The sequence below is a fragment of the Gopherus evgoodei genome, chromosome 8, assembly GCF_007399415.2.
Source record: "Gopherus evgoodei ecotype Sinaloan lineage chromosome 8, rGopEvg1_v1.p, whole genome shotgun sequence".
Taxonomy (NCBI): Eukaryota; Metazoa; Chordata; order Testudines; family Testudinidae; genus Gopherus; species Gopherus evgoodei.
Window position 1 is genome coordinate 79,840,660 of NC_044329.1, and position 72,089 is coordinate 79,912,748.

The 72,089-nt window shown below is 39.5% G+C and overlaps 1 protein-coding gene across 3 annotated transcripts; it reads right to left on the minus strand.

Moving 5' to 3' along the window:
- Positions 1-12,798: 12,798 nt before the first annotated feature.
- On the minus strand, positions 12,799-45,144 carry CDC7 (cell division cycle 7). 3 transcript variants are annotated; one of them, XM_030573723.1, is made up of 12 exons: positions 45,064-45,133; positions 41,431-41,531; positions 33,517-33,600; positions 31,769-31,904; positions 30,886-30,979; positions 30,659-30,801; positions 27,920-28,007; positions 27,016-27,111; positions 25,914-26,089; positions 21,668-21,750; positions 17,677-17,826; positions 12,799-14,796 (listed from the first exon to the last, which is right to left on the minus strand). In XM_030573723.1, exons 2-12 carry the CDS (start codon positions 41,522-41,524, stop codon positions 14,414-14,416), a joined length of 1,527 nt encoding a protein of 508 aa, XP_030429583.1. In that variant the 5' UTR covers positions 41,525-41,531; positions 45,064-45,133; the 3' UTR covers positions 12,799-14,413. The 3 variants fall into 3 exon arrangements, with proteins under 3 accessions (XP_030429583.1, XP_030429582.1, XP_030429584.1); XM_030573722.1 differs by having other exon boundaries at positions 27,758-28,007; XM_030573724.1 differs by lacking the exon at positions 41,431-41,531 and having other exon boundaries at positions 27,758-28,007; positions 45,064-45,144.
- Positions 45,145-72,089: the final 26,945 nt, after the last annotated feature.

A 72,089-nucleotide genomic window follows, 5' to 3' on the forward strand; every position in this document is an offset into this window, starting at 1 on the left:
GATGGTCTCATCCCAGGTATTACTGCAGCACCGCTCACTGGCACAGAGGATTGGCACCACCATCATCTCCTCATCGCAGCTTGTCTTCCTCATCGGGGTCTGAGGAGAAGTCCTATTCTTCCCACCACCAGGACTGCCAGAGTTACTCCCTACAACCTGAATACTCTGCCAGGACATCAAAGGCTATGATTCCCCTGAATTCTCAGCCCATGGGGGTGGGGACCTATGCAGTGGCCTTCTTGGAGCCTGTGGGGATTTCCCCCCGGGCCAGGGCATCATCTTGAGGCATTCATACGCTATAGCCTCAGAGAGTAAGGAGCCTCTGGTACCATGCTGTGAGACACCAGATCCGGACTCAGGTGCTGAGTTCAGTAACAAATCTCAGGAGTGTGTTCCACAGGTCTCAGCTGAGACAGAGGAAAGGGCAGAGGATCTACCAGCTGTACCCACCTTCTCCTCCTCTTCACCGGATGATAGCCTGGTAGCCACCAGCGTATCTCCACTCCAGGATGAGCACAAGGGTTCCCAAGACTTATTGAAGGGGGTGGCCTTCAACTTGGGCATCCAGACTGAGGTGGTCAGACAGACAACTTCTAGCCTACTGGACTTCTTATCAGTGGCAGGTCCCTCAAGAGTGGCTCTACCCCTTAGTGAGGTGATTATTGAGCCGATTAAGACTCTCTGGCAGACTTCTGCCTCCCTCCCACCTACAGCCAAATGTACTGAGTGGAAGTATTTCATGACTGCTAAGGGATGTGAATTTGTATTCTCTCGCCCTCCTCTCTAGTGGTGGCAGCTGCCAATGATAAGAGCTGTCAGGGTAAAGCGGGGCCTGTACCCAAGATGAAGGATCCCAAAAAGCAGGACTCGTTTAGAAGGAAAGCCTATTTGACAGGTGGATTGCAGCTCCACACAGCAAACCAGCAATCTTTGTTAGGTGACTGATTTTAACATGCGGAAGGCGATGCAAAAATTTAAGGACATGTTTCCTCAAGATGCCAAATAAGATCTCTTCACTTCTTGAAGAAGGAAAGACAGTGGCCTGGACTTCCCTACAGGGAGCCTTGTATGTAGCTTATTCTGTGGCAAGATCAATACCCACATCTGTCACCATGCACAGGAGCTTGTGGTTACAATCCTCGGTGTTGCTACAACTTGTGCAGCAGACTGTCCAGGACCTCCCATTTGAGGGGTCCTCAATCTTTTGGAGCAAACAAATGCCAAGTTAAGAACATAATGGCTATACTGGGTCAGACCAAAGGGCCATTTAGCCCGGTATCCTGTCTTCCGACTCTGGCCAATGCCAGGTGCCCCAGAGGGAATGAACAGAACAGGTAATCATCAAGTGATCCATCTCTGGTTGCCTATTCCCAAAGTTGCACGGCCGTAAGGATTCTAAGACAACCCTGAAATCCCTGGGCCTTTATACACCTGCAGCATCCAGAAGGCATTACAAGCCCCAGCAGACAGGGCGCTACTACACTCAGCCATCCAGACACATCTAGCAGAGGAGAAGGAATAAAGGATTTGCGCATAGATGCCCTCCACAGTAGTCATCCTCAGGGCCATCGCAGTCTGCTCCTTGTCACTCAGGCACCTCAAAGCACTCGTTCTGATGAGATGCTCAAGGACAACTTTTCAATCCCTTCATTTCAGGATTCAGTTACCTCTGTTTTCCAACTGTCTGTCCAATTTCCTCAGCCACTGAAACCACATTACTTCAGACTGCCGGGTCCTAAAAACACTGGAATTTGAATAAACCCTCCAATTTTTGTCCACCTCACCTTCCCAGTTCCTCTTCAGGAACTCATCTCAAGGCAGGTATTGGTGCAAGAAGTCCAGTATTTCCTCCGGTTGGGAGCAGTGGAAGACATTCCACACCATCTGAAAGGAAGAGGGCTCTATTCCCGTTACTTTCGTATCCCAAAACCCAAGGCAGAGGGATGTCTCAGACTGATCCTAGATGTGTGGTGGTTCAACCACTATCTCAAGAAGTTAAAGTTCTGCATGGTCTCCTTGGTCGTCGTCATTCCTTCACTAGGGGATGGGTATGCTGCCCTCAACTTGAGACATGTACTTCTGCATATCAGTTGTCCAAGGCCACAGAAGGTTCATAAGATATTTGATGAACCAGCCCATTACAAACTTGCAATTCTGCCTTTTGGTCTATCGGCCACCCTGCGGGTCTTCTCCAACTGTATGGCAGTAGTAGTGGCCTTCCTCAGAAGAAAGAGTTCATGGTTTTCCCATATCTCAACAACTGGCTGAGTGAGGGGCAGTCCAGATCGCAAGTGGCGTATGACATCAATCTTATCTAACTGACATTCAAGGCTTTGGGTCTATTAATAAATGGCTAAAAGTCTACTTTTATCCCTATACAAAGAATAGAGTTCAGAGCAGCAAAGGCCCTACTTCCAGACAACCATTTTCCATTCAATCTTGACTTTGATAAGCTCCCTTCAGGTACATCCAATCACAACATACTCTGGGTTTGCAAGAGCCTCCTGTATTTGTTTGTACCTCAAAACTCAGAGTCTGCGGTCTCAGAGTTTTTGCTCCATATATCAGAACATAGAGCAGTCTACCTGACTTGTCAGGCATTCTTGGTCCACATCGCAAACAAGACCTGATAGATACCACTGAGGGGGAAAAAATTCTGGCAACTGTGCTTGAGGTGCACATACACCTACATTGGAATGGACATGTGCAACACATCTCCAAAAACAGTAGTTACAAAAAGGTTAGTAGCCATTTTTTAGCTGGGTCCCTCTGCAACTCCTGCCTCTGCATCTGGAGGGGAACGAATTGAGAGCAAACTATTCACTAACTTTCCCATACTCATTCCCCTTCTGTGGGCTATTCCCTGGCAGGTACCACATGGCTCTAAGAAACTAGCCATACAAGCTTGTGGTGGGGCAGCTGCCCCACACAGGTAGATGGAGTGTAAAAGCAGCCCTCGCTGCACAAAACCCAACCAATAGGAGGAGGACTTGTAGAGAGACAATCAAGAGGTTTGTTGGAGCAGCCAATCAGAGCAAGGGAGGGCCATATAAGAAGGGCTGCTCAACAGAGCAATCAGTCTATCCCTGGAGTGTAAGGGAGGACTGAGAGGAGTACCTTAGATAGAGCAGTGCTGGACAGGGTCAGGGGAGCAATACGGAGCTCCAGCCTGAAGGCCCTGATACAAAGGGCCAGGAAGGTGCTAGGGCTACGGGGAAGTGGCCCAGGGAAGTAGGTGGCGGAGGTTGGAGGAACAGCAGCCCATGGCCGCCGGCTATAGGGTCCTTGGGTTAGGTCCTGGAGTAACAGGTGTGCCTGGACCTCCCCTCCCCCTTTCCCCCCAATTGCCCCAGAGGAGGTGGCCAGTATTCAGATTACAGTCTACTCCTTGAGGTGAGGGGCTAGACCTAAGGCTACAATAGACTACAGCGGCAAGTGGATGGACTAGACAGACTGTTCCCCGGAAGGGGGGAGAAAATGAAGTGGGGTACAGCCAGAGGGCCGTGCCCAGAAAAGGACACCAGTCCTGGGAGCAACACAGGTCTTGGAAGGGAAGTAGAAGTGATGGTGGTGAGACACCATTAGAGGAAGGAGTATATCAGCAACCCAGAGGTGATTCCCAGCAGGAGGCACCAATGTGGTGAGTCACACCCCCTCACAAAGCTAAACTCTTCATAAAAATTGATTTAGCTAACAGTGAGCAGCCTCACTATTCCTGGCCAGTGCAAACCTGGCACAGGAAGTCCAAATTCTAGAACGCTTTCTACCTTAAGGTAGAAAATCATTTTCTTTTTCCTACGAACCCAGCTTTTTTTCTGCTGAGCAATTATGCCTCTCATAGAAGGTTTATAAGATTGAGAAGCCTAGATAGCTAATGCCTGTTAAACCAGGGCTGAGGCTCACAGCTCTGAGGGGGAAAGAAGGGTTTTATGTGCCATAAAATCATTTTAGATTACCAATGGTCTGCGGTTTTTTCATGTAATCTGAAAAGTGAGCATCCCTCCCTCATTTCCTTTATTGATTTCAGATAGTACAACTGAAACCATCTGAATATTTTTTGACCTTTTATTAGTATAGTCCCACTTTTTCCAGAAGCATCTCTTATACTTTCTAGTAAAATCACCAGTAGGAACTCTTCCAAACTTCAAACTATAACAGATGATATACACTAGAACCATGTTAAGATGAACTCAAACATGCTTTGCTGAAACAGAACTATATTTCAATACCTTTAACATTAGACAGTAGTTGTACCAAATTATTCCATTAGACTTCCACTATGAATATGGGAAGGGATTTAATCAATGTTAGAAGATGATGGTATTCAGCTTTCTCCAATGATGATAGCCAGTAGCCACTCCAACATGACGAGTGGGTTTTACTGTTCCAGCAAACTGTGCACGACTTAACTCTTACAGCAAAGGAGACAAAAAAACAGGTCTCCAAGCATTAGAATGCTATAACTTAAAGGAGGTAGGGCAGCAAAACGAATTAATTGCATATAATCCAGAAGACAGATGAAGTGGCATGTTTATGTATGTCCCATAACTCATTTAATATCTAGTACTGCTGGACAGTATTGATAGTATTTACCAGTTGTAGTGCAATCCATATACATTTCATAGTTAATGAAATTTCTTTAGAGTATTTCACATAAAAATCCTAAACTACGCCTTGTTTTACATGTGATCTCAAAGTGAGCTAGAGAAAGCAATCTCAGTCCACTGTAGGTTTGGCTACATCCAAAATAATTTACCAACAATTGCTCTTCCCCTTTTGCTGTTTAGTAGGGTATTTAAAATATAACATAAATTCACTGTATTCAATTAAAGTGCTGATTTTAGCAAGAACTAAAACATCAAAACTTTCAAACAGTTTGAGCCACCTCCTTTATGGGATGAACTGTGGAGAAATGAATATATGCAATCTAAGAAGTCACTGGCACCATTCCAGCACACTTTAAAAAAAAAAAAAGGTGGGGGGGGGTGCCAGAGGGAGGATAACACTGGGATATTACTTAAACATGAAACTTCTGTGATCAGGGTCTGCACCCAGGGGGAGAACAGGGGTCTTAACTCTAAAGAATAAACAATTGAATCAACTGCTTGTATACAATAGTTCTGAACTACAAAAATGTAACGCCGTAATGGTTTTTAGGAAAGCTGGTGACATGCTGGTGATTGATTGATTGTGAAATGTACATATTAACAATATATGGAATTATGGCTATTATGCTTTAAAGTCTGACCAAACAAGAGTCTCCTCCAGACAGGAGGAAGGTAGCTATCTACTTATCTTTAATGTAAATTAAACATTATGTAATTAAAAACTAAAAATTAAATTTTAAAAATTAAAATTGAAGCCTCATTTACGTATGAAGCAGCAGAGGGATGGGAAGTAAAGAGGAAGGGAAGAACAGCAGGCCATCCTGACTCTGGGGACAAAATGAGGTCTGGAAAAAGTAAGCAAAAGCAAAAATTATTTTGTAATACATCACTTAAGGAGTTCTGCTCTCTATGCCTCTTGAGTCTGTGGGCTGGTCTTCACTATGGGGAGACTGATTGCAGCAGAGGTTGATTTAGTGGGTCTGTGAAGACCTGCTAAATTGACGGCAGAGCGCTTTCCGGTCAACCCTGGTACTCTTAACTCCCTGAGAAGATTCAGGCAAGTTGACAGAAGAGTGTCTCCTGTTGACAACACAGTGTTGACACACACAACCAAGGTAAGTTGACTTAAGCTCTGTTGACTCCAGCTACGTTATTCACGTAGCTGGAGTAGTGTGACTTAAGTCAACTTACCCCAGTAGTGAAGACAAACCCTGTGAAAGGTGGATCCCTTAATCTCAGGGCCTAGGGCTGCTGGTAACGTGAAGTAAGAGAGAGAACTGCTTGGGCAAAGATTGTAAGTAACTTTCTAAAATGAAGTTTTACTCACCAGAAAACACGGCTTGCTTTATTTGTATCCACACTTGTTTCTTAGTTTTGCTTAGTATCACTTAAATCTGATAATAGACTTACTCTTGTTTTATTATGAAACTATGCTAGTGCTATGTAGTAAATGGGAAGGAGAGTCCTCAGCTAGCCAACCAACTGGAGGCAGCAAACTTAACTTCTGTATGTGTCCATTGAGAGGGCCTGGATCACTGCAGAGACACATTAGCACTAGGGTTCACTGATTCGTTACTGCAAGGCACTATTTGGACAGAGTCCTGAACAGTTTTTTGACAAGGCAAACAAGCTAGTGTGTCAGGAAGCTGACACAGAGTTTAGCAGCAGCAAAACTCACTTATTAAGTCTGAGATGGGTAATACAGATGCTCACAATTCTGGGTACCTAAGCAGGATATCAGTTTTCTTTACTTGAAGCAAGTGTAATGGATGTGTCTCAAGCTGCAAGGCTCATAACATGCAGGTCAGGGCTGGAAACTGTATGCCCAGTGGAGGATTCGAGTAGGTGGTGATTCTTTTGTTCTCAAGTCATGACGAGTGTGTAGGCAGCTATAATGCATTGTCCTTTATAAGCTATCCTGTAAATGTCAGTTATTGAAGTACTAAAATGAAAAGGTAGATGAACAGAAGCTGGTGCAAGAGGTTAAGGTACAGAAGACATGTTCTAAGTACTTAAACAGGAGATCAGTGAAGAAGGAAAACTTATTTAATTCACTGACAAGAAATACCAGTAAACCCATTAAATCTTTACCTCCTCTACCACTTTAAAAAAACAACATGGATGTCAGAATGACTAGAAGTGTGAGTAGAGTAGTATAGTACTCTTGCAGTTCAAAGTAGAGAATATGAAAAAGGCTGAAGCTAAGGACACAAACTGACATTCTAAAAAAACTGCAAGATAAGGATTGGTTGCAATGGTAGATAAAATTTAAGATCCTAGCAGCAGCGTGTAACCACTTATGAAATACTTACGAGTGTCAAACCAAGAATTTGGTTATCAAGGCAATCCCCATTTTTTGGAATATCAGATAGGAAGCCAAGACTGGAGGAACATAGCGAGCACCAGGACAGGAGGTGGAAGTGATATCAGAGAGGTAGGATGGAATAAATCCTTGAAGAGCTTTGAAACCCAGGAGAGCAATTCTGAACTGACTTGAGAGATGGATGGGAATCCAAAGAAGGGATGTTGACTATCCTAAACAAGAAAACAAGCTAGCATCCAGCATTGTGGAATTCTGAGTTTAGTATTAGAATGCATAAAATGGGAAATCGAAATGGCCAAGGCAATAAGGCATGAAGTCACGTATAAGAACTTCAGCAGATGCAAGATTAGAGGAAGGATGCATTATGGCACAAGGAGAAAAGGTTATCATGGATTCTTCCCCCCCCTCCCACCCCCCAGTATTGTATAGGGATAACTTTCTTGGAGTCAAAGGATATGAAAATTAAAAAAAAAGATTTGGGTCATGGAGAGAGAGTCTGTAAACATCAGGCACAATAGTACCATTTAAAAGTCCTGGTTAATTGGTGTCCCCTACTCTACCCATGGCTACCATTTTGGACACTTTGCAAGCCATAACAAATTATAAAGAAGGTTGATAAATACCAAGTAACATGCCAAGATAAAGGGTACTTGCATGTCAAATCCACCACATACTATATGACTTATGTATAGCCAGAACCTCAAAATGGGTTTGTTCGTCAGAGCAAATAAAATAACTTGGTTTCTACTGAGATTTACAATTTTGGAAAGAGAACATGTTCAGAATAGATAACACAGTTCCTTGCAAACTCCTCAAATTTAGTTTACTTACTAGGTGCCCTGAGTGTAACTTATTTTAAAGCCTGTTTCATAGCTTATGAATTGGTGTGCATGACCTAAAGCAAGCTTCCGTCCTTCAGGTTCACAGTAATACAAGTGTGTGAAACTACCAATTGCAAGAGGTCACTATATATGGACAGTCACACCATACTGAACCATGTTCAGGCTGCCCTGCAAAATCCCTCCAAACTAATTCACCATAGGAAACTTCCAACATTGTATGGAAAAGGTTTTCAGAAAGGCTACATTCAACCTGATGCAAAAACACCGATTTATTCGACCTGTGTCACCTCCATGGCACTAGAGGCTTTAGGAATAACAAAATTATACATGCCAGCTTTAGCAAGCACATGATCCAAATGGCAGATTTTCTTCTTTTCACTCACTGTGTTCAAGCTGCCAGTTTAAACATTTACTATCCTTTGAACTGTCCAAGCAGGAATGCAGCAGTACAAATGAGTATGAGCCACTGATCCAGTACATGTACTACTTTCTGGGAAGAAGAAAAAGTGAATTTGAAATCCAAGCACATACTATAGTTACATTAGTAGAAAAGCCTAGCTTCTAAGTGTCTTTCACACACACGCATGCTCTCGCTCGCTCGAGACTATATAGTGTAGTGTAGAGAACATTGAGTAATGTCTCAGAATTGTAGTCTTACTACCATTCCACAGATTGATCATTGTCTGATTCTATAACTGAAATACTTCACACTTTAAAAACAGTTCTGTTCCCCCCCAAACTTCATTCCATTAAAACAGCGTCTTCCAGGAACATCACTGGATGCAAAAGGAGACTCAATAGGGGAAATACAAAAAAATTGCCAAACAAACAAAAAGTGCTGTCAAATGCAAAAGTAAATTCTGAACAAATAGATTCCTCTTATGTATATCAACAGTACATTAGGAAACCAGTGCTACTTAAGTAGGCATCCCTTTAATGTAAACTTGATCTCTTTTGGTGTCATCCACTTTTAGAATGTGATTTGTCTCTACAGCACTTTTTGGCATGTAAGAGTCATGATGTATTTATGTAATATTTTGTAGTACTTCTACTGAGTGTTAGAACATAATGGCCAGAAAGATACAAATTAATGTAAAAAAAATCATTGGAAATATGAATGCCAAACAAATTCTCTACAGTACAAAACTTCATGAAAGCCAGAGTACAAACATTTCAGTTCAGTAGCATCACAGATGCAATAGTTCCTCGATTACATTTTACATATATTAGAAGGGCCGAAATCCTGCCAAGGAGCTGGTTTGGGTGTTGAAGAGGTATACAGAAAGAAAGTGGAAAGGGATCCACCCTGCCATGCAACATCACTAGGGTCCTACCAAATTCATGGTCAATTTCAGTCATAGGAATTAAAAAATAAAATTTCATGATTTCAGCTATTTAAATTGGAAATGTCATGTTATAATTATAGGGATCCTGACCCCCAAAAACATTGGGGGAGGTTGTAAGTGCCACTTATTGTAGTGGCACTGCCTTCAGAGCTGGCGCCTGGCTACAGTTGCCGCTCAGGATCCCAGCTCTGAATGCAGAGCTGCCGCCAGCAGCAGTGCAGAAGTAAGGATGGCATGGAGTGGTATTGCCACCCTTACTTATGCACTGCTGCCTGTTGAGGGCCCAGCTCTACAGGCACCAGTGAAGAAATAAACAGTGCCAATACCATTCCATGCCACCCTTCTGCACTGTGCTGGCAGGGTGCTGCCTTCAGAGCTGGATGCCCAGCCATCAGCTGCTGCTCTCCGGCCACCCAGCTCTGAAGGCAGCGCAGAATGGTGGTAATACCACAACCCTGTAGAATAACCTTTGTGTCACCTCTCCCCCCCCCACTCCCTTCTGGGTCAGGACCCCCAATTTGAGAAATGCTGGTCTCATCTGTGAAATCTGTATAGTACAGGGTAAAAGCGCACAAGACCAGATTTCACGGTCTGACACGTTTTTCATGGCCATGAATTTGGTAGGGCCCTATAAATCACAGATTGAGCAGTCTCTGCTGAGGTGCATGTTACATACAGAATTCTGTATAGTTACTTTTCTACTACTGCTTTGAATCTCTCTAGAGCTGGCAATTCTGCAACTTCCCTTGGTAGTTCTGTCCTATTAACTGCCATTACGAGGAAAAAAAACAGCATGAGTTGTGATGGGGAGGAGGTAGAAGTCTAGTATAGATTGATTCCTGCTCTATGCTCATATGGTACTGAGAATAACCCACTCCTTTCCTGTTACATCCATATGAGTATTTTCAGATTGTATCTGCCCCCAAACTTCTCTTCTCAGGATTCTGTATATTCATTTTTCGTAGTCTCTTGGCATACATCATGCTTCCAAAGTCAATCATTTTTGCTGACCTTTGGTTTCTGTGCAATTTATTAATAATCCTATTCATAGTATGGTGTCAAAGTCAGTATTCCAGCAGTGGCCTTGCAACATATGATGCTGCAGCAATTATCCGCTTGCCTTTTTAGTATGTCTGTTGAGAGCTCCATATAGAATGGCATTTATTGCAACAGTATTGCCTTGCAGACTCCAGTTCAGTTATCTATCACCTGAATCGGGGATGTGCTGAAGAGGAATCCTAGGGGCTCATCTGTGGTGCAAAGGGGGGAGAGGGGAAATCAGAGACTACGCTTGAGGATAGGGGCAAAAGATCCATGGCAGTCATTACAATACTGGTGGCAAATTATTGCTCCAAATCTCCCTATCCTCTACCTAAACCTTATTTTTTTTCTTCACTACATGAATGTCCTTGCATTTATCCTTATTGAATTTTGTCAATTCTTTTTTCCTTTATAAGGTACTTTGATAGGTCTTAGCTAGAACTTAAAATATATGTATAAAAGATTTATAGCATTTTTATTTTCACTTTATCCTCCAAGTTTCAAATCACTGTCTAACCTAGAGTAACAAATTGCAACTCTTGTCTAGTTTTTTAGTAAATATATTGAACAATGGACTTAGGTTTTTAAGAAATGTTCCACAAGAGACAGTGCTAACAATGACATAACACTATCAATTTATTAATAATTACTCCCCATTTTAGTTATTCAATCTATATGATAAATAGTATTTCCAGCACCCAGTACAGCAAGGTGCTACATGCTATGACTAATAAAACCCAGAAAGCAACTTTTTAAAAAAACCCTAAAGCTGTTTAGAGAATTTGCCATTGATAGTTGCACATTTTTTGCTTGGTGTCAGCTTGTATTCTAGAAAGACAACAGACAGCACGAGTGAACGTAGGAGGAAACAATACATCTGCAGACACTGGCAGACAACACTGCCTGCCAAATTTTGGCCACAGTTCCTTTAGATAAATAACGTCTCAGTGATGTGCTGTGCTGAAATTACATAAACAGCAGAAATTACTAAAACCTGGGCTCCAGGGTTTTGTGGGTTTCAAAATTTTATGCAATCAATATTCTGACATCTGCAAACATTTTTCTCTAACAGCTGATGCCAGAAACAGTATGAGATTACCATCATTTAGTAATTCTTATTCAAGATCTTTATATGTTTGATTATATTGAAATAATTGCTTTTCACCCACAGCCCTGGTTAGGGCATTTATACTATCATCACCACCTTATATGGGAAAGTTTCATAAAAATGCTAGAGCAGTAACCTTTTCAAAGAGTATTACTCATAACCTTTTATAGTAGAAATACTAATGGAGTTACAAGAAATTTATATGGAAAGACATTGTACTAAACTTTCAGTAGAAAATGAAGTTTTTTCCCCCAAACTGATGAAATAGACCAACTTCACTTTGCATAATGAAAATATTGCAAGTTCTGTGACATTAATTTTTACGGTTTTGCTCTAACCATTTTAAATACAAACCCCACATTTCTTCAGAATTCAGGGGACAGTTGTTGCTTAGGCTCCAATCCTGCCAGCACTTAGTAAGTATTATGCCTGCTATTACTGTAATTTCAGTGGGCCAACTCATGATAGTCAGAATTATGCTTGGTTATAAGTTTTTGCAGACTCAGACCCTTAATTTATAACAAAACTGTGTTCACGAGAAAAACCCTGTGTATCCACAACCATGATATAGCCACAATGCAATGCAGAGTGCTAAATTTGCATCACTTTGGGAAATAGTTCTCGTTCAACTTACATAATATTGTAGCCATAGAGAAGATAAGCTGTAGACATGTCAGGTGGAGGTATGAAACCTTTTCCTCTTCTGCACAAAACTTTTCCATAGGCTGGATGTGTGCAGAGAATATTTCCTCTGATTTTTTTCATTGGTGGTAAGAGGCATCTCTTTGTTAGGTATTTGTACAGTGAATAGCAATGCAGCCCTGCTCCATGACTAGGGCCCCAAAGGTTACAACAATGTTGCTGCTACTACTAGAGCAAGGCTATAAACATGGCTTGTATCAATAAGAAATCGGGTCCTTAATCTGCCTTTGAGGCAGTGGGAGCTGGAAACCCCATTTAATAATGGTTGTCAACAGCGGGGTCATCCCTATCCTATTAAGTTTTTTTTTTTTTTTTTTTTTTTACCATAAATGGGGCAAAAAACTTTTCAATAAAATTCCACAAAGCATGCTTGAGACTTATTTCTTAAAAGTTCTGGAAAATTTTGTTCTCCTCCTCCTCCTCCTCCCTGTAACAGGCTAAATACTTCTCAGTGCCAGATGACAGACCCATTGTTGACAACGCTTGAGGCTAACAGCTCAATCTGCTAGTATACCGGAATTGCACATAACTTGTTCTTCAGTGTTCTCCCACAAAAACTGTCCACTTTCAGCCCAGCCTTTGATCGCCTTACCAAAGCCTGGATCCCCAAGGGTCAATGGAAAGTAAGAGAAGCATACCATAAATATTTCCCCATTTATCTCCTTTTGAGTTTGATAGTTTAGTTATGCAAGTGTACACCTAATAAATGGCTTTGGTGATTCACTCCTCTGAACTTGGCTTCCGTGTTTAATCATTCCACAAATACAGCATTGATTCATTTTTGCCTCCACCTTGATTCATTTTTAACTGCATGGAAAAAAAATTCTACTACTGTGCATGAATACAGAGTAACATTGAGAAAGGAGATTTATAAAATCTTCTGCCTATGTTACATCAAATTAAACACAGTTTTAATATCTAAAATTAATCCAACTTTAAAACAAGGTAACACTTACACAGAAATCAGTAAAATTGTGGTTTAGCAAATTTTGAAATAATTAAAGACTTGCTTTTAGGCTGAGATGGTTTAGGGCAAATTTCAGGCTGGAGTATATTACAGGCAACATAATAGCTCCTTTTAACTCTGTTGAAAAACTTGCTCAAGATTAAACACTAACAAACCTCTGAATATAGCAGCCCTATATGGTGAAGTCCGTTGAACTGTTTTCCATCACTGAGAGATTTATGCAGGAAAACAAATCTGCATTTTAATATATAATTTTCTGCACAGAGACATCCCTCAGGATGTCCCTTCCTTACCAATCTTTTGGCAGTTTTTTAAACTGTTACCACTAAACAATCTTCCCCAAGTTATAAAAGCAAAACTTTTATTTAAATGGACAGTTTGTGAAAATACAAGTTTCCAAAACAGTTATACTGATATGCATACATGCCACATGAGCTACTCAGTGTGGTGTGCATTGACAGTTACTCACATTACATTTAGTTGAGAAAGTACAAGCTGTGCACAGTAAGAGCAATTGTGCTAATCCCCACTGCCCAAGTGGGGACGGGAAAGTGGGATATACTTCTTGTAACACTTGCCCTTACAGAGGTTACACAGTCAAAACAATACTGGACCCCTAGATTAGCAGGGTTTTTGTTTTTTTAATAAAGTATTCTCTGGGGATGACTTGGATAGACCATTTGTGGCCAGTGGAAATGTAGCTAGGCTGTCCAATACAAAAAGTACAACAAGCTGGAAAGTAAGTGGATCACAAGGAGAATGCATGTCGACAGAATACTAAATGTTGTATATTAACCAAGTCACACAACATTTCCTCATATTATAACCACACTTAATACATTTGTGTATTTTATAGGAAATATTAAGTTTTACTAGAAGATTTAAAACAAATAAGTCAACTTAGTCTAAGGCTGTCAATAATAAATTTCACAAGCACTAAGTCCTTTTCCTCATTGAACAAGTACATCAGACAGCTACCTTTCCCACACCTCAGCAATGAACTTCAGCAATGACCCGACGTGGGTGGGGGAGGGGGAGGAAGTATGTCACTTGTCTTGCTTATTCAGTATTTGGTATCTGAGTGTCAGCAAGGAAGGGTTTTGGTAATGTGAACACTTGTCTTCTACATTTGGACTACAACCATAAATTCACTTCACATAGGCCACTGAACAGCCATTGGAAGATGTTTCTATCACTAGTAACAAGAAATGGACTTGAAATTGTGATTTTAAAAAAGGTAAAATGCTCCATATTCTACTTCCAATTCATGATGCCAACCTTCCTCCACCAGAAACATATTTCTGGTAATTTTTCAGAAACCTTTTCCATACAGTACAAGAAAAGCAGATCACTACATGCCATGAAAATAAACACACTCAAAATGAGTATCTGAAATTCAACTAATACTGTGTGATATTTTCATGTGAAGCAAAGATCAAGGAAATAATGGAATTGGGTGTCTTCTCACTGTCTGCTATCATTTAAAAAAATGATGCAGCAAAGCCTCTTTTGCAGTTATTCTTGTAGCCGGGTTTAGATCCAGTAGCTTATCAAGTAGATCATAAGCCTCATCAGGAACTCTGTCCCATCCTTTCAAATCAGCTGCCTTTTCTGTTACCTTAATTTCCAAGCCATTGTTACCTTCATGACAGTTCTTCAGAGCCTGGATTTTTTCCCCTGGTGGTTGGGGAGCAAACTCTACCTTTTTGTCTGTGTCAGCTGCCAAAGCAGGTTCATAAAAATAGTTGGTGTGCACATCACTTGTTGTTTTAGTACAGCTGCTATTTGTTCCTCTCAGTCTTTCACAGAGTGTTCTTAAATCCTGTGCTGGGACCTCTTTAGTACACAGTATTGATTTGCCTAGGAGGAAAATATGGTGTTTAGTAAGCATTGTTTTAATACACACATACAATTGCAAAAAAACCCTGAAGTTTATTTGCAATTGTGAGACCTCTCAAAGGCCATAGCTGTCCTTTGTTTAGGTGCCTTCTTTCAAAAATTCTCTCTCAAAAAAGAAATGATCACTCTCCCATGGTTTCCAGCAAGCTGAGTCCAGCATTCTGCGGCGATGGCCCCATTGAGAACAACTGACATCTGGTAGCCCTTTTGAAGAGGGTACTTCTACATGAAATACTCTAATACATAACCTTGTTATCTTCCTGAAAAATGCAACTAAGTAAGACGATGTTATGGGAAAATTAATTCTTAAGCGAACCCAATGTAAATAGGGGCAATTAGGTTCCAGGGACTTTTTTTTCCCAGACAATAGACTATTACTTACACTTTTAAACAAACAATTTAATACTGTACACAGCAATGACGATGGTGACGCTTGGTTGAGGTGGTGAAGTGAGAGGGTGGGATATTTCCCAGGGAATGCCTTACTGCTAAATGAACTAGCAATCAGCTGAACCCTCAAGGGTTAACACGTTAATACAGCCTTACACTCTACAAGGCAGCACAAATAGAGGGAGTGGAGAAAGCATGGCAGAGAGAGACATGTGAGAGATGCACATTGCCTTTTTAAATCAGCAAGTTGAGACAGTAGCTCCTGCCAACAAGCTCCCTCTGTCCTGAGCTCTGTCGCCACCCTACTCTATGGAAATGGGGTAAGTGGGGTGCAGGAGCAGGGGGACACTCTGACATTGGCCTCTTTCTCTTCCCCCTCGCCCCCCCACCACCACCACAGCAAGCAGGAGGCTCCAGGGAGCAGCTCCAAGGCAGAGAGCAAGAGCAGCACATGGCAGTGTGGGGAGGGACAGCTGAACTGCCAGTAATTGATAGCCTGCTAGGCAGCTGCTGCACAGGGAACTTAGGGGGAACATGGAGCTGACAGTAGGGCTGCCAGTCCACCCTAGTTCCAAGCCCCCACCAAGCTGCTCTTCCTGCACGTAGTGGACAAAGCAGGTGGCTGCCAAAAGAGGTTATAAGGGAACACTGCAGAACTTTAAACGAGCATGTTCTCTAATTGATCAGCAATGTAACAATGAAACAATGTTAACTGGGATGACTAAGTGAGGAGTTACTGTATTCTTACCCCAGCTTAAGTAGTAAATTGGGGGAGGTTACCATTAATCCTACAAAAAGTCATGAAATGTAGCTTATATAGAAGATTTCAGTGACTTACTTTGAACTACCCTTATAGTTATCTGTTATTCCAGTATTAAGATCATTTTTTGGGGAAAAGAGACTTAATTAGTTGTAACAAAGTAATTAAGCCAATTAGCTGAAAATTCTGTATTCAAGAATGTGTTCTAATTTTGGGGAAGATATGCAGTATTCCTCATACATAAAGTGGGTAAATCCCTGCTTTAATTACAAAACCCAGCTCAGTCATGGAATCACTGGCAGTGTTTCCATAACATACTGCATACTCTGTATTTGGATGACCTACGACACCAGGGGTAGGCAACCTATCTATGCATGTGTACCGAAGGCGGCACACAAGCTGATTTTTCAATGGCACTCACTGCTTGGGTCCTGGCCACCAGTCCGGGGGGCTCTGCATTTTAATTCAATTTTAAATGAAGCTTCTTAAACATTTTACAAACTTTATTTACTTTACATACAACAGTTTATATATTATAGACTTATAGAAAGACCTTCTAAAAATGTTTATGTATTACTGGCACGCAAAACCTTAAGTTAGTGAATAAATGAAGACTTGGCACACCACTTCTGAAAGGTTGCCGACCCCTGTACCACACTAATTACATTTGAAGAAAAGATCTCTCATACTTGTTTTTGGATAAGTTATTTGTGAAGTGGCAAATAACTGCCTATTCCTCATTTCTCTCAAGTTATATGAACACTAAACATTTTACTTTCCTTTTGCTAGCTTTTGCATTTTTCCTATATTTAATACTTTCCTTATATAGACTTGGTAGTCATGACGTTTTTGTATTGCCATTTTGCAGCAGGCTCAAGTTTCTGGCCCCATAGAAAACAGCAGAGTAGCATTCTGGAGTTGTAGGAGGTGAGGCAAAAGTGCTCTTACTTAAATTGAGGCTACTGGTGGCTTTGCCATCTGTCCTGCAATATTCTACATCATCCAGAGATGCACTTCGTGAAATTGACCCATTGTGTGACTTTGAAAAGCTTTTTTTTGTTTGATCCCAATGCTCATCAAATAGTGAAAACTAACATTTAAACCACTTCTGGCCAGACACACCAACTTTAAGATGATATAACCAATTTACGTGTGTTTTACAACCACTACCTTCGATTACGAGAAATAAAGAAACATGAAAACCCAATTTACCTTTTCTTTCTTTATGCTGTTTTCCATAATTTGCATCTCCCAGTTTGGAGAATGAAAATTGTCATCAGTTTCACTTTCAGATATTAAATGCTGCAATGCTTGAGTTATAAACAATGGAAAGGAGGGAAATGTTTACTTGTATAAAAAAATCCTGTTTCCACTGGAATATTTTTAATCCCAAATATTTCTAATGGCTTTTAAACAACCTAATAGTTACTATATCCATATTTTCAGCCACATTGATTTAAAACTCCACGGCACTTTCTGAAGGAATATGGATGTTGGTTAGCTCAAATGTTCTAACCAAATTCCTGTAGGAATCATTACATAGTTGCTATATGCCATTCCCAAAATTGCTGCATTTCATTGAAGGGCAATATATAGTTGGTAAGGAGTTTGAGAATTCTTTAGGATGAACAGCACTATATAAATGCAAATTATAAACATTAAACATATTTTCTGTGATTAAACTTGCATACCAAACGTTTTCGCAGCCTGAATAGTTTCTCTGGATCCACGAATAGTCATGATTTGTGCCAAAGCAGTTAAATCATCACTTGCTTTGTAAAATGGATACCGTCCACTGAGCAAAGAAAGGAATATGATTCCTGCAGACCACATATCAATTGCTGCAATTGAAAGCAAGCTTTTAGTAAAAAAGAACCCACAACTTTATCACCTAGACTCTTAAAAAAAAAAACAAAAAAAAACCCTGATGACCAGCAAAGTTTCAAAAGAAATAATGTGATGAATTACTTATTCATTTTGTTGAAATGTAAACTACATGGTTAAAGTTGTAGATTAGTACAGTTTTAGGGCTGTCTTAAGGCAGCAGTGGTCAATTTAGTGGGTCTGGTGAAGACCCACTAAATCGACAGCAGAGTGCTCTCTGGTCAACTCCGATCCACCTCTGGGAAAAGTAAGGGAAGTTGACTGGAGAGTGTCTCCTGTCAACACAGAGCAGTGAAGACTCTGGGGTAAATTGACCTAAGCTATGTTGACTCCAACTATGTTATTCACATAGCTCAGTGGTTCTCAAACTTTTGTACTCGTGACCTCTTTCATATAGGAAGCCTCTGAGTGTCACTCCCCCCCTTTTAAAAAGAAACAAACTTAAATATATTTTAATATTTATACCATTATAAATGGTAGAGGCAAAAATGGGGTTTGAGGTGGAGGCTGACAGCTTGCGGCCACTCCCCCCGCCCCCCATAATAACCTTGTGACCCCCAGTTTGAGAACCCCTTACATAGCTGAAGTAGCATAACTTAGGTTGACTAACCCTAATGGTAGTGAAAACAAGCCCTTAGTTCCCAGTCCTGTAAGCACATGCATAGCTTGACCCATATGAATAGTCCTATGACTTTTATGGAACCACTCTAAGTAGAGTTAGAATTTACTTCAGTATTTGCAGGATCAAGGCCTTAATCTGATGCTAGTTTTAAGCACACAGTCACAGTATGCAGATATAGCTCTAGCCAGTACTAAGTCTTTTAGGTAGGGGAAAAAATATTAGGCTGGTGGATTACAATGTTTGCCAATAACCATTAACTTAGTGTTTTAGTAAAAATACATGCTCTAGAGATTATCTAAAAATTTGCCTAGAGAAAAGGAAGGTTAAAATATACAGCCAGCACTAATTCCAAATAATTAAATATCTGAAGTAATTAATTTTTTCCTGTAACAGTGGATGATTATTTGGCAATTCCAAATGGATTTATCATACTGAAGACTTTACCTCTAACCTGAAATCACCTGATAAAGTAACCACCATAAGAAATGTAGCACTTAGGAGTTGTTAATTGTTTTCAAAGTTTTATGAAGAGTACAACTGTAATGGAGAAAGTTGCCCAAACATGATGGAAACTTTCAGCACTAGTTATGAGAATATCTGTAACTAGCATGGCTACCCCTCTGATACATGAGAATATCTGTCTGCCATCATTTTTTGAGGAATGGTGGGGAAAGGAAAAGAGGGGTTGAACAGTTCTCTGTGTTCGAGAGAAAAATAACAGCTTTTGTCTTTTTTTTAAAAAAAGGCCAAGGGAATTCAAATTATACAGATCTGAATTTAATTATTTCATTTACAAAGACTCAGAGCTCTGAATATGTAAAGTGCTAAGTTACCTGAAATTGTCAAACTAGTAGTTATACTCTTTAATGAAGAAATAGCTAAACAGATGGAGTTATGGGCACACAGCTGCAAAGTGGTATTTGCACTTCTGCAGGAGGATCTCAAAATTATAATAATTGATGAAGTTAGCATTAGACCCTTGGGGGGTAGTTAAATATTAGCCTCACTTTATGGATGGGGAAGCAGAGTCCTAGACATTACAGGTTAGATCTACAGAGGTATTTAAGTGCCTAACTGCCTCTTTAGGCATTTATATCCATGATTTAGGTGCCTCTGACATTCTCAAAACTGCCACTCACCTGTTGCCTAATCCTGTAGATGACTAAATTTGCACAGGTCAGCATTTGCAGAGTTAAGTGCTGATGCCACCACTAAATTAAACTAATCCAAGCCCTACCTCAAACCAAGCCATGAAACAGCATTCTCAATTTAGGCATTCTCCTGCAGATTGGCACGTGTGTCTATTTGCTTAGAATACTAACCTTGGGTGTGAGGGACCTGACTTGAACCCAGCTCTCCCACATCTCAGGTGACTGTCCTAGCCACCAGACAACTGGGTATATAGGTGTGGGAATCTCTCCTGTTGAAACTGTTGCTCTTTGTATAAATATTCAGAGAGCAATACTGACTATAACCAAATGGTTAGGGCATTCACATTGGATGTGGGAGATCTGGGGTCAAATCCCTGTCCCAATGATTATTTAATACAAAGTGGAACCGTTCCAACAGGTTAGATTGGCATGTGTGTCTGTTTGCTTAGGTCACTCACGTGGGATGTTGGTTCAAGTCCCTGCACTGCCTGACTTGAAGCAGGAACTTGAACCCACAACCCAAATGAGTGTCTTAACCTCCAGGACATTGGGTATTCCAGAATGTCTCTTTTTTTGGGTGGAGAGAACATGAAAGGCCTGGGTTTCAGCTGCTAGGGTACTGGATACCTAAGTAGCTCACCTGGTTCAGGCACTTAACTCTAGAAGGTTCATGGTTGAGGGAGGTGCCTACCTCTAGGCCTGTCAGTCAGGCACTTAAGGCCCAGATCAATGTGAGTTAGGTGCCTAAATACCACTGAAGATCTGGGTCTAAGACCCACCCCTGACCTCTGCTTTTTACTCTGGGTTAGCTTAGGTGGCTCCTCACTCAGTTTGTTGGCTTCTGACATTGCCTCCCTTGACTGCCTAACTCTCTGCAGCTTGGGTGCCTAACATGGAGCTGAGGAGTCCACTAGGTAGCAGGGCATGTAGGGGTTAGGAGTTGCAACATTGAGCATGTAACACAATATCTTTGTGGATCCTGCCTGAAGTGACGTAAGCCACAAAAATAAGTCTGGGAGAACTAGGATTAGGACACATCTCTCAACCTTATGCTTTAAACCCTAAAATTCATTGCTCTCAATGATTTAATCCATGATTTGAGTGTTTGCATTTCTTATTTCTCATGTATCATAACTTAACTACTCCACTAACTATTGCCTTTTATTAGTCTCACTTTTCACAAACGTTCTCCTTTCCACAGTATTTACATCAGCTATGTGGCTGACAGACTAACCATCTTTTCCACTTTGAACTACTAGGCTACAGAAGTCTTTATCTTTAGATTTTTTGAACTCAAAAAAGGAGTGTGTGTTTTAACTGGCAACCTAATACAAGTGCACATCTCAATAAGAAAAAAGGAAAGCTTTATGCAGTCTGAACCCTGACTTTTCTATCCAGGAGGAAGAGTTTTGGGGATCAGAGGAACCCGTTCAGAAGCAATCTTGATTACTCAAGATATTAATTTTATTAAGGCTGTTCATCTCACATCCATTGATTTCTGGATGCCTGCACAGATCAAATAGTCTACATCAGCTTTTCCTGTAGACTTTTAAGAATGTTTGCAGACATACTATGTTAATTATACTTGCTCTGAAAGCACATTGTTTGATAGACTCTCTTTAAAAGCATCTAAAAGTATAAACAGGGTGGGGGAGGGGGAGGAGAGAAGGGCACTTCAGAACATTTAAATTGACACAAAGCCAAAATGTTGGACAAAAGCTGAAAGTTTTGTCTTTTTAAAAAGAAACTCTACTGAACTGCTGCATGTGGCTCTTTACCTTAAATGAATGAAAGATTTATTTTAAAAAACATTAACTTGTTCTTCATTCTGAGTAATGAACACTCTAATTAAAAAAACAAAACACCACAACAACCAGGAAATGCTTGAATAATGTTAGAAAGGACAATAAAATGAATTCCATATGTAAACAGAAAAGGAGTTCTTAGACTCAGAGAAAGTAATATGCACAAATGGGGAAAACCCAAGTGTAGAAGAGTCACTAAATTCAGTCTGAGGCATACTACCTGTAGTCTGAGTAGGGCACTTAGTTAACACCTCTGGTGCTCTGAATCCTGGTGTACCTGCCCTAGGAGCAACTTGCTGATGTCTTGTAATAAAAAAGAAGAGCACATTTAAGAGTGTAATAGGAAACAGAATTCATAATGTTTCTAGTTACAACAGAAGACTTTTAAAACCATTAAAACCATTTCTAACATATGCTTCCATGAGACATGTCAACATTGTGGTATGTTCACGTATTAACATTTTAAACAGGCAATAGTAGATATGTTGAATACAGACAATATTTAGAGTGAGAACAGTATACAAATAAGTTGCATGCTTCTATCATGATTATGTTTTCAGTTCCATTCAGCTGCGGTATGATTTCTATTAAGGGCTGGCTTACATGGGGAGATTCAGAAAAGATAAGATGAATTAACTTCACACTTTTAGTTAAAGCACATAGCTTAAGGCCACTTTACTTTTGAATATGAGCATCCGCACAGGTGTGATGAAGTTAAAGCACATACAAACATTTAGTTAATTCATCTTAAAATTCTGAGTGTCCCCCATGTAGCCCTACCTGTCTGGCTTGCAGGGGTCAGGTTTGTTTTCTGAATTAGTAACTTGAACCCCCTCATGCTCAGGAAAAATGGCATGTTTGACTAACAAGATTAAATGATTGTCAAAATACAGTCACATCAGACCAGGAAGTAAGGGAACACATAGTATTTTGGAAACCACACCCAGTAAACAGAACTTTCTCATTAATGCAAAGAATTGTTGGAATAACCCACATCCCTGATGGAGGAATGGCTCATATGAATGGAAGCTAACTCCACATATGGGATGGATTTGAATTAAATGCCAAATTGTTTGGCCAGTCTGACTATTAAGGCGTGTACATGATAAATGTCCTTTACAATTTACTTACTTACAATTTACATGTCTAGAGAAAAAAAACCTAACTTCCCTCCCTGTCTTAGGCTACAAGACAAAATTAACAGTTTTCCTTTTAGCGATGAACAACCAAATGTGCAGAAAACAGTATGTTAAAGGGCAACCAAAATGCCTTATAAATACTAGAATGTATGTATTTCAACGTTTGTTGAAATTTCATATGAAAAAAGACAATTTCAGATGTGTTATTACTATTTTTTGGAACAGTTCACACAGTGTAAGTTTCGAGATAAAAGTTAAATTTGTTTAACAAATATGTTTCCTCTTATTTACTTGCCAAGACCTGAGTTCATGGTTCTATATTTCCCTTGCACAGCACTTAAAGGCTGCTGAGTGTTCTTGTAGGTGCCTAGAAATATCTACAATAAAAGGAAGACATGACTGACCCTTGCAAGAGAAATATGGAACCCTGAATTCAGGTCTTGACTGCTTAGCTAAGTAGTGCCTACATTTGTCAAATGTAGGGTTTTAAGATGTAAAGTTTTCATAAATTAATAAAGTAAAATAATTTTACATTTTCAGGTTTTGGGGGGGGTTGAACAGCATTTCAGTTCATTTTTAAATGTGGTTTGGCCTACACTTAAATTTTGCTGACATAGCTATGTCTGTTAGCTCTGTGACATTTCACATCCCTAACAGACATAGCTATTCCAGCAAAGTCTTAGTGCAGATGTAGTTATTGCATGAAAGAAAAAAAAAACCCTCTTCCTCGTTTAGCTTATTCTGTTTGGGGAACTAGTTTAAGCTATGCTGCCAAAATAACTGTTTTGCTGGTTTAATCATAGAATTATAAAGCTGTAGAGCTGGAAGGGCCCTCAAGAAGAAGTCATCAAGTACTAAGGCAGGACCAAGTAAACTCAGACTATTCCTGACAGGTGTTTGTCCAACCTGTTTTTGAAAACCTCCAATTATGGGGATTACATAACCTCCCTTGGAAGCCTATTCCAGACCTTTATACCCTGAAGAGTTAGAAAGGGTTTTCAAATATCTAACCTAAATTTCTTCTGATTAAGCCCATTACTTCCTTCTTGTCCTGCATTGATGGACATGAAGAACAACTTGTCACGGGCCTTACAGATATTACCATATCTGAGGACTTATCAGATCCCCAACTCAGTTTTTTCCTCAAAACCTTTTAGCCTTTCCTCATAGGTCAGATTTTCCAAATCTTATCATTTTTGTTCCTCTCCTCTGGACTCTCTCCAGTTCATCCACATGTTTCTTAAAATGTAGCACCCAGAATTGGACACAGTTCTCCAGCTGGGGTATAAAGTAGAGTGGACAATTACATCCCATGTCTCACAAACAACACTCTTCCTAATACATCCCATAATATTAGCCTTTTTTCAAAATGGCTCATTGTTGGCTCATTCAATTTTTGATCTACTATAAACCCCAGATCCTTTTAAGCAGCAGCACCATCTAGCCAATTATTCCCTATTTTGTAGTTGTGCATTTGATTTTTCCATCCTACGTGAAGTACTTTGCACTTGCCTCTACTGAATGTCATCTTATTGATTTCAGACTAATTCTCTAATTTATCAAGGTTGTTTTGCATCTAATCCTGTCCTCCCAAGTGCTTGCAATACCTCCAAGTTTGGTGTCATCCACAAATTTTATAAGTGGACTCTCCACTCCACTATCAAAGTCGTCAATGGAAATATTGACTACTACCAGACCCAGGACTGATCCCACTAGATACACTCTCCCAGTATGATGCTAAGCTATCAATAACTATTCCGATAACCAGTTTTGCAAGTTTTCTCCTAGACCACATTTCCCTAGCTTGCTTGTGAGAATGTCATGTGGGATCAAATGCCTTACTAAAAATCAAGGTATCACATTTATTGTCCCCCTCCCCCGCTCCAATCCACTAGGCCAGTAACCCACTCAGAGAAATAAATTAGGTTGGTTTGACATGTTCTTGACAAATCCATCTTGGCTAATCCTTATAACTCTGTTATCCTCTAGGTCATGCCTGCACAACATATGGCCGGACGCTCACTGTGCGGCCCGCGACGGGGAATCAAAGGACTCTGGGCTCCCCGCAGCAGCGGGGAGCCCAGAGCCCTTTAAATCCCAGCCACAGCTGGGAATCAAAGGGCTCTGGGCTGCCTGCACAGATTCCCAGCTGTGGCTGAGATTTAAAGGGCTCAGGGCTCCCTGGCAGCTCCAGGCAGTCTAGAGCCCTTTGATGGCTCCGGTGGATGGGCTGGGGCTGGGATTTAAAGGGCTTGGGCTCCCCTCAGCGGTAGGAGCTCTAGGCCCTTTAAATCCTTGCCCCAGCCCCGCAAAGCTCCAGTTTCCCCCAGCCACCAGAGCCCCAGGCCCTTTAATTTGCCCCTGACAGCTCCCAGCCACCTCTTCAGCTGGGAGCCCCTGATTGATTTAAAATCAAGTATCACCTCCCCACCCCCAACCTTCCTTTTTGACCTACAGCTGTTTTGGTGGGGTGCGCTGGGGAAGGAGGGTTTGTTTCTGCAGGGCTGGGCAGTGCTGGGGCGGGGTGTTTCCGTGGGCTGGGAGGTCCGGGGGGGGGGAGGATGTTTCCATGGGGCTGTTTTCTTTGGAGTAATGTGGCCCTCGCTGCTTTATGAGTTGTGCAGGCCTGTTCTAGGTGCTTATAAATTGATTGAATCATTTGTTCCAGTATCTTTCCAGGTATCCAAGTTAGCCTGAGTGCTCTAATTCCCTGGGTACTCTTTTTTTTTTTAACCCTTTTTAGCAAAGACTGAAACAAAATAGGCATTGAACACTTCAGCCTTCTTGATGGCATCTGTTACTAGCTTTCCTTTCCTGCAATAGTGGACCTACACTATTACACACTGTTTCTGCATTGAGAAGGGTAACTGCTATAGGAGAGGGGTGTGTGTGTGAGTGAGTGAGAGAGAGAGAATATATAGGAAAACCCATCTAGGTGTAAATAAGACCTGTTACAAACCCATTTCAGAATTTTATTGCAGAGAATTGTTAAGCTATTATCTTATTGAAATTAAAAGTCCCCCACACCTTAAAGGAACAGTCTCTATATACACTAACATCCAATGGAGAAAACTCTTTCAATGTCAAACTGTTTTAACTACAAATAAATTGCATTTATCTGCAATGAGAAAGTTAGCACTGGAAGTGAGAACCATATAAAATCCATGACCTTTGTCAGGTTAGAATACACTGTGTTTTAATACATGTAACTTGCATAGGTCTAATGCTATCTTTCATTTACTAAATCAACTGTCCAATAAATCTAAGTTTCTAACCTTGCTTGACAGCACAGAAGTTGATTTTACAGAATCATCAAAAGCAAATTACCTTGAAAGGCAAACACTGCAAACTCTATCTGTTGCATAACAGTCACAGGTCAAGATAGCTGGGTAACTGTTGGCAGCTTTCCTGGCTACACCATTGTTCACTGCTTTTGTAGAAATCTTCTTCTTTGTTGCTAATTTTCTAGATGCAACATCCATCACTTTTGATTGCTTTATGAGCTGTAATATAGATGTTATGTTCTAAATATTAGAAATTTAAATGCTATTTCCATTTTGCTTCATTATTCCGCTTCCCCTTCCATTAGTGTAGAAAGCACTAACATATGTTACCAGTTTTAAGAGGAAAGCACCAGTCTTATTTACTGATAACGCAAAGGCTAATAAGAGTAGCAAGGGATTTAAGATTCGTAAAGTTAGTGGTGATTTTCTTGGGAAATTAGACTTTCAGTGACTACTACTAATTAATATCCACAATATATTCATAAGTACTTTGAAATTACAGTAATGTTTACCAGTATAATGTTTAGTTATTGGCTAGGGTTTTGTCTCTTTTGTTTTTAATTAAAACACTCTGTGCAAAAATGGGAATGGAAAAACACTAAGAAGTGAGATAGATGCTAGTATTTGGCTATATTATTTCAAAGCCAAAACTGCCAAGTTAAAATATCACTGTTGGCCAAACCCTCTGTCTTTGTTCATAGTTATGGCTTTTCTTGCTAATGTCTAGTTTTTCACTAGACATCATGCCCTGATTATAAACAGTATAGTAAAAATGTTTATTACAAACTTTGTCTGTTTTCTCTGTAGCCTTATCAACTGCAGAACACAAAAGCAAGCTTTTGGAGTAATTTCTAAGCTACATAGATACACAGATAGAAAAAGATTAATTACTATATAAACAAAATCATGTGGGGCAACAGCTAGACCATAACAGTAACTACTGTCACTCCAATAGCTTGAAAAAAAATCACTTAAGTCTTTAGTAAATGTAAGACTTTGCTAAAATGCCAATTCTGTTCAATAATTGTTAGTGCCACAACAAGTCACTAATAGTAGTCAGGGATATCTAGTACTAAAGCACAGTTAAGTTCCACAACTATTGAAGTGTATAATTGATTGTGTTCCTGGTGAGCAGTATTGCTTACTTTTATTGTGGGGCTGTCCTGGTATGTGGAGCTATGGATATTAAAATTTCTCTCTCCAAAGACAGAGCGCTGGACAGAATGGTGCGCAGACCCATCCTACAACAATGAAAAAAGGACAATAAGAATTATCTGTAACGCTGTCAGCTGTAATCTAACAGTATTTAAAAGTATGATGTGACATAAGGCAAAAACAGCTGCATGCAAGTCATTTCCAGGCACCAGCTTACTGTGGATGAAGACAACATAGTCTAGACAAAACCATAAACATGCTTACAAAACACATCCCTTCAGAAATATGCCAAGACACCCTGAAATTTACACGTACAGCAGTTGTACTTTGATGTGCAACTAAACTTGAGATGAGAAACTTTGTGGGGAGGGAAGCCATGGTATGTATTGCTAAAATGTTAACTACTTTTATATAAGGAGATTCAGGGGCTCACTAAACATTACTGCATTTTACACAGCATGCAGCATTACATAAGAATCCACTATTTTTATTGTTAGATATAGTAGACACTGAAGTAATGTTCAAAGCCTATATAGTTATTCAGAAACTAGTTCCATTTTTACAAACAGTTTAACTCTTACAAAACGTTTCTAACATGTTGCATAAGTGCACACACAGTAAGATTTGGAATTGGAGCCTGACAAATTGTTTTAGTATTACATCTCCCCCTGTTGGATGAAATAATACATTAAATAAACTCATGTGGCAATATTAGTTAAAAAGACTCAGAACCTTTCCTCCTTTTCCTTGTTTAATCTGCATTTGTGAAAGCGAGCAGCACCATTTATCAGGTGTTTTTGAGGCTGACTGTTGAGCTATCTGTCTAGATGCTGTAACATTGACAGAAACCCTGTTTCCCAAAGTTAGGTGAGGCTTATTTTGTGAGCAACTTTCCTGTTGGCTTTCAGACTGGGCAACTCTGAGTAGTTCTATTTTCGTATCAGGGGTTCCTTGTGCCAAACCAAAATCTACTAGGGCATACCTAGAAGACACAAATTTAAAAAGACAATTTAAGAAAATTATACTATTCAAAAAACCCAGTTCCTTAGAACAGAAGCTAAGGTATACATTGGCATTTATCCCACACAAGAGGCAGAGTTTGAAAATTTAGCTGACTCCTCTTACCCAGATGCTTTAAACATATTAACCAGGTGAAATATAATTGTTCCACTATATTCACTGCAATTTAAAGAACAGTTATGCTGTAACCATAATAGAAAATTGATCATCAAATGAATGTTTTTAAAAAAGTCTCATTCTTAGGGTGGTGAAATATAAAAAAAATTATCCAATACAGTTTGACAAACAGTCAGTAATCACTGAATACTAATTAATAAGCCCTGCTTACTATTATTTTGTTACTTATTTTCTCTTCTTCCATTTTCTGTTCTTTTCTTATGTGTTATTTCCAGTGTCAAAATCCTTCCCCCTGCATCCCTTATCTTACCTTTACCTAATCCCTATATTTTGTCAATTTCCCTCAAATTTTATACACACCCACACACACTGGGCTTGAAAATTTTACTAAGCATTTAATAGACAGAAGATTAAACCTAATAGTTTCAGACTTATGAAAGATAGTGGACATTACTGGCAAGGGGCAAATGTCCAAGCAAGAAGTCAATACCCACCTTGTATCCCCACCAAGCTACTAAAAAAATGGGATGATGCTGGAAATTTCTATTCCCCACATCTCACTGGCTACTATGAGACTGGGTGGGTCTCTGCTACTTTAATCTTTCCCCAGGCTTCAGGAAGATCTGAGTGGAATGTCTTTGCTACTTTATCCTTCTTTCAGCTTTCTGGCTGCTACCAAAGAGGGCTTTACAACCCCTCTCATCAGTCTCACCTTTAGCTTCCATTCCCCTAGTCAATAACTCCAGTGCCCGCCTCCACTATTGTTCACAACTACCTCAGACAACAACAGCTGAGTGAATCTGACTTGATTCTTATCAATTTCACTGCTGTCCAACAGTAACAGTGAAAACAGACAAGACCTATTGGTTTTCACAATGCTGAAATTGTTGCAGATTTCAGCAACACCACTGGAGCTGGCTGCAGACTTCAGAAGATATGACTGTATTAGTTTACACTCGATTCACATCTGAAAGTTTCTTTGCAATGATGAGTCTGATGGAGTAGACTATGCCCAAAGGCCCCCTGATGGAGGCCTCAGGGTCCTGCCACACTTATCCCAGGAAAGGAGCAATGGAAAGGTCCTCTAAGCAGGCTAGAGTGACTGCAAGGGGGGAAGCAGTCAGTGAAGGCCCAGGAGGGCCCTATAAAAAGGACCTACAGAGCCAAAGACAGGGTAGTTGCTGCTTGGAGCTGGAGAAGAAAGGACGGCATGCTTGGCTGACTGAGGGAACTGCAGCACAACAGACAGCTAAATAGGGGCATGGACTGGGGGAGCAAGAGGCTCCTGGCTGGCTGGTAGGACTGAGCCAAAGACAGTCTACTAGCAGGGACCAGGGGAGCAATGAAGGCGCTCTTGGCTGGCTGCAGGGACTGAGCCTGGGGCAATTGCAGGAAGACAGTGTCTCCAGGGAGGGGGCCCCGGGGATATGGCCCCATACCAGGGCTGGACTGGTTTAAAGATCATGGACACCCCCAACCAGAGGGGCGCTCATGAGACTTGGGTGTTGACCCCATTACATTGAGAACAACAACTTTTTTAAATTGAAGACTTTGGTTCCACAAAAGCTGGTGGCACATACACACGTAAAATGCTTACTACTTGCCATGGGAAAGTCATTCTGAGTCACTATTTTGTTTCATGAATGCAACACTTGACTCAACATCAGATCTCATAAAAAGCACTTCAGAAACAATAGAATGCTTTTCTAAAATGATTCTAGCAGAGTAAACAAGCAATATGGGAGAAATTCATCTTCTGAGAGTTAAGAAAATTACTTCCACAGAATTTCTAGATGCGTAGATTGATGCAAGACAGTTTTCCCTATAAAGTTTTACCTTACTCTTGTATGGACTGCAGTGAAATATTTACCAAGCCATAAGGATATAGCTACTCACTAACAGGAAGGCAACTCTGAACTCCTTGCAAAAGGTGGACAATATCACCTAGCTACCTTAATTTAGTTACTTGCTGATAAGATAATTAATACAACCTGACCTAGTTTTAGGAATAGCTAATTGTAGAAAAGCTACATAGTGCAAGACAATAAAAAGCAACTCCAAAACATCAGTTTTCTTGCTATGTACATTTGGTGTGCTGCAAGACACACACATACATTTGTATGCGGTATACAAATAATGGTCAGTATTAACTATATTAAAGTAAATAATGGACAGTGATTTTATTTGGTTTAATCTTATTGAACATGCAACAATTTTACTAGTTTTACTCACTGAGTTTAAAAATTGTTAATTTTTTAAAAAGTATTTGCCGTTCTGTGATCCAAATTTTTCACGCTTACTATATTGTTTTTTCTTTCCCACCCTGACCAAGTCCCTAAACTCTAAATAAAATTATTTATTTTTAAATGTATTTCTACTGTTTAAGCCCATATTGTATAGTTGGAAGGGAAAACCCCCCAAACTTAATTTACTATGTTCTACCAAGGCACACATTCCCAAATGAGATCATAATAAAAGTCATCTGCGTAGACTTACTCTTTCAGCCGCCTGTTGTACAGGAAGTTACTGGGCTTGACATCACGGTGAACAATACCAAAGTGATGAATGCGCCTCAATGCTTTAAACAGATTAAACATATATTCTCGTACTTCTTCAAAAGAGAGAGAGTTCAAAACGTCCTGTAAGATTTGAATATTGTAATTTTGCAACTCTTTATAATTAAGTATTTTACTGCTTATATAAAAAAGAAGGCTGGGACTCACCAAAAAGGATTCATGTTCCAGATATGGCATAACGATAACTACATGATCATTTTTTCTAAAGCAGTATTTAACTCCCATAACGTTATCCTGCCCCCTAAAGGAAAAATAAAATACTATCTTGAAACAAATAGAAAATAGGTTATTTCACCCGGCTCCCACAGAAAACTTCAGCAATGCTTTTTCTATTAATACACAAATTCCACATTGCCAGCAACCTAACACTGATGAACAGCCATACAAAGTACCAGCATGTACTCTGAACACAATCCCCTCATTACTTTTCTCAAAGTGTTTCAGTCTTCAATTTGCAACGAAGGGCTCTGCAGACCATGGGTGCTTCATGGCCCACTTTTAGGGCTTGAGTCTGCTCTCATGGATTTGCATGATCCAGGATTGAGCCTTTTGAGAGCAACTGGTTTAAAATGTCAGATAAGAGCTATTCCAACCGCCTATCTTGGAACCAGCAAATATCAGCAGTGCACCTCTATTCCTAAACCAGTGAAAAGAATTCAATGCCATTGACAGTATTTTCAGATGTACTAGAGAGGATTCTATCAGCCGTTTCCTACCTAAAACATGTCTGATTGCATAGGTATACTGTGTAACTCTTAGAACTTTTTACTAGCATATACAAAGTCAGTTGCAAATTGAGACTCGCATAAAGCAACATGAGCATTATAGCTAACATGATCCATTTATGGTACACCCTTGATATAAAGAGTTATTGATTTTTATTTTCTTGTGGTCAAAACTTCAGCATAATGCAAGAACTACCAAAACTAAAAAGTAACTAGACACACAACTTAGTTTTAGATGACACTTAAATTCAGTTGACAATTTTTTTTTTTTTTTAAAGCAAAAGGAGTGTCTTTTGTTTACCCACCCTGCTATCGTAAGGCACTGAAGTTCAGCAGCAATTCGTAGAGGATGACTAGTTGGAATTAGGTGTTTCAAAGCCATTTTTTCCTCACATCCTGCTTGTAGCTGGGCTGTGGCCAAATAAACTGAACTAAAAGTACCTGTAAGAAAGTAAGTATGAAACTTATGTTTAACAGCTTTGGATTAGCTAAATTAAAAATATTTCATGTTACTGGTCTGACTGCTGCACTTGTGGTGAAAGAGACTATTTGAGTCAAGTTAAGTTTGTGACAAAACAATAGGTTTCAAAGTCAAGGCTAAAGCATGAGGAAAAAACTTTTAAAAAGTGGTTTTAGTACAGAAAGCCACTTAAAAATTTGTCTGATAACCCTGAAGTACTTAAGAAAATTAACCATGAGTGTCCAGAAATTGGGAAGTACAAAATAATTAATAAGAAATGTTACTAGACCATAAAATATAATTTAAAGTCATTACAATTGCAAAATGTTAGACTTGCATGCAAGCATAACAAGACTATAGTTGCATATACAGATCACAGTTGCCAGTAGGAATGAACTCTAGTACTATCAGCAACAAAAACACAGGCCCCTCCACTTGAGCTAAAGGAATAACTAGCAAGCCCTTTCCCTTTTTTGGGGAGAGAAACTGAAGGGAGGATATGACCCCACATCTTAAGTTAGTACAAGTGGAAACACATCTTTGCATATAAGCCTTCAGTATTTCCAGTGTCACAAATGTCACTTTTTAGCAACATATTCACTTTCATCAACAGGGTTAGAAACACCGTTATAAATTAAAATAAAGTGTCATTAAATAAGGTTGGTTGTTCATGAAAAGAAGCATTCCATGCTCTTGAACTTTCAGATTGCTGTACTGAACTAAATATGTAGCTCTCTTTTAAAGCAGCTTTACAAACTAGTAAGTTTTTAAACATTTAGCAAGCTATCACAAGTATTACAATCATAAATAGCCGTTAAAAAAATCAAACATCCACTTTATATACTTTCAAATATAAGAAAAAAGTCAAAACATTAAGTTTAGAGGAAAACTTTCAAAGACCTTACAGGTAAAATTTTCAAAAATGTGTAGGCTCCTATCCTGCAAATATTTACACATATGCTTAATTTTATTGCCCTGATTTCAATGGGATTATTCATAGTAAAGTTAAGCATGTGCATGGTCACAGAATTGGGGCCTAAGTCCCATTGTCAAATTTTTGAAAATTTTAGTATGTGCCTAGTTTGAGCCATATTTTAAAAATCTTAGCAATAATCGTCCATCTTCCTCTCTTAGCCCCACCCATTGGGTTTAATATGAGAAAAGCAGAGACAACTTTACTGGTAGTGAAATGTCTTAGAGTATAATTGTACATTTAGAATGTATACCTTAGAGACAAATATAGGTGGATTAAATTTTACATAGACATGCTTGGCTAAATCTAGTCCAAGAGCTGCAGCACCCTATAGATGTTTAAACTGCCTGGTCTAAATCAAAACAAGCTGTTTAAATCAGAGTCTACTTTGGTAAGGGGTTTCAAGAATCTGGCAGGAAAATCTCTTTGGAAAAACCCTTATCTACAAGCATTTGTACTTGCAACTAAAATATTAGAACTCCCATTTCCTTCTAACAATACTAAAAAGCAATCTATAAAATGGCAGTCATACTAGAATTTGCCAATATTGGACTTCATTATATAGTTTTATACTCTTAAAATTTGTATTTCTTAAGTACATCAAAATTCAATACATTTACCTTCTCCAATTCTTTCCTTAATTTTGAACACATTTACAAGCTGTGGCACTGCTTCATAAAGTTTTTCAATATCTATTTTTACTCCTGTTGAGGGAATAAAGGAAAAACAGAAAATATTTTGCTTAGTCTCAGTTTACTAGTTAAATTTCAGGACATGTATTAGACTTTATTTCAGATAAATGAGGGTGAAATTGCATAAAAAGCAGTATAAAACAAACCGAGGCTCTAGTCCTGCAAAGACATATGCAGGTACATTTGAATAACACTCATGTGCGTACGTTAAACATGAACACGCTTGCGAGTTTAGTGCCCAAGATTGCAAAAGAGTAGTAAAGACTATTCCAGTTAGCATAGTGCAAGGCACCCACATAAAAATATTGTACTGTAAATAGTCAAAGAATGTAGTTCAAAGAGTTTAACTTTTTTGGCTTGAGACTCATGATCCATGAATATCCACCTTTTGTCTTATTATTTTTTTGGTCCAGACCTCTGTTGATTAAATTTGATGTCTCTGATCCACCTTCATGGACAAACCCAATTGAGAGGGGCATTAAAACTCTGCCCTTTCTGACATAACTGCTAACTGAATGCCAACAGTACTGCCCCATCTATCACGCTGTATAAGTTACATGCTGCTACAGTGTTTTGTTTAAAACTCTTAAATTGCTGCCACTCAGCACAGCATGGCCAACCCTCAAAATTAATAGGATCTCAGATTATAGTTCAGAGACTAACATACACATGGAGTTAGTAATGTCACCATTTCATAGAAGACAAATGTATACTGGCTGCTGAGAAATGGGTATGTAAGAGGTAAACTTCAAAGACTACAAAACAAAGAAAGGGGTTTAAAAATGAAAATATTAGGAAGACAAACTCATATGTTATTGGAGGGCGTTAAAAATATTCAAATAAAAAAGCCATGCTGATTATATTTAAATTGTTGCATTTTATACTCCAATCACTAGATGGCATAGCAAGGATACTGCATTCTTATAGGAAAACTAAGGAATTTCACTCAAAGGATGGGCCCTTGTTATTTTAGACAAGTATTAGAGGACTCAAACGCATTCTTAAAGCACACTTCTTTTGTAATTTTCAGAGAAATTCTAATTTGTTATGCTGTCTTATGTTCTAACTATTGTCACGCAACAATAAACCATTATGCTACTGCTAAAATACTATAAAGCCTTAGAAGATAAAGCATATGAAAATATACACAAGGCAAGTTACATTTAAAGTTGAAACATTTTACAATGGTTGGGTTCAATTAGTGTCACTCTTTATCAACTTCTGTAACACTAGTGTTTGACTCCTAAGTCCATATTTAGACACCTAGACAGATGGCCTGATATTTCAAAGCAGTGAGAACCAAAAAGTCATTGGCCCATACTTTTATGGAGTTTGTGGCTAATTACTACAGCAAGGATAAAATATTCCTACAATAGATGTTTTCAAGAATGGTTTGTATTGTTTTCACATAATAAAAATGATGTATTTGGTAGGAGCTAAACTCATATGTATTATACATACTAAAATGGTAGAGGGAAAATCATGCCCAAATTAACACATACAATAGCAAAATGTTTAAACTAGGATTACACATTATACAAAAGAAGCACAGTAAGCACTGATGTAATAAATATCATGAACAATAAAAATCAATTTATAAACAGTCATACCAGAAAGATTACAATAGGCATGTACTTTGTATGTATATGTATTCCCAAACCCACATGAGCCCAAATGAACAAATTTCACTGCTGCAACATAAACAGAAGACTGAAATGTGACTTTTGAATCCTTTCCCTCCTTTCAAGAACCTGAAAACAGATGTCAGAAGTCCCCATTAGAGTTTTAAATTAAATTTTAGTTGGAAGTTAATTACAAAAAATATATACATTTTAAAACTGCTGAAGGCTACTGCCCCTACACTTTGTATTTCATCTCATCATTCTTCCTCATCTTTCCCCCACTGCCAAGTCTCTTCCCCTTCTTTTAAAATATGCTCATTGATAGTTGTTACCCATCCAGCCTTTCCAAGCTTGTATCCACACTGCAAAAATAAAATGTAGTTATTTTTTAAAAACTCCTAACATTTAAGTGTCTGCCACTGGTTGGTACTGGGCAGGCAAAGAAAGGTGCATCAGATCTTTTTTAGAAGAAAAATACTATCATTTTCACCCTATACTTGTTTTGAAGTGTTTTAGTGACTAATTGTAGAGTATACTCCTGGGGGAATTTTGTGTCACTGTGCATGCACAGAATTCATGTCCACTACCAATTTCTTTGCTTCCCCGCAGAAAAAATTACTTCTGACGGGAAAGCAAAGGGAAACTGCAAGAGCAGTCATGAGCTCCTCCCCGGCAGCACAGGCAGGTTGGTTCAGGTGCCCGGAGCAGTCAATAGAGATGTAAATCATCACCTGCGGGGGGAGCTGGGCAGTCATGAAAGTGAAAGAAAGAGACACTCTATCCCTCACTCACTATTGCAACACGCTCAGTGTGGAGGGCAGAGTTTCAGGGTGTTTCTGAGGAGGTAGACATGGGGCAGGTTCTGGCCCTTCAGGCAGAGCTGAATGTAGCAGCCAGCCTGCTTAGTAAATTGTTCCCATTGTCTTTGTGAATTCCCCCAGGAGTATAAAACAGGTGTAAAAGTTTTAAGGCTCCTTCACATTTCCAGAGGTATATAAAGGACAGTATGGCCTTATAAATGCTTATGGTGCTTTCGTGATTAGAACTGGTCTAAATTTTTGGACTCAAAATATTCCTTATCAAAATGTGCTCCATGAACTGTTGGCTGCTGACCATCTCCAGAAAGGTTACTAGCAAATATTAATTGTGAGTTTGATTCCCTGCCCTCACTTGCTCTTCAGTTGCCTATAATGTAACACTGAGCATATGGCTGCATATATTTGTTGACTAATAACTAGAAATAAAGGGTCAAACCTAACAACATTACTATTAAGCAAGGGGCTTCACGGATTTTCTCCAATGCTCTCCACTCCCATTCTCTATCCATTGTATTGTAGTTTAAATTACCAAAATAGTTGAAACCAAAGTGATTATACTGCGTTATTTTGACAAATAAAATATGCAGAAGTTTAAAATGTGCACAGAATATATCTATATATCTATATTTTTTTTTTGGTGCAGAATTCCCCCAGGAGTACTCAGAGTAGAGAGTGCTTAATTGCACAAGATGCTGAGTTAAGCAAAGCAGCTCAACATCCCGGCCATTCCTAAATCCTATGAGGCATGGTAAACTGGGGACTTTGTAAGTTAGGTATGTTATTTTAGAACTGATGAACAGTAAGATCTTACCAGAGATTATTCCTCATGTCAAAGTTTTTGCTTTGACTAACAAAGAATTCAGAAATTTACACTCTGCTACATCAACGACATAAGTTAATGCTTCAAACATTAATAGCACATATCTGTACCTGTGGTAGAAACTGACAGTAACAAGCAAAAACTTTTATTAAGCAGTTATACAGTATATTAAACATAAGAATTACAAACATTTGTTTTCTTGCTAAGTTTTATTTCTTAATTTTGCTTTATTTTGTACAGTAATAAAGTCATGGCAAATGTATTCATTTGTCATTTTCACAAAATGAAAGCTTAATTGTGTTCTGAGAAGTCCATAGTTTGACTTTAAAAAATTTCAGACACCATACAAATATTTTCAGATGCTTAATAGAAAGCGAATACATTGAGAAAACCTCCACGTTTGTGGGGTTTTCTAGCTTTTAGTTAAAATGCATATCCACCATTCGCCCAATTACTGTTTTTGACTACAAATGATGAAAAGCCATAACCATTCACCCCCTTGCTTCCCCCCCCCCACCTCTCTTTAACACAAAAATATTTAGGATGGTGTTTGGCATTTGATATTTTTTCTTAAACCTACAATCAGATCACTTTGGCCAACAATGACAAATGAACAATTCTCAACACCATAGGAGAGGAACATTCTTCAAAATAATATTGTCCATGTTTGTATCATTTCCCAGGTGACTACAATGAGAAATACAGAATGACACTTTCATGTGATACTGTCCATTTTAAAGGATGTTTGCTATTCCCAAGTGGTCAAAAAAATCAAAGTGAATGATTTAAAACACTGATTTTAATCAGCAAACACAGAACCTGGCTTTAAAATTATCTATTTTAATCATATTCTGCATTTGTACTTTTTAGATATTTTCCTAAAAATAAGGTTGATTCTCATTAGTTGGTAACTATTAAAACATGGTTTTTTGCAACTAAATATACCTTATCTCCTGACTTTGTTTATTTTTTGCTACCAGGAGTATAAACCATGTTTATTTAAGCAATTATATCGCTTAACATACATCTAGTCAGATTCTTAATTTTTACATTTTTATTACATTAGAAAACAGTGTGTGATGCATTTCTTATTTATTAGGTTTTTTAACTTGATTTGTGTCATGCCATATTTGAAAGAAAATTGTCACATTCAGTTAAAAATGCACAAAACAGAACTTTGTTATTAAATAAAACTAAATGTGCTGGAGAGAAAAGTATCAACATGTTTTTGCATTTAAAACTAATTGCTTTATTAAACAAAGGAGGTATTGAACAAACTAGTCATTGACCTGAACTATCTGAATAAATTGAAATGAAGAAAATATTCTCTTTTTACATGTGCAGAAGAGGCTACTGCTGTCAAAAGCTGGTTTAGCACTTCCACAACTTCTGGTTCCAGATGCTTAGCCAGTAACTTCCAGCAGTTCAGTGCTTTGACCTTCTTTAAAACTTGGCAGTAAATATGCACTGCTTAATATTTTTTGTACTTAATTTAAATGATTGATAAATTATAAGCACCTTAGGTCCTAACATAAGTTGTTGATTTCATATCTAGTTTAGAATAAACCTGTATTTAAATACAAGAAATCAGGGTTTTTTTAAAAACAATATTGATGTTTGTATCTAACCTGCCTAAGGTAATGAGAGGAAACCCTATAAATGCCATTCAAGACAGATATGTAAAGACTGCAGGGTACATAAATAACATTCTTGCACCACCCAATGACAGTTACATTACTGAATGGTGTCCCTAGCCTCTGTCTGTCAGAGGATGGAGATGGATGGCAGGAGAGAGATAACTTGATCATTGCCTGTTAGGTTCACTCCCTCTGGGCCACCTGGCACTGGCCACTGTCAGTAGACAGATACTGGGCTATATGGACCTTTGGTCTGACCAGTACGGCCGTTCTTATGTTCTGAAGAAGGTCCTATACAGATTTCGTTGACCAGAAGCTAGTAACCATAAAGCTGAGCCTCGCAAGTGAGAACAGAAGGAGGAGTCATATTTTCTGACTTCTGAAAACATATGAATGGCCACACTGGGTCAGACCAGTACTCTGCGCTGGTTAGGCCTCAACTGGAGTATTGTGTCCAGTTCTGGGCACCGCATTTCAAGAAAGATGTGGAGAAATTGGAGAGGGTCCAGAGAAGAGCAACAAGAATGATGAAAGGTCTTGAGAACATGACCTATGAAGGAAGGCTGAAGGAATAGAGTTTGTTTAGTTTGGAAAAGAGAAGACTGAGAGGGGACATGATAGCAGTTTTCAGGTATCTAAAAGGGTGTCATCAGGAGGAGGGAGAAAACTTGTTCACCTTAGCCTCCAATGATAGAACAAGAAGCAATGGGCTTAAACTGCAGCAAGGGAGATTTAGGTTGGACGTTAGGAAAAAGTTCCTAACTGTCAGGGTAGTTAAACACTGGAATAGATTGCCTAGAGAAGTTGTGGAATCTCCATCGCTGGAGATATTTAAGAGAAGGTTAGATAAATGTCTATCAGGGATGGTCTAGACAGTATTTGGTCCTGCCATGAGGGCAGGGGACTGGACTCGATGACCTCTCGAGGTCCCTTCCAGTCCTAGAGTCTATGAGTCTATGAGACCAATGGTCCTTCTAGTCCAGTATCCTGTTTTCTGACAGTGGCTAGTGCTAGATGCTTCAGAGGGAATGAACATGGCAGGACAACTAGTGAGTTATCCATCCCATCATCCAGTCCCAGCTTCTGGCAGCCAGAGGTTTAGAGACACCCAGAGCGCAAGGTTGCATACCTGACCATTTCCAGCTAATAGCCATTGATGAACCGATCCTCCATGAACTTACTTAAGTCTTCTTTGAACTCAGTTATACTTTTGGCTTTCACAACAGCCCCTGGTCACGAGATCCAAAGGTGACTGTACACTGTATGAGGAAAGTACTTCCTTACATTTGTTTAAGCCTGCTACTAATTACATTGGATAACACCTGGTTCTTATGTTATATGAAGGGCTAAATAACACGTTCACTTTCTCCACACCATTCACAATTTTAGACCTATCATATCCCCCCTCAGTTGTCTCTGTAACTGATATAGTAAGTTCTATTGAAATAAAACAGCTTTTAGTACAAGGTTGCTCATATGCTGCTCCAGCTGAAGCAAGTCTAAAAAAATTTTCTGAGTGGTGCATCTTGCTGTGCTAGTAAAGAATCTTCTAATCTTTCAGATCATTACTAAAAAAAGTATTGAGGAGTAATTTCATATAGGAAGCCTCTTTTGTCACAGGATTGCTTCAAAAAAGTCCATAGCTTAGAAGAAAAGCCCCAACTCTGTCAAAAAGCATTTTTAGACAGCACAGAGTTGAGGGCCATGCCTTAAATATAATAAGTTTATCTCAGGTGACAACATATCTTTAAAGTCTCTAAAATCAGTAGCCCTGTACCCTCCCTGCAATCTCCGGCTTTGGTTTACTTAGTGCCACCAGCCTAATGGGCCCAACGCAGCCCTTAATTTAGTGCCAATGCCATTCTAAACAAATGCTAGACAGAGAATCCACTCAACTGGCTCAATTTCATCCAGTCTTTGCCAGCTCCCACTAGCAGAGGTCTGTTCAGACACAGCTCACTCCACCAGAGGACCTGCAGCTAGATAGCACAGACACCAAAGAAGATGGTATTAGCCAAGGAGGCAATGTAGCCAGAATGCTCAGAGAATGCACTAATTCAGTACAGTCTCTTCTGCTGTGGATCCTGCAGAGCCTTGGCAACAAACTATGGCTGCCCCAATGGGTGCAAACACCACCTGTCTTCTCCTGGGGGTGGGATGGAACTTCCCCATTGGTGCAACGGGGTGCAAATTACACAACTGTGCAGGAGATTGACAATGTGTTCAAATTCTGCCCAAGACAATAGTGACCTGAAGTCACCATCATTACAGGTGGGGAGCCAATTTATAGGAAATAACTGAGGGTTAAGGCCATTTTCTCACCTCTGAAGCATGAGGCTGAGACACATCCTGAGGTACACTGGAAAAGTAGCACTGTGTCTCTGGTCTTTGGCTAGATGACTGATTCTCAAGGGTTATCAATATGGAAATCTTCATGAACATTTATTTGGGCATAAGCTTTCATGGGTTAAAAACCCCACTTCTTCAGATGCAAGTTGCATGAAAGCTTATGCCCAAATAAATCTGTTAGTCTTTAAGGTGCCACTGGACTCCTCATTATTTTTGTGGATACAGACTAACACGGCTACCCCTCTGATACTTGACATAAATATTATATTCAGCAAGGAAAATAGCTAGCTCAGACCAGAATTTTAGATTATAATAGTAACAGATTTCATAGCACTATTCTTTTACAATTCACTGATCCTATTAGAATACTGCAGCTACAGACTGGGCAGAAACAAGCCTGGAAATATCAATTCAAAGCCCCAAATACTGAACTTTGTTAAAGCTTTTCCTCTCAAATCTTGTTACATGTATTCTTCATGTAACAGGATCTTACCCAACAATACATACATACAGTAGTAGAGAGTCTAAAGTGAAGGGGAAGAGAAACATGGCAAAAACAAAATTTTAATCAATGGCCTCTGCTCTAAAATACATACCTGACAACTTGCTGTTCTTTTCATGTTTCCTACAGAAATTTTCAGTCTGCAAAGGAGGTTGTTCATCTTGGTAAGTGTTCAAGGATGCTTCCATCACAAAACTAACAAAGTAAAATACAAGGTCTATGAGGACAATGACTAATATGGGGGGTCTAAGAGAGAGAATGCCTTAGGCCTGCTTGCTCCCATTCACCCTCCACACCTAACAAGATTTAGAGAGAGAGGACATTAAGTTTGGGAAGTCCCTTCCGATCCTCTTATAGTGAAATCCCTTCCACAATCTCAGAGAGGGAGAGACTAACACAAATCAAATCTTTATCAATAGCAAGGAGGGAAGCTGAACATTAATATGCAAATCATTCCCTTCCATCCCCAGAGTGTTTCTTCACTAATACATAGTATTACCCTTCTCCCAAATTCTTCTTTAGAGGGAAGAGAAACACTCCCACACAAAAATCCATATGTACTCCAGGATCTACAGAAAGAACATAAGAACAGCCATATTGGGTCAGACCAAAGGTCCATCTAGCCCAGTATCCTGTCTTCCGACAGTGGCCGATGCCAGGTGCCCCAGAGGGAATGAAAAGAACAGGTAATCAAGTGATCCATTCCCTGTTGCTAGTTCCCAGCTTCTGGCAAACAGAGGGGGAGCAAGTAACACATTAATCAACAAAAATCCTGTTACAGAACGTAACAGCAAAAATACAGAAGGAAATGAGTGACAAATCAAAATTCTCCATCCCCCAAAATGAAACTATTTTAATCTACCTCCTTCTAGATTTTGGGGAGACTATGAAACTCTGACATATTAGGATACACAACTGAGGCTGTGTGTACACTGCCAGTTTCAGCACTAAAACTTTAGTTGTTCAAGGGTATGAAAAAAACCACCCCTGAGCAACAAAAGTTTTAGCATCGAAAAGTGTCAGTACAGACAGTGCCACAGCTTCTGGTGATAAAGCTATCACCCCTCATTCAGGGTGGTTTTTTTTTTTATCTTGGGAGAGCTCTCCTCAGCGCCAAAGAGTGACTACACTGCCCGCGTCACAGCGCTGCTGCAGGCCATGCCAGATTGGAGCACTTGAACTGAGAGCAGGAAGAGGATCCCCTCCCTCAGCTCTGGATGACATCCCTCCCCACCGGATGAGGAAGATGCATGATTTGAATGCAAATGAAACAGCTGGACCGGGGTGTGGGGAGTAGATTGGACAAGGCAGGGGAGGAGGGGGAGTTGGGGCAGGTTGAAGGGGATTAGGAACATGTGGGACAGGAGGAGGGGTGACAGATATGATGAGGAGCCAAAGAAGAACTGGGACAAGGTATGGGGGGATGCAACAAAGTGAGGGGAGAAGCTGAGATTGGAGGAGCTTGGGAACAGAGAGCTAGTAGGGATAGGGAACACTGGAGAAGAGGGGGCAGATCAGATGAGGTTCCAGGATTAGGGGGAACTGAAACTGGTGGGGCAAGAAAACTGAGGACAAGGAGCTGTGTTGCGGGATGGGAAAGAGACTGGAAAAAGACACCTAAGGAGACAGAGCTGGTGGGGCAGGGGTTGAGACTCCAACTTTTCTGGGTAAGGAGACTGGAATGAGAAGTCTGAGGACTGGAGACTATCATAAAGAGAATGAGATTGAGATGAGAAGTTATGGTTGGGGCACAGACAGGGCTGGGACAGGCAGAGGCTGAAAGAGATGGGGTAGAAGGGATCATGTTTGGAGGAAATGGGCAGAAGAGTCTGGGCCAGCGCTCACTAGAGTACACAGCCATCCTGAGCCTGGAATGGAATACAGGATTCCTGAGTGCCATTACTCCTTTGCTGTCAACAAATATCTGTGAAACAAAATGGCAGTCTTCCATCCTCCTCTAGCACTGCTCCATATAGAGGACAACCTACTACCACTTACTCCATTAGCTCAAGAGGTAATTTCCTTATTTATCACTCAGGGAAATTAAACATATTTACATTTAAATAACATTACTGTGGTTGCCAAGATCAAGCACTCAAAAGTTAGGAAATACCTAAATTAAGATTGCAGGTGCTACCTTAATTGGGCACTGTTGTGCATATGCATTATGATATAGTTCTTTAATTACATGATCATTTTCTAAGAAAAGAAGTATGTGGGAAAAGAGACTCCTTAGAGAATCAGTAACCCCTTTGGAAAGGTCAGCTCATCTCTGGCACCGAACTGAGGAATAAGCACTGCAAAAAACAGCACTGAAATGCTACAAAATTCCCTTGATACTGCTTTGTCCTAAACCAAACTGCAATAAAAAGGATCTGATCAAGATATGCATGTACAATTCTGATAATTTTTGCACAATTCTGATAATGCTTTAAGTTGATATAATTTCACATTTTCCACTGCTAAGCAAATAAGCCTTCTCTTACAGTACAAAGCATAGACATCTTATTTCCATAGTCAGTGTTTGAGCAACAATATGTTAGTACTTCTAGATAGAAGAAAAACATCTGAGAGTTGTCAAAGCACGTTAACTTTACAAGATAGCTCCCTTGTAGCAAGACTCCTGGTCAAATCCATGCTTTCCACTGCATTTAAAATGCAGCCTGAATGCATAAATATTAAAAACTGAGCATAAGTTACCTTAAACTTTGTCATTTAGTTTGTACATGATGTGTAGACTATTTCTCAAAGGAATGAGCAGAAATGCTGTCCAACAGATATACACAGAATTTAGTATTCTTTTTTTTGAAAAAATAAAAGCAATGTTTTCTAAGATTTGTTCAATAAATAAAAGGGGAAGCGGCTCTTTAGGCTAACATTTCTCAATATTGATACAGATTATGTTTAGAACGACAAAGAGTGAGGCTAGGTTGCCAAAACTGGTATTCAAAAGGCTTCTGTTACTAAACAGATATTGCCCAAAGGAAATGACCATCAAAATGCTTATCACTGTGCAGAGGAGAACGCAAGTGCAGCGTTATGTGGAAGAAGGGAACAAGTTACATGTTAGTGAGTTTGGGACCAAGAAAGAGAAGAGAACAAGGGAGGGTAGAGTCTGGCTGTGTGTACGCAGGATGCGCGGGCGCCAAGTTACAGCAGCGAGGGCTCCCCCGACACTCAGCCTCCATCGCCGACGCCCTGCGCGAAGCAGGCGACCAGTCCGCACGTTGGCCCGGCTCCTTCCGGCGTTTCACCCCACGCTGCAGAGCTGTGCACGCCCTCAGCGAGCACGGTCGGGCCCTAGGCAGGGGCCGAGCAGGTCAGTACTTTGAAACGGAGCTCAGGGCCGGCCCAGCTGGCCAAGAACGGACCGAGCGCGCCGGCTCCAGCGCCCGAACGGGCCCGTAGGGCCAAAGCCCCGGAGCCACACCGCAGACCGGCTCGCCTCCCGATGCTGGCCGGCTCGCCTCCCGATGCTGGCCGGCGAGGGCTGGAAACTTACGGGGAGCCCCGAACAGAAGCTCCCGCTCCCTCCCCGGCCGGAGGGCCAGCCGAGCCGGGCCGCGCCGGGCGCTCGGCGGGAAAGCTGCCCTGAGGGCCGCGCTCAGCCCCGGCGATGGGTCGGCCCATGAAACGCCATTCAGCGACAGCCCGTCGCGGGAAGCCCCCGGGAGCCGAGCGAACCCGGCCGGGGTACGGGGGGGGGGGGTGGTTCTCCCTCACTCACAGGCAGAGCAGCGGCGGCAGCAGGTCCCAGGGCGCCAAGAGTGCGGTTTTTGCCTGATGCCGCCTTTTGCAGACAGCTCCAGGTCAGCCAATCGTAGCGTTCGTTAGAAGCGATAGCAGAATTCACCAATAGCAACCCGTCCAAGAAAACATTGCTTCCATTGGCCAATGGGGGACGTGTCACTGCTAAAGGAGTGTGCCCAGTTCTTAGTGCTAGCCAGATCCTCACCAATATACTGTTGCATTTCTGGCAGCAGTTTTTCCCTCACCGCCTTCTCTATGCACTCCCTATCGTGGTCACACAAAGTCCCAGGACCTGCTAGTCAGCCTCCTCCTTGCCCTGGCTAAAATGGCTATCTACACAACCAGGGAGAGGACTTGGCCAGTGGAGACGCCTGTAATTGTGGGGCTTGTTTCCGGTCCTTAGTCAGTTCACATATCCGGGCGGAGTGCCTCTGGGCGGCATCCGCTGGCTCCCTTGACGCCTTTGAGGAGCAGTGGGCACTATCGGGGGTTCTCTGCTCGGTGTGCCCGTAAGGCTTCCTTCTTTTGACCCTATCATACCTTTAGTCCCAGATTTGGACCTTAGCGTCCAAAATATGGGGGTTAGCATGAAAACCTCCAAGCTTAGTTACCAGCTTGCAGTTGGTACTGCTGCCACCACCCAAAAAATTAGAGTGTTTTGGGGCACTCTGGTCCCCCTGAAAAACCTCCCCTGGGGACCTCAAGACCCAAATCCCTTGAGTCTCACAACAAAGGGAAATAATCCTTTTTCCCTTCTCCCCTCCAGGTGCTCCTGGAGAGGTACACAGACACAAGCTCTGGGAATCTAAACAGAGTGACTCCCCCCTCTCCGTTCCCAGTCCTGGAGAACAGAATTACCGAGTTAATTTCTCTTTCCCTCCCTCCACCCAGAGGGTATGCAAAGTCAGTCGAACAAATCCAACACACACAGATTTCCCTCTGACTCCTTCCCCCACCAATTCCCTGGTGAGTACAGACTCAACTTCCCTGAAGTTTCCCAGTAAAGAAAACTTCAACAGATTTTAAAAAGAAAGCTTTATATAAAAAGAAAGAAAAATACATACAAATGGTCTCTCTGTATTAAGGTGACAAATACAGGGTCCATTGCTTAAAAGAAATATGAATAAACAGCCTTATTCAAAAAGAATACAAATCAAAGCACTCCAGCACTTATATTCATGTAAATACCAAAGAAAAGAAACCATATAACTTACTATCTGATCTCTTTGTCCTTACAACTTAGAAACAGAAGATTAGAAAGTAAAACTACTTCTCCAAAGCTCAGAGACAGCAGGCAGACAGAAACAAAGAACTCAGACACAACCTTCCCTCCACCCAGAGTTGAAAAAATCCGGTTTCCTGATTGGTCCTTTGGTCAGGTGCTTCAGGTGAAAGAGACATTAACCCTTAGCTATCTGTTTATGACAGACCCTCTGACCACACTCCTGTCCCTGTTCTTTTATTAATTGTCCCCCAAAATCAGCTGGGTTCTGAGGTCCTGTAGATCCTCCCCTTAGGCTGGGGGGATCCCTTAGCAGTGGGCGGGCTTCCGCCTGCCCAGTTCCCAGAAACCCAATAGGTACTAATGCGCCCCACATTGCGCCAGGCAGGGAGATGTTGTGAGTGGCTCTGGACACTACAGCTTGTGTGTGACTAGACTCACTTGGGACTGTGTGTCCTGGCTTAGGTTATCATTTCAGAAGCAGAGCCCCTATAGGGATGCTGTTGTACCTTACAAAGGAAATGAGGTACCCTCAGCTTTCTTGGTAGAAACTACTACCAGCAGCACATGATACAATAACATTGAGCACAGTTTTTACTCTGGAGTTACAACGTATGTTATGGTGTTAAACTGTTTCTGCACTGATTGGGTTACTAAATAAACAGGATGTTATTGATTACTTAAGTACAACATGCTGAAGTGAAAATAGTCCTCAGCTTTTTTAACGGTTCTCTTTGGGTCAACTTCTGCACTCTTTTTCACTCTCTAATCCCCCTGAAGTCAATGGATTGCATTCTTGTAAGGGCTCTTTTACACAAGGAAGAAGCTCAGTGTGGAATAGCTGTTCGGTGTTACTGAATAGCTATTCTGCACTAACTCCCTGTGTGGATACTTTTATTCCACACACTTTGGAAGTGGATTAATTTAAATCATAAAAGGGCTGTTGGTGCAAAATAAGATCTACAACTTATCCTGGAAAACCATCCCCCATTCTCACAGGCCTTGGTAGGCAGGCCAATCCTTGCTTACAGACAGCCCCCCAACCTGAAGCAAATACCAGCAACTATGCACCACACAACACCACAGAAACACTAATCCAGGAACCAATCCCTGTAACACACCCTGTTGCCTTCTCTGTCCCCATATTTACTCTAGCGACACCATCAGAGGCCCCAGACACACTAGCCACAACACACAGGCTGATTCACCTGCACGTCTGTGATATATGCCAGCAATGCCCCTCTGCCATGTACATTGGCCAAACCAGACAGTCTCTACCTAAAAGGATAAATGGACACATATAAGATATCAGGAATGGTAACATACAAAAGCCAGTAGGAGAACACTTCAATCTCCCTGGACATTCAATAACAGATTTAAAAGTAACCATTCTTCAGCAAAAACCCTTCAAAAACAGACTTCAAAGAGAAACTGCAGAGCTACAATTCATTTGCAAACTTAACACCATCAATTTGGGCTTGAATAGGGACTGGGAGTGGCTGGCTCACTACAAAAGCAATTTTCCCTCTCTGGTATTGACACCTCCTCATCAATTATTGGGAGTGGACCACATCCACTGTGACTGAATTGACCTTCAACATTAGTTTTCCACTTTTAAGGTAACTCCTTTCTCTTCATGTGCCAATATATATTTATGCCTGTATCTATAAATTTCATTCCATGCACCTGAAGAAGTGGGTTTTTTACCCATGAAAGCTTATGCCCAAATAATTCTGTTAGTCTTTAAGATGCCATTGGACTCTGCATTGTTTTTGTGGATACAGACTAATACGACTACCCCTCTGATACAGAATAAGGGTGCCCACATAGGGCATTAGTACAGAATAGCTATTGTGCTTTAAATTCACATCCTAGCTATTTCAAAGTAACTTCTCTGTGAATCAAAAATGTTGGTCTTGTTGAGAAATAGCTCTCCAGCAGTTGTGTACATAAATCTCCTATTCCCCAGAAAGTGAAATATAAGATTCTGTTTATTAAACATTCCATATTGAGAATGTTAACTCTATCCATTGTTAAACTTATGCAAAGATTAAAGCTTTCCACATTCTAAAGGGAACCCTATAGCATGGCTATTCTATTATATTAAGCTTACACTGAAATTAAAAAGGAATATGCTAATTCAGGGCCAAATTTTACCATCTTTATTATGGTTGAGTAGTATTTTTCTCCATAGATAGTCCCTATGCAGTTTGAGAAGTGAGAGGATGGACAGGTGGCTTTAAACCACTTTTGCATTCCCCAGTTTTGGACCAGCAGCTTTAACCTGCACAAGCTGCCAGCAGCCCCAAAGGGCCATTACAGCAGCCAGAGATCAATGTAAAAAGTACAGAGTAAGAAGCATTAAATTGCAATCTGAACTAAGGATGAAAGTAGTCAAGAGCAGATTATAGGACAAATTAATAAAATGAGGAATGACATGAGGAAAATTCACAGGCCAAATTCTGTTCTTGTTAATCCATGTAACCCACAGAAGTTAGTGGTATTGAACAGGTGTGAGTGAAACTAGGTTTTGTCCCAACGTTTAAGTGCTTTAATTTTAATAGATGAAATATGACATTAATTTAGAATCATATTGCTTGTTAAAATAATCCATCTATATTTGTTTCTGAGGGGTGTAATATTACACAACAGTTTATTTTTAAAAAGTAATATTTGTCAAAAAATACTTCTTTATCATCACTATCTGATCATTTGCAAATCTACCACTCTACACCAGACCTGTTTCCTTCTGTCCAATCCAGAATCTCAGCCTTTATCTCTGATATCCCTTCCTGAATGGCTTGCCAACAATTTAAATTACCATGACCAAAATTAAGCTCCTTATTTTCTCTCATAAATCCTCTCTGTCATTGACATTAAAGTTACCTTTTTCCTTGCCACTCAGTCTCATAACCTGTGAGTCATTGTGAATTCCTCCCTCTCACTCTACCTTCCCCTCTAAGGCTGCATTGAAAAGTTACTGTTTCTTCTTCCACCTTTTCTTACAGATCTGACCATTCCACTCTGTCCCAACACCTAAACTCTCCTTTATGCCCTGATCATCTTCCATCTCTATTACTGTAACACGTTCCTTTCCCATCATCCCTGACACTCACATCTTCTCCTCTGGGTGCCTCCTGAATTCAGCAGCTGAAACTATCTCCCTTGCTTACCCATGTCACTCTCCGTCTTAAAATCTTGCCATTATATCAGATTTAAACTTCTTTTACCCACCTCGAAGACCCATCTCTCTATGTATCTGACATTGTCTCTGTGTTACCATCACCTTCTTTTGCTCTGCCAAGGCTGCAAGACTTGGTGTCCCTCATCTTTTTCTCTAGCAAATATTTTGGTAACTTTTTGCTTGCTCTCTCCTATGTATGGACTCCTTCTACTTAACCAACACCTCTAGTCATTTTGAATACTTCCTGAAAACTCACCTCTTTTGCGATACTTATAATGTGAGTCAATTATATTTATTTATTTATTTATCTTCCATATAGTTAGTTAGATATAGTACAGACCACTCCCACCAGATCTTCTCAATGCCTGCCCAACCTCCAGCTTTACCTCTTATCTGGATGGAACCCAGGAGTTAGAGTGGGGAAACAGAGACAAGCGCAACTCTCTCTCTCTTGTGCTAAAACTAGAGGGAAGCTCTCTCCCCACTCAGGGTGTGATAGGTAAGCGTATGTCCACACAGCAAAGAAAAACTCATGGCTGGCCTGTGCCAGCTGTCTCAGGCTCATGGGGTTCAGGCTGCAGGCCTATTTCATTGCTGTGTAGACTTCTGGGGTCAGGCTGGAGCCTGAGCTCTGGGACCCTCACACCTTGCAGGGTCCTAGAGCCTAGGCTCCAGACATCTACACACAGCAGTGAAACAGCCCTGAAAGTCCAATCCCCGTGAGTCCAAGTCAGCTGGCATGGGCCAGCCATGGGTGTCTAGTTGCTGTGTAGAAATATCCTAACAGGCCCCCAGAGCTCCCCTTCTCCTTAGCCAGTGCAGTAAGAGCTCCTTCTGTTTCAATCGACTTTAACCACTGCGCTTCAGCCATGCCCTCAACTCTATCTGTCTATCTTAGCTGGGGACTAGGAAAAAAAGAAATTGCAACCATTCAGATCTGATGAAGAAGGCAGCATGTTGTATGTTCTGCAATCCAAACTGCTCCACTGTCTGCTCCAGTGGCCTCATGTACATGATGAACATGAAAAGTGACAAGCCAGAACCATATGGAACCTTGCTTAAAAGAACCCTTGAGGCAGATGAGCGATTGCCGAAAACAACCTCTGGGATCTCTCCAAGATGAAAGAAAGAAGCTACTGAAAAGTAATTGTGTCCACCACTGCAGAGTCTGCAGGTGGGTTAACAATGTCTTGTGGCTGTGACAGGTCTAAACGAATCAGCACTGACAATGGACCATGCCTGGGGATTGATATCTGTTAGTTTAACTGGTGAAGCCTCCTTACTCTATTCAGGCCTAAAATCTTCTGAATAGATTTTCCTTGAAAGATAATTGACAAATTTATCTGACACTTACAGGTACAAGAGTCTGTCATCCCCCTGTATTGCCAAGAGCTCCTGCCCATAAGTTAAAATTATCTTTGTGTAAGTTGTCCTTGCCCTAGCAGTCTTTGCAAAATTACAGTTTTATGTCTATGAAAATGCCAAGCACTTCATTGTCCAGTAAGAAACATTGTTCAGTCTTTATCACCCTGAAACTCAAATGTAACAAGCAAGATATCGCTTGGTCTTCATTCCCCTATTTGGTTTTGAAATATTGTTCCGTGGTAAGCGCTGCCTCTCTTTAAGATTGTGTTGAGACAAATCACTTCAGTTTCTTCACTTATCAACAGTATTGTCAACCCCAAGGATTCAAAACTCATGAGTCAGGCCCACCTCCAAAATCAAAAGATCTCCTTAAAAAGCATGAGACTTTTACAAAACAATAAAAGTTTTGAGCTCCTCATTTGCATTTGGATTTTGCACCATTAAGTTACATTTAGATTACATTTTCATGTTTTTCCCTATAACTATGAGGGCTAGAAAATTATTTTTTTATTTACATGAAAACTGAGATTTTAAGTAATCACTTGAATGTAAGAGTGGGAGCTTTAAGAAAACACCAAATGTCACAAGACATGATAAAATCACCAAATTTGACAATACCATATTAGCCCTCGTATAACGTATACCCAGATGTGATGATGACTATGCAGGCCAGCATTTTCCAGTCTAGGGGTTGCTATACCCAGGTGGATGGTGAAGGGTTAGTCATCCTATTTCAGAAAAATTTTTAGTATTTAGCAGTAACTAGGACCCAGGCAGAGTGAGTTGAAGGTAGACAGAAGCTCTAAAGCAGTCATGTGGAACAGTTTGGATCACTTGGTACGCTGGGCCCATTCAAACAAAATGTGTTTTAATATAGCCAAATGCAAAGTTATACAGCTAGGAACAAGGATGCATGCATACCTACAAAATGGAGGACTGTATGCTGGACAGCAGTGACTTGGAAAAAGATTTATGGATCATAATGCATAATGAGCTCCCAGTGCAATGCTGTAGCAAAAAGGGCTAGTGCAATCCCTGGATGTATAAACAGCAGAGTAAGTGATTTTGCCTCTGTATACAGCAATGGTCAGGCCAATATTGGAATACTGCATACAGTTCTTGTGTCCACATTTTAAAAAAAGATGTTGAAAAATTGAAGAGGAAGCAGCAAAAGGGCTGAAGAAAATGCCTTTCAGTGAGAGACTTACAGTACTCAATCTGTTCAGTTTATCAAAAAGAAGATTGAGAGAGAACTGGGTTACAGTGTATAAGTACCTTCATGAGAAGAAGATACTGGGTACTAAAGAGCTCTTTAATCTAGGAGAGAAAGGCATAACAATGGCTGAAAGCTGAAACGACAAATTCAAATGATAAATTAGTTACAAATTTTTAAAAGTGAGAACAATTAATCATTGGACAAAAGTCCCAAAGGAACTGATGGAGTTTCCCTTTCTTGATGTCTTCACATGAAGAGTTAATGCCTTTCTGGAAGATATGCTTTAACCAGACATAATACAACTTTAGTCTCACACAAGTTATTGGGCTTAATATAGGGGTGACTGGATAAAATTTAATGGCCTGTGATATACAGGAGGACAGAATAGATGATCTGATGGTCCATTCCGGCATTAAATTCTATTAATTCTCCTGCAGCAAACCCAGCTTCTGTTTCTCCTACCTTTCCTGTACTTTCCATTTCTCACCCTTCCACCTCGCTTGCACTGCACTCTGTTACAGGGAAGTGCCACTTGTAGATAGTGAGAAACCAACTATCCCGACCCCATAGCTGAACTGTTCACATTGCTCAGCCTACTGCTCAATACCTAATAGAGCTTTCCTGGAAGAGAGATTAGTGCAGAATGGTGAGGGGAGAGATGTAACAGAACTAGCATCTACCACTACCTCACCATCCCTAGACAGTACTGCAACAACCTTCCCAGCCATCACCCAGGCTATAGTCAGCACCCCATGCCCCAGCCAGTATCAACCATTCCCCCTGTCAGCTGCCACCCACCAGAACTGCCCCCAGCTAAAACCAACCAGGGTTTATTTCTGACTCCACTCTTGCAATCTTTTGTACTTACACGTGATTCTGGATGTCAATGCAAATGACTGTGACAAGACTTGACCTGAAGTCATGCAGCTGGTTGGGGAGAGGGGGGAAACTGTTTGGGAGGAAGACTTTTGAGAGACTCTAGAGGAAGCACAATTAAAGCATTCCCAGCAGGCACCAATCTATCTTCAGTAATTTGAACACTTCTTTTAAATATTGCTGCAACATTTTCTAACACTCCTGGAAAGTTTACTGAGTATACTGTGCTTGAGCCAAATAGGGTTGTATTCATGTAATTAAAGGCAAAAATTGGCCACTTGTGCACATTTTCTGTGTTTCTCCTTTTTTCCTTGTCTCTTCTTGAGACATCTGTTTGAACCCACAGAGTTGCAATTTCCTTTGTTATTTTTTCTCCGGATTTTCCCAATACATCTATCACTTTTCTCATTGCCAAACTTTCTGTTTCTGTTCCCCTGGTAGATCTGTGGATAGCACCTAGCTCTTGCTTCAATATCTAACGTAGGGCTGAATCTGGTAACCTTATTCGCTTGAGTAATTTCAGTGTCAATGGGAATAGTCGCACATGTTCAGGGAGCAAGATTTGGCTCCTCAGTCGTACTTTTGTAATAAAAGCTAAAATGAGATTTCAGGAAACTGCAACTTATTACCTTAAAATTTATGACACTGTCAAGATTGCACTGTAAAAATTCATATTATTTAATTCTCCACTCTGACACTAAAGTATCATTTCATTTATATGCAAATAAGAATATATTCTACTGCTGTTTCTCCATTGCAGAAACTGTTTGAATTATTCACAATTTATTAATAAAGCTTCATAAATACGTATTTTTTCCACTCAATTGGTAGTAGCCATGGAGAGAAACTATAAATCGGACTTTTGTTGTTATGAGCTTCATAACAAATATGAAGATTTATGGAGTACATAATTAGATGTCCTGTGATTGTAATGGAAATAGTGAATCATCTAGATGAAATACTCTTTTCTTTATGCCTTTCTCCTTGGTAGAGGTATTTTTGGAAAATGGACTATAAAAATTAACAAAGTTATACAAACTGCTCGTGAAAAATAAGATACCATTTAAATGTCATTTCCAACAGTATGTGATGAAATAATTGTATTTAACCTCTCCGCACTTCACAGTCTGTATAGAATAAGAAATGCAGTTCAAGGATATAAATATTATGATTTGTATAAATGATTGGTTTTATACCAAATTCTGATTTTTAAAATGAATACAGGCTTGATCCTACAAGGTGCTCAGCACTCTGGCCCTAACCCAGCAAAGCACGGAAGCATGTGCTTAACTTTAAATAAGTGAGTAGCCTTACTGAAGATATTGTGTGCTGGTGTTAGCAGCAGTACTAGCTGGGGAACATGCTGGATCTGCTTAGAGGAGCAGCACCATATCACAATCTATGGTGATATCCCTGAACCCATTTTGAGGAACACTGTACTGGCTGGTAGAATTACTGTTGCAGAGGATGTTCTGGGAAGTGCTAGCTACCCAAATATGCTACAAATAAAACAAACCCATAATGTTGGACAGAGTAGAATTTAGTCCTGAATATGTGTAAGGTAAGGCAGAGTTCATTATCAGATGTTTAGAATTATGAAGTCCTTCAAAAACAGTGACTCTTGTATCTTCTTGTATAACTACTTGTTTTTAATTTAAATGCTAATTTTAAAGTAGGTCTACTCACTACACTTCTATTTTGCTGGTCTAACTTTCACTTCTATAATTTAATTAAATAAACTTAAAAAAAAAGTTTGGTGATGCAAACTTGTTTCTGGAAAGACTCAAAACTTATGTCTGAGGCTATTAGCTGAAATCCTTTGACAAAAGTAGAATGCTACTACCATTACTCTGAAAGTAACTAACTATTATATGGCCTTGTGTACTCTGTGATCAAAACACAAAATGGAGCAACCATAACACTTATTTAGGATGCCTTTTGACAGCATCATACTACAGATTGGCCATCTTTTAAATTCTGCAGAATATTTATTATGGTATGACATTTCTGTTTGCAAATGGATTCAAATTTTAACTCTGAGGACAATTATGATGCTTTATTTGGGTAAAAGAGACACTGTGATATGGCACTATATCAATTATTAATTATACATGGCATACCATCCAGTCAGGAGTAAAAAACTACAGTAATAGGTAGTGTCTATGGCTTGAAAACAAACATTGAAAGAGCCTCAAACTTCAGATTCCCTGAGCTCAATCACTGCTCCCATAGGAAACCCACAGGATGGGAGAAAGCCTGCAAGAAATTCCCCATGTTTGCCTGGCATAGTTTTGTTCCTTCCCAATCTCCCCTGAAGGGATAAGGTTTCCAACCTCAGTCTGTTGCAGAGAGACCAGAAATCAGTCTGAAAACACACTGACCCCAAGTATCCAATGTGGACAGTTGGCTCCTCCCTAGACCATCCTTTTTCTTTCATTACCTGCATCACCAACCCACAGAGGTCAACTGCAAAGTATGCCTGCAAAGGGGCTGCCATGATTTTGCAAGGAGGGGAGAACATGAGTAGAGACACCTCTTGGTTCCATATAGGGTGACCAGACAGCAAGTGTGAAAAATCGGGATGGGGTAACAGGATCCTATATAAGAAGACCCAAAAATCAGGACTGTCCCTATAAAATCAGGACATCTGGTCACCCTAGTTCCATGCTGCCCTTCCCAATTCTGCTAGCTTTAGCTCTTTGCTACCTGCACTGGCAAACAGGAACATCTGCCTGCTTCCTCAGGTGCATGAGGAGCATCTAGAGTAGAGAGCAAGGGCTTTTATAAATGTGAAGTCAATGTTGAGCCCTCAATCCCCATCATTTGTTAACGTCCCTCTATGAATACAAATCTACTCAAAAGATTATATTTGCCACACTGAGATGCCAATTTCTGCTCTGAGCCACAGGAACTTGCTGTCTATTTTCTGTAGTAATTTATATTGTGGGTTTTTTTTCAGGATAGCATGTAGTACATTGGCTTTTGCCTGATTCCTACCACATTTACTCAGACCACAATCCCATTTTTGGAGTTTGTGGATCTCTTTCATATTCTCTGTGGGAAACAACTTTAGTGCTGTGCTTTGGTATGGCAGCATTCCAGGTAGAAAGTTTTGGCTTGCACAGGGTTTTTCAGGCAGGATTTGTATAAGTTCTGATGCTTTCTTCACTCCATGGTATGCAAAACACAGGAACACATGGCCCAAACTATATAAATGTGTCAACTGTTCTGCAACTGTTTCTCATTATACAGATAAAATATAAACATGGTAAGTAAACTGAGATGATAGAGCCTGGGGTCAAGAATACTGTAGGGGTTCAAGAAAGCAACAAATGTCAGGCAGTGATCTGTGAAAATTTAAATGTTTCTGTCCAATATATTTCCAAGACATCCTATTTTAAAAAGACAATTATAAAGAAAATTAATATATTTCATAAATTATATGGGGAAGGTACTCTTATTGTTCTGCCTGATTGGAAATGGATTAAGCCAATGTAACTTAAGAGCTGAATAAATCTGGCTCTGGGGCTTGATTTGTATTTAGTTCATGAGGGTAATATGCCATCTAGTGGCAAGTAGATATATTTTCTTAAACAGAGATGCTGCTATGTTTACTAGTTATTTTGGCTGTAAAACTGATACACATATAGGGGCAGTGTTAGTCCATGCCACTTTTTATTACACAGTGACCTATTACAAGCATCCCGCCCTCTCCCTCTGTATTTACTGTATTTTGTAAGAGGGATAGGGCATGGGAGAAAAAATATTTTCTCATGAGATTTGAAAGCTGATCGAGAACAGATGGGATGAGGAGATATAGGAAAGCAATTTCAGATGGCAGGAGCAGCAGATGAGAAGGTTCTCACCCTGTGATGGAGTGTTCACCCCTCACAAAGTAGAGCAGATTGAAATGCAAGGGTCTCTGTGGACTACTGCAGGAGTGCCAGGACAGAAGAATGCTTCAGCTGTTCCCTGTCAACCCCATACTTCCCATTGGCCCACTCCAAAATGGTCACTGGGTCCACAGGCTCAAGGATATTTCTTAGGGTGTGGGGCTTATTCTTTCCTGGTGGCTGCTTTGCCCCAGAGCAACCAAGGGGCTTAATTCTCCACTATCTTGAACCTTGTGCTGTCATTTACACTAGTGCAGAGTACAGAGTGTGAAACACTCTCTCATAAGGTGGCATTTTAAACCCATTCTTCACTGGCAATGGAAAATCAGGCTCTGGGACCATAAGGAATGATTGAGAAAATCCATGGAGGTTTTTAAAAGCAAGGAAGACCTTTTTAAACTGGGTCTTGAAATAAATAGAGAGCTAATAGGGATGTTTAAAGATGAAGTTGATATTGCCACTTTTTATCTATAAACTGCATATTAAACAAAAGTATTAGTTAACTTAAAGTTTGCTGTTGCATATTTATATAAAGGAACATTGTCACAAAATCTCTAGGCATTTTAAAATATGACAGTGTGGAGCTGAAGGAAGGTAAATAAATAAATATTCAAATCCAATCACAGTTCAGGCATCTCTTAAACAAATCTCCATGTGTAAAATATCACATTACTTTTGCTGCATGGAATCAAGGCTGTGGCATACATGGGAAAAGCTGAGTTACTGATAGATAGATTTCTAGTCACAGGAAATATGTAAGATAAGGAAAGTTCAGGGTCAACGATGAAGTCAAGGCTATGGACAGCGGAGGTATGTGATAGATCTAAGTTGAGCAGAGACATGGAACTATGTTGATAATCAGAAAGACACATATAATACATTATATAGTATGGACCAAATTCTGCCTTAATTTACATCCATGCAACCTCACTGACCTTGTCAATTTGACATAACATCACTGTCAATGTGACCTGACAACAAATACAATTTTTTATTTAAAGGCACAGGGTCTGATTCTCCATTCTATTATACCATTTTTAGGCAATTGTAATTCCACTATTTGTTACTGTTACATCCTCCTTGACCTTGAATCTTCTCTTCTCTCTCTCTCTCTTTCTCTCTCTCTCTATATATGTAATCTTCTGTATCTGCATATTTACCTATTTCCACTTCTGCAACATTGCTCAGTTAAATACATTCCATGCTCCTAGTTAAAGTTATTCTCCAAGTTAAAGTTGTTATTGAATGTGATATTTTACACAATGTTATTTGGACACTGATATTTTACAAATATATTTGTGCAAGGGATTGTATGAACTATGACTATATTTCCATATTTACTACCTTCCCTTAACTGCTCATTTTAAAATGCCTGGGTTTTTTTTAACATGATGTTTCTATTTTTCCATATTTTGACTTCAGTGGCATAAAAAGATGTAATGGGATAGAGAATCAGGCCTGTAATATCAGTAAGCAGCAAAATTGACTCTGCTTGAAAGCTCTCTCTTACATTATTTCTTAAACTTTCAGGTTCCACATTTTTTCTTAAAATTGGTCATCACAGTGATTAAATGATTTTTAAAAATCTGAATTCTTGTATAGCAGGTTCTACACATAAGCAAAGCTGTACACCTGTTACTATCATAGCATATTATAAGTGCAAAGCTTTTTACCTTTAAGTCCAGAGGAAGTTAGGCATATATGATTTAAACATCTAGCTGTTTTTCCCTTGCATTTGGCACATAGGACCAAGATGAAAAATAACTCACAGACCATTTTATAAATAGATTACTATAATAATAAACATTCCTTAACCTACAGTATATTCTGTAAAACATTAAAACTCATTATAATGGCTGGGATGGTTACAATCTGTTCTTCTCCACTATCACCCAGGAGAAACTATGCTCCTCACTTATGAACAGTTCAGAAATGTTAATGTCCCCATTTAAACCTGCTGTAGAAACACTGGGTTTGAGTCATCTCTCATTTACATGAATTTTAGTTAGTTGAACTGCATTGACATCAGTGGAGTTATTCCTGATTTATACCAGTGTAACTGAAAGCAGAATCAGGCCCTCTGTTCACTGATTATTAGACAGATACAGCACAGCACAACAAAGACATGATGTCTGTTTTCCATTTGTGTGCCATACTTTCACTTTGAAAGAGCTACTAACAAAAGAACAAAGAATTACAGTTCACAAGAAAACTGTTTCATACCCCTGTACAAAAGAACAAAGAAATATATACAAAGAAAACTGTATCTTACCCCCAACTCCAACAGGACTGACTGAGGTGTGCTGAAGTCCCAGCAGGAAGAGTGAAGTGGTTATGGTGCCCCCAGCAGACAGCAATGTTGGGGCCCTGAGACAAAAGCAGTCCATCAAAGAGAGAAATTTTGTACTGAAAGGAAAGAATACATATATCACTTAAGGCATCTGGCTTAAAATATTAAAAAAGAGGCCAGCACCACAGAAAGGGAGTTTCTTTTAGAAAATTGCCTGTGGAGTATATTTTAGTGTTCAGAAGCCACTCCCTGAAGCTATTTTATACAATATCCAGTTTTCTCCAGTTTCAGAAGTACTAGTGATTTAGTGGCTGTAGAATCACAGAAAGCTCCTGGACTCTCTGTTACACACACATGGTTTCATCCTTTTTGTTAAAAGATGGTCGATTATTAAACTAAATATCTGGCTGAATGTAATATATATATATCACTTTATTTTTTCTCTCTTCCTATGTAGTGCCTATTTTCTGCTAGCCTAGTTCTCATTTGTTATGTTATTTGTTGTTTTTTGTTGTTTAAAATAACTCTAATTAGTGATGTGATGACTACCTGATACAGATCTGATTTGAACAAAAATACCCTCCAATTTCATTAAAGGTTCATAAATTTACTTGGACAGTGCTCTTCCGATGCCTTCCAAAAATATGGATAATGAGTCCTGATACAATTTTAACAGTATAGTATGCAAATACAAGCTAATACAAATTTTTGACGGAAGAGATTTTCTGTCGAAAAATGCCATTTTTCAAATTCGAAACATTTCATGGGAAAGCGTTGATTTCAATGATATCTTTGACAAAAAAGTCTTGAAATGAATTGTTTTGACTTCCTCATTTTGTTTTGATGTCAAAATGTTTCCTTTCGATAAGATAAAAATGTTTCATTTAAACATTCTTGTTTTGTTTAACTTAGTTTTGACTTATTGTTATAATATTAAATGTTATATTTAACATTTGCATGTATCTTATATTTTATATTATTTTATGTTTTGATATTTCCAATACAATTTTTAAAATTTCTTTTCTGCAAGTAATTTAGAAATTTCAACTTTCTTGTTTCAAAAAACTAATTTTGAAATGTCTGACTTTCCCATGGGATGGAAATTCTGTTTTCTGACAAGCTATAATTGGAAGTAAATCTAAACTTCCTCTCTCTAACAATCAGTTTTAGTTTTATGCAATACTCAGTTTTCTCCAGTTTCAGAAGTACTAATAATTCAATGTAGTGTGTTGATGGTGGTTCTGGTATGTTACCAGCTTCTCCTTTGCCCCAATCCCCAAACAATAAAAGTCTTTTTACTTTGGGATGGAGGATGGGCCATGTTCTGTCTTTCATTTTCCCTCTCCATCATTTTTAATATCTTTTTCAGAGTGAGGAAATATCTTTTTCAGAGTGACAATATCATTAAATTAATGCAGATGTCATCAAAGGTGAAACTCAAATTTCTATTCCCATTGGCAGCTGGCCCAAGATGTGCTTAATCTATGTGGCCATAGTTAATCACCTGTCTGATTTTCAAAAATACTAAACACTCTACTGCTCGTAGTGAGGTATATGAGGACTGTCTTGGGTTCTCAGCACTTTTGAAAATCTGAGAGGTGCCTAAATATGAACTTTGTAACTTAACTTTAGATTCCACTTGTGGAAGAATAACCAGTGAAGCTGGTGCAGATGCACAGGGGCCCATACAACTTAAAGGGCTCTGGGTGGCTTGAAAGCATGCGTCATTATTAAGGCTACAGATTTGTCACATGAAAAAAAGTCACAGATAGTATGTTTTCCCCATTTGTCTGTGACTTCAATGGCTATTAGCCAGGATGGGCAGGGATGGTGTCCCTAGCCTCTGTTTGCCAGAAACTGGGAATGGGAAACAGGAGTTGGATCGCTTGGTGATTATCTGTTTTGTTCATTCCCTCTGGGGCACCTGGCATTGACCACTGTTGGAAGACAGGATACTGGGCAAGATGGACCTTGTCTGATCCAGTATGGCCATTCTTATGACTTTTTTCTGTGTCTGTGAGTCACCCTGCAGCAGTGGCTCTAGCAGCTCCTTTGTCCTGTGGGGTTCAGCCTGGTGCCCTGCACTGGGCATGCCAACCTGTCACGCATGGTTACAGCACCCTCAGGTTTGGCTAACCTGACCCTCCATCATGACACAGGCAAACTTCAGCAAGTGATTTTGAAACCTGGAGCACTGGGTCACAGCACTGCTCAGATTTGTCCTGCCTGACCTTCATCATGATGAAAGGTTGGGCTGTCTAGACCTCAGCTCCGTGGGACACTGGAGCCATCCAGCCTCAGGCCCAACCCCTACACCAGCCTTCTCTGGGCACCATGCCAGGATTAGGGTTCCAGTGCTAAGGGGGAGGGTACTGTTGCAAGCGGTGCTGCTGTGGGCAGAGGCCCACAATAAAAATCTGCACTGTGGGGCATGTTTATGTTTCTCTACCAATGTTAGGCTCCTTTTATTTTTAATCTTGGTCCTTTGGTAGTTCTTCTACCATGGATACTGATGTCTCTGGGCCTGTTGGCAAAACAGCAATACAGCTATCATGCCTTTTCAACTATGAAACAACTCTACATTATCAGAGAAGTGAGGAACTAATCATCAAGAAATTAACCAGTGTCTTTGAAGTTCCTTGCAATTCAATGACATCCTGTATAGCTGTTTATCTTAGTGACTATTTATTTAATGGAAAAGGAGGTGGCTTTATATGTGCAGTAAATTAATGTCATGCTGCCATCTGGTTTCTGTAGCTGTGTTGCCATTTCCTTGTTCCTAGAAAAAAACATTGCAAATTTATTTTGACCAACTTTCTAAATCTCTATATGCAGAAAAATATTATTTCCATTTTTATGTCTCCACTATATAGTCTGCTATGCTTTTGTGTCTATATTTGTTGCCAGGGGCATGTCTCATGATCTCTTTGTAAGACAGGAAGAGTCAGATGCTACAATGTTTGCTAGACCTTCAATCTCCAAGTAAGTTAACAAAAAACTGCTTTGTAAATTACTGCTAATATAATGCTGTATCAAAGACGATTGTGGCTTCCCCATAAGCCTTTTTGGAAACGTTACCAAATGTACTAATCACCTCCCCAACCTCCACGGTAGTGAGCCAGTCTGGGGAATGGTTTATTTTCTACTTTTGACATATGTAACACCTTTGACCCAATAGAAGTCTTGGAATCAGGATCCTCTGTGCGTATTGGCCTATGTGGGTACTGTCACAGTTTCAGGAAGGGCAGAGTTGTCTGGCATGATCATTTCTGGATTGCACTCTCTGAGGGCCTATGCAGCTACACTGATAGTTCCAATCTTCCCTGTGGTATTTCTGCTTTTTTTTGGGGCAATCACCACCTCCCTGAACTGATGATGATCACTGTTGCATATCATGGCCACAGTTGTGATGACAGGTCACACAACTTCATTTCAATTGTTGTCATGTCTATTTTACTTCTTTGTTTTAAAATGTTATTGTAGGGCCTATACTGAGGAGCAAAGCTTTCAGATGAGGTGCACAGATTGGGAGAAACATAAATAAGTGCTAAAAAAGTGCATGAACACTATATTTATGGCTTGACATTTATTTCCTGAGTTTTTCTTGCTCACTCCCTTACTTTTTTATTACAAATGAATGCAGAAAACCCCATCTACATATTGATGGCCAGCTTGTAATGGGCATTTTATGTTGTACCTCATTCACCAATGAATAAAGATTCTCCATAGGCATGTAGAAGGTAGGAGGAACAATTTGGCATTATGATTTCTCAGAAGAGATGTATCCAAACACTGTGTTTTCCCTGATTCTCCTGCTGTTGCCACTTCTGTTGTCCAAGGAGATGTTGCTGTTTTAAATCCCTCTGCTACCAAAGCCTCTTCACATACTTAGCGTATAGGCTAAAGGTCACTATTTAGATGAAAGAAGAGAGGGTGGAGAGAAGAGGACAAGTTATTGGGCTCAGTATAGGGATCGCAGTGAAATGTAATGGCCTGTGATATTTAGGCAGTCAGACTACATGACCTAATGGTCCCTTCTGGCCTTAAACTGTGATTCTACAAAGGAAAAGAACAATAGAAAAGCAAGAGGCTGGGAGAGGCTGGAGGGAGAGATGACAAGAGATAAAGAAAAAAATGTTAAGGAGATTTATATATCCACAGATTTTGTCATCACTTCAAGAGGAGCAGAGATGGAGACACTGGACTAGACACTGAAATTCTAGGATTAGAAAGTGATTTACATCAACATATGGAAAACCATTTAAATGAATGGAAATAACTAGTAAAGAATTCTAATAAACAAATTCAGGGGCAAATAAATGTAATAAATAATTTATTTATTTTTTGTATTATGTAGGAGTGCTTGCAGTGATGCTATAATTAAGATTGAGCTGACATTTCTTTTTTAACCTCCTATTTTTAATACTATTCACAGAAATATTCATTTAAGGCAGTAATTTTTCATGCTTAGTTCCATGTCAAATGTGAATATTTTTGATAGTTAAATAAAGTCCAAATTTGAGTTGTTTGAATATGAATAAAATATGTTTTCCACTTTAAAACATTGCTTTTGCCTTTTTGGCTCTCATTCTGGATCTAATCCAAATCTCATCAAAATTAAGAGAAAGACTTCTATTGACCATAGAGGGAGTATGATTAGACCCAGAGACCAAATCAATTTAGTTATCCCTGCACACAGCAAGTCTGAATTTTGCCCAATGACTTTAGTGGGATTGCTTATCTGAGTGAGGGATGGAGGACTGGGCCCTTTTACATTAAATATAAAGAGACTATTTTATTACTTAAGCAGCAACAAAGAAGAAATTTGATAAAGGGACTAAAACAACTAAACTGTAGTAGTTTAAACTATGGATGACAATAAGCCTACAACTCGTACTATAAAACTTATTCAAATAATACTTTCAATCTAACAAAGACAATTGGTGTTTCAATTTTTCTTATTTATTTTTATTATTTTGAACCACATTTCTAGAAAGGGTGTTTATTTTTGTTGCCAAACAACTAGTTCCTGCTCCCATTGGTGTGTTAATAGCACAAATTCCATTGATTTCCTTAGGAGCTGGATTGGAACGCACATTGACTGAGTACATTTATTGGCTGTAGTCACAAGGATTCTAAAAAGGCCAACATTTTGCTAACATGATCACAATAGGCATTTGGAATGAATATCCCTATAAAACAATGGAATACATTTTCTGATATCAGACCGGAAGTCTTTCAATTTGGCATGTATTCAGAAGTTGCACGGATCAGTTATATATTGTTCATTGTCTCCTAATTTACATAAAAATATATATTTACATAAATGGTATATTCATTTCACATTTGGGATGTGCAGTTTTAAAATCTGAGGTACTATTTTAATAGTGGATTTAATAATAATAATCAGTACTTGTATAACATTTACATTTTCAAAGTGCTGTACAAACATTACCTAATTAAGTCTCATAACATCCCTGAAATGTGTGCCCACATTGAATGTAATACTATGCCATTTAACATATGATGAAACAGAGATGCACAGTGAAATCCTGGCAGCACTGAAGTCAATAGGAGTTTTGCCATTGTCTTCAGTAGTGTCAGGATTTGATTCAGAGAAATTGTGATTTGGCCAAGATTACATAGCTGCCCGATTAGAATTCCAGAGGTTACTCAGTCCACTGGCCCACATAATCTCTCATAATATATTTGGAAAATATTATGTAAAGTCTTCTGTTTAGTATCCTTATTAACTGAGCAATACAGACTGATGTAACAGTCTTTGCTCAGTGAGTGAAGCAGTTGAAGAGTTGATTAGTGAGCTGTATTGGATGGAGTATGCAAATTACAAAGTTTTTCTTCATGGTTTCATAGTAGAAAATGTTTTCATAACTTTATCAATGTCAAAGGTGTCAGCCGGCATTTCTCTGTGAAATCTTGGAACTGCTCTTTCATCTGTGTTGTAAACACATCAACAAGTATGTAGAATGTCTTGACTTTGAAATACTGTCACCTACTTTCTGTAGGGTTGTCAGCAGTCAGCTTGTTATAAAAGTGTATCATTTCCAACTCTGTTTCTTTTGGTAGTGTGTCAACGTACCACATTCTTTAGCTGTGTTCCTTGCTGCTTCTTCCATTTTTATCAAAAATTTAGCATGACAGAAATTTCTCTCTTTCTTTGCAACATGTTGATATTTCAGGTTCTTTACTGTCACAAACACAGGGTGTGCTACTTTGAGGATAAGTTGAGTGTGTGTGTAAACTATCATCAGCATTTTGTGCTAAAAGCATAGCTGGAATTTGAACTCAAGTGTTTCTGTTTAGTGAGAAGTCCCTAAGCTTCTGTTATTGCCTTTGTCTTTTAATCTGGAATTTTCCCACAACATGTTCAGAATGAGTCCACTGCTTGCTTGGAATTTGCCCATCTGGTGACAGAGTTTCTTAAATGTATGGGTTCCAATACTGTTTATTTCACTACTCTTTGTGTATTTCTCTATATTCTTTTGCAGAAGTCTACAGGTAGGAACATGCACAGTGCCCAGGGGCCCCATCTAACATCTGAACAAACATTTGTACAAATTGCTGCATCAGCAAATGTAAGATGCAACAAATTACTATTTTCACTTTTCAGTTACACTTGTTTCAGAAGGTGTTTCAGGCCTGAAATACAACCACATATTAGAATTACACTGATACAGGCTTGGCTAAGGCAGAAGGAAATATTTTGCACAAATGCTTTCATGATTTGTACAACAGAATTGCTTAACTGTGTGCATGCTGATAAGGGCAACTCATCAAAGCTGATGAAGTACTCAAAGTATAACATTTATTTGTCAATCTCATTCTTGTCCGTGTTATAATGTAAACAGCTTGTTGCAACTGAAAAAGGATTTCTGACAAGTCAGCTTGCTGGCTACACTATAGTAGTTGGCTAGCTTGGAACACTGTATTATGGAGTCAAATACCACAATTTTCTTTTGCTTTATTCAGAACAGCTCTAGGTTACAGTGGCTCTGGCTTCAGCACTTCACAAATTCAGAGTTTTCCATAACAGCATGAGCTAGGTCAATTCCCCAGGGAGAAGAGGGGCAAATTGCACCCACATGTGTTATTGGAGACCCACTGAAGGGCTTCATCTCTGTGAAAGGGCAGACAGTGTTTACACTGCCACCCTCCCTCTGGACTTCGTTACAGAATAGCTTTAGATTACAGTTGTCTGGCACCACAGAAGCCCAGCTAGTGGAGGATGTCTGGAGGACACAATGATTTGATTCATCCCCCTCTTTTGAATGGGAATTATGACATAGGTGATTCTAGGGGCAAACCAGATCTCATGTTCAGATGGCCATTGAGATGAAGCATGTCCACTTTCCCAGTTAGAATGTCCTCTCTCTCCAACTGGATGAAAAACAGTTTAAATGCACACAGTAACCAGAAAGTGTTGAGTCCCAGTTTCCTAGCTCCTTTAAAGGGTGCACATCATGTTAGATTGTAGTAATTCAGCAATCTAAGTAAAATATATACAAGTAATTAGTTGATTCTTCTGATATCTGGTGTAGAATCATGGGAGTTGTATATCATAATATTCTGCAACCTTCCCCTCATCCACAAGGATATGTAATATTTCTTTCACCATTCTTATTCTTTACTATTTGCATTGTGTTCATTCCCAAAGGTCCCACTCAGGACTGGCCTGTATTGTGCTAGGTTCTGTACATAGGAAGACATAGTATCTACCCTAAAGATCTTATAATCTACTTTAAAAATTAAAACTATAATAATAGTAAGAGTCAATATTTAATTAGAAAATATTGTATTTAGAAATATGTTGGTTAAGAGAATATTCTTGGTGTTCATAGAAACTATAGTTCTTAAAATGTAATCTCCAAATATTCATATTTTTTCTATTATAGTAAAATGAGAAGGAACTTCTTCATTTCTGCTGAAATACCACCAGGAGAAATCTTTTTCCTGTACCATATCATAAAGAAATATTCTCTAGTTACAGAATGTTTCAAAAGTAGGATGACATGAACCAGAGATCAAACAAAGTCTGTATACATTGGTCTACTTTTTAAAAAGATAAGGATTTGTAGGATATTCTGATCATACAGCCTAAAAAAATTTAATTGGCATGATGTTTCTGTTTATTTCACAAGTCACAGCACAGTTATGCTGCATAAGACTAGTAACAACAACAGAATAAGTAGACTATCTTCATGAATAGGAGTCTAAAAATCATCTGAATTGTCTCTAGAATAAAGGTGGGTTTTAGGACTAGCTACGTTAGGCCTTTAGTCACATTTAGGGCCCTACCAAATTCACAGTCCATTTAGTCAATTTCATGGCCATAGGATTTTAAAAAATTGTAAATTTAATGTTTCAGATATTTAAATCTGAAATGTCATGGTGTTGTAATTGTAGGGGTCCTGACCCAAAAAGGAATTGTGTGTGGTGGGGTAGTCGCAAAGTTATTGTAGGGGAGGTTGCTCCCCTTCTGTGCTGTTGCTGGAGGCAGTGTTGCCTTCAGATCTGGGTAGCTGGAGAGCAGCAGCTTTTGGCTGGGAGCCCAGCTCTGAAGGCAGAGCCACCACCAGCAGCAGCACAGAAGTAAGGATGGTATGGCATGGAATTGCCACTCTTATTTTTGTGCTGCTGCCTGCAGAGCTGGGCCTTCAGTCAGCAGCCACCACTCTCCAGCCATCCAGCTCTGAAGGCAGCACAGAAGTAAGGGTGGCCCCCCTAAAATAACCTTGTGATCCTCCTGCAACTCCCTTTTGGGTCAGAACCCCCAATTTGAGAAATTTTGCTGGTCTCTCTTCTGAAATCTGTATAGTATAGGGTAAGAGCACACAAAAGACCAGATTTCATGGTGGGAGACTAGATTTCACAGTCCATGATGCATTTTTCATGGCCGTGAATTTAGTAGGACCGTACTCATGTTAGCTGGACTCTTGTAAAATTCAGTTTAAACATGGACCAGGCTAACTCACTTTAAACATGGTTTGTGTGGCCCATGTAGACAGGTTCTACCATGTGTATACAAAGTTTAGAAACCATGTTCTACCCTACCTACCCTATAATACTAGGTAAGCAAACCACGTTTGGTACTGTTTTAAAATAGTTCAGTTTACATCTCCCTTTGGGATGGGGCCTTAGGAGAAAGAGGGTCATTGGATAGGAGATGTTTCTCTAGAATTTATCAGACTGGTGTTCATTTCCAGAACAAATTGGGGACTGATAGATATCTGAAGGAGAACAAGAATTAAAAGGTTTGCTTTAATCTTCTCCTGAAGAAAATGGAGGCTCCACAGAACGAACAAACAAACAAAAAAATCCCCAAAACTGGAGGAACTGATGCACATAGAGGCTAAGCAGCTTGCTGGAGGTCACACCATGGCATGAACAGAAGCCAGGTCTCCTGACTCCAAGCCTGCTGCTCTAACCACTAGACAACATTACCTCCCAAAGTAGTAAAAGGAAGTTTTCAACAATATTGATCATGAATTTAGGTGGCAAGTGAATTAAATTAAAATTTAATTACATAGGATAAAATCTATTGTAAAAGTTAATTTTATTTTAGGACTGTAAATTCAGAACTTCAGAAATTTTATTTTGTCATCTGAACATAGTGAACTCCATCAGAAATTTTAAGGTTTCTATAAGCGTATCTCTTCCATACAGTTTCCAGCTTCATCGGTACCAGAAAAACTCCCTTCATTGAAGATTCCATTTTCTATCCTGTTCTATTGATTTTTCACTTTTCAGAATGGTACTTCCTTTATGCTGCACTGAATGGAAGCAGGAGCCTGATCTTTCAAACCTGATTCACACTCTTGAAGTTAAGTGGACTAAAGACATAATTAAGGATAATATTCATATAAGTGAGCATTTGTAAGACTAGGCTCTAGGACCTTATGTGACAATTTCACAGTTCCCATAGACTCAACATGATCTTTGAAAGCTAGAACTGAATTAAGGAGTTAGTTGAACCTGAATATGTGACAAAATTGCTATACAACATTTATTATTATTATTTTGTATTATTACATATTATCTATAGTACTATATCACCTAGGAGCAATTGTCATGGACTAGGAACCCATTATGGTAGGCACTATAAAAACAAAACAAAAAGATGGTTCCTGCCCTAACAAGGAACAATGAGACAATATTGGTCAGCAAGATAGGCAGTGGTCTCAGCACACCAGCATACTGTATTGTTACAGACTTACTTGTTGACAGGGATTTTGAAATAAATTACCAAAATAATTGAAACTGACATGTTTATATTGTGCTATTTTGATAAACAAAATATGCAGAATTTTGCAATATTGCGTGCAGAATTTTTATTTTTTTTGATGCAGAGTTCCCCCCATAAGTAAAAAAGGTGTATATTTGATAATATAATAAATGGTCACTAGAGATTGACATCATGAGCCAATCGGAGGTGGGAGTCTAACTTGACAGTGAATGGGAGATGATAAGTAGAGTTGAGACAGGTTGCGATAAGAGGGTATTTTCCCCCAGAGAAATAATTTGGAAGGAAATTATAAATAGATGCACATTATAACAAGATGGTATAATAACTTGTACCAGCACCTGCACAGACCTCATTGTAGGACTGGTGTCTTTAAAAGTACTTAATGTTCATTATCAATGTTGGAATTCTCCACAATTAAAAAAATTATAGAGAAAAATTCTGCATAAATCTATGCTAATTCTGCATACTTTGTAATACATTTACAAATAAAACTTGAAATAGAAATTAACTTTTTAAAAAATGTTGAAGATTTCAAAATAATCCCAATGCTTCAATAACACTATTATAGTTGCTAATCCAAAACAGAAAATAATATTTACAAGAAAAGCTTTGTTAAGGTGCATGAGCTATCATAGCACCTAGAATCTAGGTGTTAGCCATGAACACCATTATATGATGTAGATAAGAATCTAGCAGACAAAATTATGTTTAATATATTAAACAACTCTTGGTTTTACTGGGGTCTTTCAAAGGCTTTCCCTGAGATCTGATCTCAATGAAACATCCTTCACTTAAAAAAAAAGTGTGGAAAAATTAAAACAAAATACATTTAGATAACTACTGGGTACATTTTCCATTATGGTGGTTGTAGCTGTAACTATACAAACTGCTAATTAATGGAATGGTGTGGCATGGCTTGCACCTTATGCTGAAAATATACCCCTAAAGAACAATACTGCCATCACATATACTTCATGCAATCCCATTTTGCATATACCTCATTTTGTCAAAAGGGCTTCTGATTGATATGTACAAAGGATTTTAAGGCCAAAAATATATTATCGATATGCCCCATATAGTCTAGGTACAGAATTACAGATATCTCTAAATACTGAGTGTGTCACAATACTTAGGCATGATGACATATGGTAAGGATGGAGTTTTAGCTTGAACATAGATGTTATTGCTTTGTGAATTTCAGGTAGGATGTTAATATTAAACATTATTACATAATTATAGCAATGTTTTTTGTTTTATGGAAATCATTGCATCAAATGAGCAGAGGCTACTTGGAGATTATTCTGTGGTTGAAGCACTCAAAGGAAAGAAACTGTCCCAAAAGAGACAGAGGATAGATGAGAAACTGAAAAAGGAAACAAAATAGGTACAGATAAAGAATTATAGAAAATAGGAATTCTCCCATCATGAAAAAGAGAACATAAATTAATTTAAATATTTACTTTCATCCAGCTATATAGAAATCAGAGTTCAGGACCTGAACTTCCTGGCTAAACATGGATTATGAACACTGCAGAAACAGTGTTCTTCCTCAGCTCCTGGAGGACAGTACCTTGCATCACTCCTGGGAGATTTGCTCTGGCTGACAGAGCTGAATTAATGAGCTCCAGAAGGAGCTGTATTTAGCCCTCTGAAGGCTCCACCCTGCAAACATGCATGTGAGTAACTTCAGCGGACTACGTGCATGCGTAAAGGTACTCTTGTGTTTAAGTGTTTACAATATTGGTGCAACATCAGGTCCAGGGCACATGATGCTAGGCAAAATGAGAAAATGGGAAGAACTCTACTACACTTCCCTTTCCCTAAGTCTGTTATCAGATGAACATATGCCTTATTTTTATTTCTTTTAGAATTTGATTGAAAAAATTATAGACCACTGTAAACATCTTGGAAGTCCTTGAGTCTGTTGTTTCTGCAAATGATTGAATCAATAACCACAGTCTCAGCCATGCAGTATATATCACTTTGTTTTTAATATTTGACAGGTTTAAGTCCATCTAATGCTATATAGTAATTTCCCGTGGCAGTGGCAATTCATTTTAGAGGTTAATGTTTTTCTTATTTCACTGAAATCATAGAGAAGACTGAGCAAAGAAGACTGAGGGAGCAAGTAATATCACACCTGTATCTCTCAGCCTAGTTCAGTCTTGAGATTTTTCTGATCTAAAAACTGCTTGTGCAGCTTTGCTCAATTAATAACTTTCACAGAATTTCTAAAGTTTTAACAGATTTGCATTTGGTAGGAACATGTATTATTCTATTGTTATGTGGATCACTGACCCATGACATTTTGATGTTTGTGAGTTTCTAGTCACATTTCCAAAACATGCAGGTTTGTGACTTAGTATGTGATCTCTATGAGCTGGAAAGACTCAAAGCATATGGCAGATCAGATGTTAGGCTTGGGGGAAATCAAAAATTAAACTGTCTCGGAGCTGTTGAGAGGCTGCTTTGCTATATATTTTATGTGATTTGTATGTGTGTGTGTTGGGGGAGATGCCACCTAGGGAAAGAAATCTAAAAAAAAAAAGCTTTAAAAATGAGCTGTTTGTATTGTTGCTTTAAACTTTAAAGTCTGGTCAGCTAAAAGCAGATGTTGCAAACTAAGATGGAAACTTGCCTGAGGCCACAAGAACTGGAGAAGGCGCTTTCTAATAGTAAAAAGGAAAAATGCT

What these genes read in the sequence shown, in the direction of transcription:
- CDC7 (XM_030573722.1), bottom strand. Translation starts at nt 41,524, where the DNA reads ATGGAAGCATCCTTGAACACTTACCAAGATGAACAACCTCCTTTGCAG. An exon ending in TAAGGAAAGAATTGGAGAAG is followed by an intron (nt 31,905 to 33,516) that starts GTAAATGTATTG and finishes ACTTTCTTACAG; the next exon opens with GTACTTTTAGTTCAGTTTAT. An exon ending in TGCAGTGTTTGCCTTTCAAG is followed by an intron (nt 21,751 to 25,913) that starts GTAATTTGCTTT and finishes TTTTATTACAAG; the next exon opens with ACATCAGCAAGTTGCTCCTA.